Here is a 72089-nt window from a genome sequence, read left to right on the forward strand (position 1 = left end):
TATTATCTCTATTTTTACAGATTAAAAAAAACACAAAACAGAAGTTCCTAAAGATTGTGACTTACCCACATTCTTGGTCAGAGCCAGGATCCTCTGAAAACAAACTCCCAGCGCTTTTCGCGAGGTACGGCTCTCCACAGCTGTAGAGAATCTTACTGTTTAAAAAGTCTTTGTAAACTGAGGGAACATGAGGCAGGTGCCTTGTTTTATAGATGAAAGAACTGAGAACCAACATCACCTGCCTAGCAAGTGGCAGAACCCATACAGGGTCCAAGATTCCCAAGCAAGTCTAAGGCTGTTTCCTCTCTAGAACCACTGCCTGGAGTTAGCACACCCCGTCTCCTGGTGCGACCAATACACCATCTCTGGATGCCAAGACCACTATCTAAGGTGAAACCCCCCACTTCTCTTCTGTACCTAGGCCTACTGGTGAAACCCCCCACTTCTCTTCTGTACCTAGGCCTACTGGCCCAGGAAAGTGATCCCAATGTACCCCTATGCTTTCTCCAAGGACACCAACACTCTTTCCAACCTGTCTAGCCCTCAGCATTCTACTTGAATAAGTTGATAGACTTTGGAGGAAGATGTTAACTACAGATAACAGCTAAAGGTGTTATTCCTACAAGGATTATTTGTATTTTTAAAAATAGTCAATTTGGTCTCACCTGCCTTCACCCTCCGCTTGCTAACCTGTTGGCAGAAATAATGCAAGGAGCCTGCAAACCCCACCTTAACCCAGGTACCAGCTACAAATGGAATGACAGTGGCTCACACGTTTAACTACTGTTCAAATGCATACAGCTGTTTCAGATTGTAAAATAAGCATCTAAACATGGTGAATTCATGGGTTTCTATGTGATTTCTTAGCCAATATATACTCAGGAGTACAAATGTAATTTTGCATTTTGGGGCAAGGATTGCTGAAATGTTTGATATTAAAAATCTCAACGATGGGAACTTTGACTTCCATGTCATGGTTTCATAGTTGTCACAGAGGCCTTTTTAGCAACCCCCAAATCTCCCATGATTCTACCTGCCCAAATGTAAGCCTGGCCCCAAAAGTGAGCCCCATGTGTGTGTGTCAGGCCCAGCTCTAGATCCTGTATGTACATAAGCTCACTTCACACAGTGACCCAGTGAAATGTGCATCATCTTTCCATAAATGAGGAAACAGAAGCAGAGAGGCTCTGTATCTTGCTCAAAAATTACAAAGTGGTTGAGCCAGAGCTCCCAGTCACTATCCTACACATCTCTAATTTTACTTGATTTTCAATTTCCAAAGGTTGAAGCATGCAAATACATAGCAGGAGACACATAAGAATCTAGCAACGAAGAAAAATTTTGAGAGGAGTAAAAATGTACAGAAAAGCAAGCAGGCTAGATAGAGGAAAAGATGGAATACTGTATTTTACCAATTGTAACATGCCATGACTGTAAAAACCCACCATTATGCCGAAACCGGTTTGGCTCAGTGGATAGAGTGTCGGCCTGCGGACTGAAAGGTCCCAGGTTCGATTCCGGTCAAGGGCATGTGCCTGGGTTGCGGGCACATCCCCAGTAGGAGATGTGCAGGAGGCAGCTGATCGATGTTTCTCTTTCATCGATGTTTCTAACTCTCTATCTCTCTCCCTTCCTCTCTGTAAAAAATCAATAAAATATATTAAAAAAAAAACAAAAAAAAAAAACCACCATTATTTTGTGTTACTAAGAAAAAAAACTGCCTAGCCCTGTCGGTGTAGCTCAGGGGTAGAGTGTCAACCCAAGAAGCAGGAGGTTACAGTTTGATCCCAGTCAGGGCATGTGCTAGGGTTGCAAGCTTGATTCCCAGGGGGCGTGCAGGAGGCAGCTGAAAGATGACTCTCTCATCACTGATGTTTCTCTTTCTCTCTCCCTTCCTCCTATGAAGTCAATAAAAAAACTTATTAAAAAAAATAAGAGGAAAAAAAAAGTTGCTTATTAAAAAGGATCATGCCAAGATGCCATCAACTGTAAGATGCATCCTTTCAGAGGTTAAAATAAGACAAAAATAGTTCGTTTGTACAACTGGTGACATACATCCAGGCAGGCGGCAACAGGCGAAGGAGCCGAGATCCTAGGGGAAGGGAGAGTGTCTTTCCTGATTTATAAGCCCCAGAATTCCAAATACCTGGGGTTTGGGCCTCCGCCAAATTCTGACTTGATGCTGCTTACTAATGAGTACACTTCACCCCATGAACTAATCCTTGTGGTCAGGGGAATGGTGTTGACTTGGGAGAACTGGGTCATGTGCAGCCAGCGGAAGCAGGTCATGATGACTGCACCCCACCCACACAGGATGACTGCAGAATGTGGGAGACAGACCAAAACAAACGTCCACCACGCTATCACAAGCAGACACAGCGGATTCCAACGGGTCTGTATTTAGAACTAGACTTAAATATTAAGCACCACAGATAGGGCAGAATAGTTGACTTGGCAAGAAAAAGAAAACTCAAGACTTGTCCATTTCCTCAGAAGCACTTTCGTGCTGTTACACAGGTCTTTAAGAATCATGTTTGTTCTTTCTATTCACTGCCCACTGTTGGGTAGAATAGCAAGCAGCAAGCCAATGTCTTTACTGGTACGTATACCAATGAGTTTTAAATGCAAGAGAATTTCTATCTAAAAGGAAAGTCTGTTTTTAAGCATCTGGAAGTCATTTAAAACATCTAAATTATTCATTATTTTTAATTATAGTCACCAAGAACACAAGGCAAAATGATTCTCATAACCCTACCAGATTCCCAGCCTTCCACTCAAGCAGTTGTCACATATCAAGTACAGCCAAGAGCTAATCTTTTCCCCCAAGGCATAATCAATTCCCCTAAGAACAAGACAGCATGACCAATATTTCCCATTACCACGTTATCGCAGTTCACTTTGTCCACTTACATTTAACAATTGGCATAACTCCATGTTTAAAATTGGATAAAACATTTTGATGAAGGATTCCAAACACCATCACTTTATAGGGAATGGGAATGGGAATATGGGCCCTATCTTCCAAGGCAACCCTTTGTTGTACATACGTGTACACAGCAGTCACCGTCTGCTGGAACACTTGGAATGCAGGGCAGACATTTCGTCACTAATCATCAGACATGCAATGCAAACAGCAAACTGTATCCCCTGTTTAAAACTACTCATCTTGATAAAAAACAAACAAAAAACTGTTCATCTGGGAAAAGGTTGGGGAATTCGGGACACTTTGGTGGTGCCTTTAGATTTAGAAAAGGAGAGATGGTGTAGTTTGATGTACCAAACACCACTGACTGGTGGGCTTAACCAATAGAAATTTATCTCCTCAGGTTCTGGAGGCTGAAGTCCCAGATGAAGGAGCTAGCAGGGTGGATGGCACCCACAGGCCTCACCCTTTGGCTTGTCAACGGTCTTCTGCCTGCACATGGTCTTTCCCTTATGTGTGTCTGACTCCCTTCTTCCAAGGGCACCGGTCATGCTGGATGAGGGCCAACCCATGACTTCACTGCACTTCAGCCACCTCTGTAAAGACCCTATTTCCAAAGAGTCGAATTCTGAAGTTCTGGAGGATTAGGATTTCTACACACAAATTTGAGGGGGACACAAACAGATGGAGGTGATTAGAAACTTAGTTCCCTTGGGTTAAGCAATCCAGAGGTGAGAAAAAGAGTGCAAGAGGAGGACTTCTGTGTTTGTTTACTTCTTCAGTTTTGGTATAGAAATAGTTTATGATTAGTGACTCAGTATTATCTGCTACTCTTTTTGAGATTTTGTGCTCTAACCATTATTCTAAATCAGCGGTTCTCAACCTGTGGGTCACAACCCCTTTGGCGGTCGAACAACCCTTTCACAGGGGTCGCCTAAGACCATCCTGCATATCAGATATTTACATTACGATTCATAACAGTAACATTACAGTTATGAAGTAGCAACGAAAATAATTTTATGGTTGGGTCACAACATGAGGAACTGTATTTAAAGGGCCAGAAGGCTGAAAACCACTGAAGTACACACGTCTCTACAGAGTGATTAATCTGCTATAATTAAGATGTGACCTTTTCAAATTTTCATCGAAAACAAAAACAGAAGTGCTATCTCATATGTTAAAGAGCTTTGAGTTTGGCACGCAGGAAGCCATTTCCTTCAAGAGGCCCTTATTTCTGTTCCGCAAACACACATCACCCCGATTAAAGGGAAAACAGGGTTCTTCCTTCCAGGCAGTGTCTGATCCCTGGGGAAACCTGGAAACTACAAAAAGTTCGATTTAAAAATTAAAGACATTTCAAACCCAGCAAGATCTTACATGGAAAATAAACCCTCCAGGTGCGTTGTTTTGAGTTTGGTTGAAACTATTTGTAGATTGGTATAGAATGGTATAAATTCACAGGAGACCATCAGATGGTGAGCAATAGCAACAAAGGAAGCTGTGCAGAAAGTAGCAGGGCTGAGAAAGCGGAGGACCAAGTGCGTGCAGAAGAGATGGTTAATTCTCACAGGAATATATAGCAAGTCCCGGCAATGAGAGATGGCAGGTGCTGGGGGAAACTCAGGTGAAGCCTGGAATGGAAAACAGGGGTAGTGGCTAAAACTGGTGACTACCACGCCACACCTTGGCAGAAGGCTGACAGTTTATTTCATGTTGGTTTAGTTTCTCCAGACCAGGGGACTTTAGATTAAAGAGAGCATGAAAGAGAGGCACTGAACTGAGAGCAGGTGGGTTAATTAAAACCTGCACCAAGTATTGAGCAAACAGAATACTGGCTGTCAGGTAGATTTCTCTCTAGAGGCAATGAATGGCCCAGGACAAAAGGCTTACAGATCCTGATATCTGAAGGAAGCCAGTGAAACAGCAGAATCCACACCCTGTCACCTGGGCAATGAACAGTCCACAGAAAGGTGGAGCCTGCCCCCTTTCTGATCAGTTTTTAGTATATAAAGAAAGACAAAGATCTCCAAGAAAGCCTTGAACATAAAAGACCAAAATAAACAAAAAAACAGATAGCAGAAGAGATAAAGCAACTCAAAACAAAACAAATAAACACAAAATACAACATCCCCAGAGACACAGAGACATTTTATCCAAGAAACAACAAAACAACAAAAGAATATTACAAAGAAAGGACTGGCAGAGTGTGTGGAGGAAAGATCTCACCCAGAAAAGCAAAACAAAAAGCCAAAGAACTGAAAAGGAAAACCAGAGGATCAAACCAGCATTCAAAATCTCAACAAGGAGAGTGCCAAAGAGAAAGAAGAGAGAAAACAAGGGTGGGGGGGCATCAGCGAAACAATACAAATACAGCTCCCAGAATGAAATTAAAAAAGGCTCTGTTTTTCTAACTAAAATAGTTCAATAAATGTCAGCATGAAGAATGATAAACAGACATACACAACACATACCAGTTCACATGACCCTGACATATAAGGCAGCTGGGGATTTAAAAAAGTCCTGTGACTTTTCAGAACCCCCCCTCTTATTCCCATCCCAAAGGCCACATATGAAAGACTGAGGATTAGGGTGGCACTGGACTTTCATAGCAATTCTGCAAGTCAAAGAAAATACTGACCAGTACCATCAAAGTTCCAAGGCAAAATTAATTTCAAACTAGAATTCTATATCCAGCTAAATTAAGTAATCAAATATGAAAGGGCAGAATAAAGACATTCTGATATGCAAAGTCTTTAACATTTTGCCACATATGCATTCTTTCTCAGGAAACTACTAAAGATTCAAGAAGTTTTAACCTAATTAATCAATCAACTGGTCCATTAAACAACAATAGCAACAAGCAAAGGTGTTCAAGCAAGGAAAAGAAATGCATGAGATCCTGGAATGGGCTTTCCATAGCAGAAATGAGGGAAGGCACAGATGATGGTGCTGGTTGTGCAACTATTCTTCAGGACATCCAGAAAGACAGCTGGCTCCAGGAAGGGCGTATGAAGAGAGTAGAAACCCTAGCTGAGTTGTGTTGAATAGTGTGGAAATTAGTATTCAAAGACAGTCAGTTTAGCACATGTTTGGCTGCAAGTTTCTAAAGATCTGATTCAGAATGGCCTAAATGCTAAACGGGAGTTTATTCTCTCACATAACCAGAGGTACAGAAGGAGGCAACTTCAGTAGCTGATTTGTTTAGCAGTTCAACATCACCATCGTTCCAGATTCTTCCTACCTGTTGCTGCTCATCTATCCTCTGCATGCTTTTAATCTTCTCAGCTGCAAGATGCTGCATGCCACACTCTAAGCCTCTGATCTGCACACACCAAAGCCAGCCACAGGAAAGGGACTCTCTTCCTTGTGGGTCTATTAGGAAACCTTCCCCAGAAACACCGCTTCTCTTCTAGGGCTCCTTGGCCAGACTCCTTCCAACCCACCACTGACTGAAGGGATGTGCCCCAGGGTTAGTTCACAGCAGTGCTCTATTGCACTAGACACACAAGGGAAATATCTGTACAGCCTGGTGGAATAATAAATGAAGCTGTTAAATCTCAGCACATCTGGCACCCGCTCATCACATTGGGTGTGAAATGTTGAATTAGACCAGTCAGGATATCAAAGCCACAGGGTAAAGATTGTGAACATCTGAATAGCATGGGAGGCTAGTGGGCTGAATTAAAAAAAAAAAAAAAAAAAAAGAGGAAAATGGTACCTGCTGGAGAAGAGTTTAAGAGATTCTCATTAAAAGTTTGGTAAATAAGAGGAACGTAGGAAAGTAAGCAAATGAAAATAAATGAGACAGTTATTAATTCCAGGGTAAATAAAATGGTTTAGGAAATGACAGTTTACTAGTTATTTGAATATTTCACAATTTATGTCAGTATAACTGATTTATCAAAAATGATGCAATTATACTGGGAATATGGAGAGAAAAAAAGGGGGGCAGGAGTGGTAGTTCAGTCTTAATCTATATTGTCCCATAACAGAAGTCAAAAGAAAGTGCCTTAACTGCTACACAAATCCCTTCCCCTTCAAAAAAAATCCCACCAAAAACTATATATTTAAAAATTTAGCAAAGCTAAACGAGTTGGAAGTAGTTGCTTCTGGGGAGGGCCAGGCAGGATTGCAGCTTTTATTATACACTTTATAGTACTCTAACTTTTAAAATTCTGTATGTCACTTTATTTTTTTAGTCTCATAGATAGAAAATAGTGAGGTTCCCCCTACTTTCTGAATGGGCCCTTTATATGGAAAACACAAACTCACAATGTATTACTCAAACAAAAGCAAGTTCTGATGTTGCCTTTCCCCCCCCATTCACCTCCTCGCCCCATCCCATTCCTCCAGCTGTCCCACCCCCACCCTTACACTGGTGGAGTCTGGGTAGTGGGGTTCTGGGTAGTGGGGGTTAAGGGGATTCATGCCAAGGAGAAGTATGAATGGGTCAGCTCTTTTGCGTTGGGTGGAGTTCAAAGTTCCAGGCAGGAGAAGGTGGCAGGTGAAGTCCTGGGAGTAGTCCTGGGACCCTGTTGTCTGGTCAGGAAAGGCCCAGCAATTCTCCAGCAAGTGTAGTTACAGAGACAGACCCCAGTGGGCATCATGTTATAGCAGGCTACTTGAGCATGAATGATCTACCAAACCTTCCAAGCTCTGTTGCTAAAAGCCAAGTGCAGTTACATAATTTAAACATCCTAACTGAATGTAATTCAAACTTCTGCACTGCTTTAGGGATAGTCCCAAAGAAGAAAATTTCATCAAAGGAAACTATTTATAGGGAAAGCCCAGATCCAAAGATAGGCAGATTTCCCCGGTGACCTTGACCTTACCAACCCTACCCATCATGATCCCCTAACTCACCTAGCACCGTGGTTGGCAAAATGCAGCTCACGAGCCACATGCGGCTTTTTGGCCCCTTGACTGTGGCTCTTCCTAAGCCTTAGGAGTAACCTAATTAAGTTAATAACAATGTACCTACCTATATAGTTTAAGTTTAAAAAATTTGGTTCTCAAAAGAAATCTCAATCGTTGTACTGTTGATATTTGGCTCTGTTGACGAATGAGTTTGCCGACCACTGACTAGCACATTCTCCCTATTAGCCCTAATTTCCTCGAGTAGCTTTCAAACAAAATCTAAGGAGGAACCCAATCCATAAGGCAGCTAGGAATGTGGCTGCCCTGGATGCAGGTTACCCTCCCCTCCCTGCATCCATCCAGGCCCTAAGGTGAACAGTTCCTGAAGTTCAGTTCACAACCATTAAGTCCCACCTCACTGCCCTCAAAACTCCCTTTAGCTCTTCTTTTCTACATCCTGCTTTCCTGAGGCCCTCTCAAGTTCCACCCCCTCCATGGAGCCTTCTCAGACTGCTGCTCACAAAGGAAGTCTTCCCCTGAAGCAACTCATGCAACCACTTTATATGTATTTGGTTGGTCCCACTGCATCTGACCATTAAACCCTTCACATCATCACTCCCTCACACTGCGATTTACTTACTACTCAAGACGATAAAGAAGATGGCTGGAATTTTTTTTAAAGGGCATTTTTAGAAAGCATTTTATAAATAAATTCATATACAAAGAAGCAGCACATACACGGAGTACACAAATTACCAGTGTGGTGGACCCCTAGCCCTTCTCTCCACTCTGGGAAAACAGATCTGACGAGAAACAATGATTCCATCTTGGTAATTGTGTCCATCTACACAGACAGTTTTTCAAGCAGCATTTCTACTCCTTTGCAGGTGCTTTTGTTTTTCTGCAATGTGGGGATCAGGCTTTTCAGTCCAGCTTTGACTTTGTTTGCAACTTCTTGATCAGAACTCTGGAGAAGGCTGAAGAGAGAAGACGAAAACTAAATTCCATAGAAATCCCTAGATTGTCTACCAGTGCTACCTGCAGCCACAGTAAACAAAATTTATTGATTTGTGAGATAAGTCTTATAACTATAAACGCATTTTTCCATCAGATAAATGATAGGGCTAGTAGCCTATGTTCTAAAACCACATAAATAAAAACCATTTCATTGTCTTGTTGGTGGAGTCACTCAAGGAAAGTAGGAGCAACTCCATTCCATATAGAATTGGTCCTTTCACTTTGACTATCTTAGGACTAACACCCTGCCTTAAAATTATTTTACTACACGTATTCTATCTCCCTTTCTCCACCTGAACTCAAAAGCAGAAACCTGGTGTTTTTCTCCATGGCACCACGTGTACAGAACAGACGGCCAAGAATGTTCACTGAGCCTCTGAATTCACATGAATGAACAGGTGCACAGAGAAAGGTGGGGCTGTGAAAGGGAAGCAGTTGATGGCCTCCTTACTGAACTCTGCAGCTAGAACAGGGGTGGGCAAACTTTCTGACTCGAGGGCCACAATGGGTTCTTAAACTGGACTGGAGGGCGGGAAGAAAAGCATGGATGGAGTGTTTGTGTGAACTAATATAAATTCAAAGTAAACATCATTACATAAAAGGGTATGGTCTTTTTTTTTTTTTTTTTTTTTTAAGTTTTATTCATTTCAAACGGGCCGGATCCGGCCTGCGGGCAGTAGTTTGCCCATGGCTGAGCTAGAACATTTAGTGAAGGGGTGAAGAGCTTTACCTTAGCGCTTAACTGCCTACATCTGAAACCTGCCTCTGCCACTCAATAACTGAATAGCCAAGAGCAATGCTATTTAAATTCTCTTTCACTCTTTTTTTAAAAATATATTTTATTGATTTTTTACAGAGAAGAAGGGAAAGGGATAGAGAGCTAGAAACATCGATGAGAGAGAAACTTCGATCAGCTGCCTCCTGCACGCCCCCCAGTGGGGATGTGCCCGCAACCAAGGTACATGCCCTTGACCGGAATCGAACCCGGGACCCTTGAGTCCGCAGGCCGACGCTCTATCCACTGAGCCAAACCGGTTCGGCAAATTCTCTTACACTCTTGACCTGTAAAGTGGGATCAACAACAGAATCACCTTTTCCCTCACAGGGTTGTTTTCGGGGCTCAAATGATCTTGTATGTAAAGCACCTAGCCAGACCCTGACACTCAGTAAGCATTCAATCAGTGTGAGTCTTTAAACAAAATAACATCAGCTCTGCTTCCGCAGACCTTGCTGGAGTGATCCATCACCAGGGAACCGGGCCCCAGAGGCGGGCTACTGTGGGGAGCCCATATAGGGTTAAGCCTCGGACTGACCTGTTGGTGAAGTCACAAACAAGTCCCAGCTTAGAGGGCACAGTCCTCTTAAGCATAATTAGGTTTGACCTTATGACCTCCCTAGATCTTATCTGGGAAGCTAATGGGCTGAGGGAAGTGCAGCAAGAACAAGAACAAAAACAAGTGAAACTCACAAGAACAGTGTAACTTTGGTAACCACTACCTTGTTTACCTCTGACTATAAAATAAAGGCTCAGTTTGCCTGGGGATCTTTCTCTGTGGCCTCAGCCAGGCACAGGAAGATCCACGGAGACTAAAGAGAGCTAGAGAGCTATGAGCTATGAATGCTGTCTCCGTGTAAATCATTCTTCGCCCACTCAGTCCACACCTTTGGGGACCCCGGCAGGCTACACGCAGGCCCTTCTCTTTACATAGGGGTTGGGACTCAGGCAGCACACCAGGGCTGAATTTCCTGTTTCCCACCCCCCACTTCTGCAGGACATGTACATGTGAACTTCTTAAACATATGCTTGGCCTTTTTTAAAGTGCCTGGTCCCTATAACTTTCATCATGTTGAGAAAGCGAAGGATAAGCTAGCAGCCCCAAGCAGCATTATTTCACTCGTGGGATACAAGCAACAAATACTGCTTGCCACCTATGAAACTGAAAAGTGCCCTTTTAATAGATCTGTGACTCACTACGCAATTTTATTTTAAATACCTTGGCTAAGCACATAGTCACATAATGCACAGTGGTAAAAGTTGAATTTTATTGAGCTTGTGTATTGGACATAATGCTAAGTATTTTATATGTATCATCTCATTTAATTTTTTTATAACAACACAGAACTATTATTTATTTCATTTTAAAACCCAGAGAATTAAGACTCAGAAGCTGAATAAAGTGCCGAAGGCCACACAGTGAGCTGGGACTGGAACCCAGTCTGTTTGTCTAGAGCTCAGCCTGCTAGACAATTCTGCTTCCCTGGGTTAGTATTCAGACTGCACACAAGGCCGATTTTCTTTTTCACCCAGAATGCTTTTTCACTTAATGCAAAAAATATTTAGGAAAATAAAAGAAAACTGCAAGAGTTTGAAGTAAACTATAAGCAGGCAGATCATTTTACCAAACAAGTCAAGCACATGACAATATTCTAAGAACCAAACAAAAATGATTACTGTATTAATAAAATTATTAGGTTATCTATGGTTCATCTTCCCTTCCGAACCCCAAATACTTCATGTGCTCCTGCTGCAATTCTAAGCAGTGTTCCATAAGAACCTATAACATCCCCCATATGTTTGCAATCCACCCAAGGGCAGCTCAGATTGATGAACGATCTCTATAAATTAATTTTATGGCACTGTTGAAATTTCTAGTTAATTAAGTGTAATGAAAGAATGTGTCAGTAGATGGTAACCTTTCAAATGTCTGATAAAGAAATTTATATTAAAAAAAAGTGCATGTTTCAGCTCATAGATTCTGGGTGTTAAACATCAACTGAAAAATTAATTTTAATGGGAAACGAACAAAATGATGTGTCACCCATATTTGTAGATATTGATATACCTGAAAAAAAGAAATGTTCATATGGAATGTGTATGTTTGTAAGTATATTATATAATTAAATTATATATTGAATAAACGTAACATTTACTGACATTACAGATGAAATTGCATAGCATTTGCATGTGAAATACTGAGGGAAATTCAAACTAAGATTGGTATGTTTTCCAAACCTCGGTAATACAGCAAGGAAAATCAACAGTGATTGCTTTAAAACAATCTACAAACAAACCTACTTTTAAATGAATGTTCTTAATAGACGGTTTCATCTGGGAATAGGATACACAAATTTTCGATGACCTGTAAATTATAAACTTAACATACGGTGTCTAGAAAATAATATGCAAGTTAAGCATATGCCTCAATTCACAAATTATCAGTTTCCTATCCATTTTAATTAGAAATAAACAATATTTGTGCAGACTTCAGAAGCAAATGCTTTTTAAATCCATTTAGAATAGTTGAGAACAATGAATGAAAATTACATGTAAATTCAGTCACAATTTAAAAAATAACTTGTCAACATTTTCCTAAGGACAAGACTAATTCATTAAAAAATATATACAGTCCTGGCTGGTGTGGCTCAGTTGGTTGAGCATCAACCCCTGCACCGAGGGGGCACCCATTCAATTCCAAGTTAGGGCACGTGGCTGGGTTGCGGGCTCAATCCCCAGTAAGGGGACATACAGAAGCCAACTGACACTCTCGATTTCCCTTCCTCTCTTTCTAAAAATATTAATAAAAACATGTTTCTTTTTTAAAAAAGAACACAAATACATTTTGGTCAAAATCATAAATGTGATGTGATAATTAAATGATTCTTCTGAATGTTATAATTCTATGATCCTTGACATCCAAAAGAGGGCAGATGAAAAAAACTGCAAGGACTGACTGAAAGGGTTATATGTGCTTTCTACTATTTGCTATACTTGTATAGATCATGAGTGACTGAAAGTAATGCTGGACTATGGCGAGCAAATGGTGGAACGGAGATATAAATGTGAGAAGTCTTTTGCACGAACAAGCATTCAGAATGGGGACCCTGCGCAGAGAAAGACACACATTACACATACCCAGAAAGAATGATGGCACCTCGATTTATACCAGCCCACGACTTCAGGTTCTTCATACCGACATGTTCTACAAGTGTCTTTGCAAAACAACCTGTAAAATATACTGAAACTTAGTGGACATCATATACCAAGATTTAAACCCCCAATTTCCCTGTCTACTGCCCTTAGATCTGTGAGTATGTTTGAATAGAAACCTAGTAAAAAGAGTTCTCTCCCAAACACCCCTAAGATGAAAAATTCCTGTTCAGGTTTATATAATGCATTTTTTGTAAAGCCATTTCTTTCAAATCTGATTCAAATCCTAAGCTACGTTAGCAGTAATAACTCAAGAGAAACGCTCACTTGGTCATGTTTGTGCTTCTTTGTTCTACTGAACGACTTAACCCTTACCTGAAAGGTATTCAGGAAGTACATGTTTGACAGCAGCACCTACGCAACACATGGAATCAATGTGTTCTACTTTTGAATCTTGGCGGGCCTTTATGTCTCACTTAACCAAGGGAGTATGATAAAAGTGATGCTAAACAATTCTGAGGCTAAATCATGAAAAAATCACCCACCTACTTTGTTCTTTTAAAACCAAACCCTCCATGCTCTAAGGAAGCCTAGGGAGAGGAACTGAGGCTGTTGGCCTCAGCCGTTGCCAGCTACTATGAAAGTAGATTCCAACCCCTAGCTGAGCAGCACTCTGCACAGAGGAAAAACAAGCTCCTGATCAAATGATTATTTTTTTGAAAACTACTGTTTTGAGGTAACTTATTATACAACAAGAGATAACCAAGGCAGCAAGCCACACTCATGTGGTGCTACGTGAAAATGACAAACACTTCGGGCATGTGATAGGGCTCTCAGTGCATTCTGATTAAGAGGAATAAAACTACTAGAACATTCCTGGACTTTGGAAAAGATGATTCAGTATATTGTTTTTTTCTTCAAAATATAAGAAGCTTTTCTCTTCTATAAAAAATTTAGTGAAAAATAGCTCCAAGTCTCTATTCTCAAAGGTGGAGTGAGAAGTGACAGCTCTGCTGTATTGACTGCCTTACTAACCATTACAACTGCAACTTGCCTAAAGACATACATTCATAATCTGTTTTCAAATACAGTCATAAAAAGCCCAAACTACTTAAGTGAGGAAAGTCTCTTTAGTGGCTAAAATACCAGAGGGAGTTGAATTTACTAAGAGAAGGTCTGGTCAAAGACAGGACTGAGAGGGGAATGGTATGCAACTTTTCGATTAGATAAGAGATGCTGTCCTCCTGGAGAGCTGCATTTACAGATCAGCCATGAGGTTTATGAAAAACCAATAAATACCAACCACTGGCTTGCTCTTTGGTCACATGTATTTCAGTGCCAAATAGACACCAGTTCAAAATTCTCTGATAAGAATAATTTTCTTCTGCATATCCCTTCCTCAAAACTAGAGATAAATACCATGCCTTTCAATTGGGGTATGATACTCACAAATCCCCTCCTCACTCCCACTGTACTGCTCTCACCATCCTCAAGAAATAGAATGGTGTTTTAGAAAGTTGGCCAAGCCCAGTCAGAATTCTGAAGTAGCAGAGAAAAGAGGAGTAAGAGCAGGGAGCGGGGAAAGAGGAAAAAAATTAAAGGATTCTAGGACACAAATTTCTAGCATTTACTAAAGCAATTCTTGCAACCACTAAATCAGTTCTTACAGGACACTATTTCTGAACACTCAAAAAACTCATGTGAACTTGCATGGCTGACATCAAGTTCAGGGATGCCAAGAATTACTGAAATCTCACTTAGGCTACAACCCAAAGGTTAAGTTTAACAACCTACCTTCTCTTCCGTTTTCTTTCATCTTTTTATCTTGTTCTATTAACCACTTCAAAACAAGGTGTCCTGCAGGATGTTCTGCAATGTGAAGCTAGGAAGCATCAAGAACACATTAATTTATTTCATCCATGCCTTGGCCTATAATCCATTCTACATCACCATATACAGATAAGGACTCAGCCATGTTGAAAGTTCCATAAGGCTTGAGAGATCTTTATCTAGAATGACCATTATACCTGGAGGTCTATCCTAATCCCCAGACTAAAATGAGGACAGTTGTTCAAGACAACACAGCCACTGAGAACTAGTTGAGGCTGGGCTTCACGAGTCCCGGTTTAAAAAGCACCCCCAAAAGTTCATCTTGAGATCAAACTCACCACTTTTCAGACTGCAATATGCAGTTATGAGGTACAAATACACCTATGGCTCAGAACCCTTTAGGAGAAACATTGAAAACTAATGCTGAATGTTGACATACAGGCATTATCTGATTCCAGGCAAGAAAGCATCTTTTTAGCTCAATCTTACTCCTTTTTCAAGGCCTATGATTGTTCCCACAGTACTTAGGATCTCTCCTTTTGAAGCACGGGAAACAAGGGGGCCAATTTTTTTAAAAAGAAACTTTCACTATGCACGCATCGTCCCTATTTGCTAATATGATCAGCCTTATGAGGGCAGGGGCCTGGGCTTCTTTAAGATCCACCGGCTCCCATATACATCTACCTGTTCATCAGGAACTTATCACCTAGTGCAGGGAAAGCGTCCCACATAATCTGGCTTCTGCCTTCCTCTCCTCTTTGCTAAGCGATTTCCAACCCCTCCAACCTTCTGTTCTTACACAAGTTGAGCTCCTTCCTTCCTTCAGGCTGCTGCACATGCTCTTCCCTCTGCCAAGAATCTTCTTTCTACCATTCTTCACTAAGCTACTAATCCTTTGGGTTTAGCTTTCACTGCCCCAGGGAAGCCTTCTTGGGGATAGGATGACTCCCACTTACAATACCATAGAACCTGTAGTTTTCTTTCACAGCGCTTATTTCAATGTGAAATGATTTTTTTGAAATGATTATTTTTTATTTAAATATTATATTCATGTTCATCAAAATGGTAAGCTTCTGGGGAAGAGGGGCAGCGTTGATCCAAATAAATATAGGCAGAGCCTATCAGAAACAGCAAAGACTTGTTACTAAGAGGGGATTAGGGGAGATGTCACAGAGGATTCTAGGGACCCTGAAGGATGAGAAGGCTTTCTACATGGAAAGCATAGGACCACAGAGATATGGGCAACACTCAAGACTGAGGGAAGAAGCACGGGCAAATGCAAAGAGGTTCAAAAGTCCAAAAAAAAATTCAAAATAGAATTAAGAGCATAGAATACACTGGGAAGACAGCTTGGGGCCAATCATGGATAACAGAGAGACTTATTTTTACTCAGGGTGTCACTGCAAGGCAGTGTTGCAACAGCACTGTTTCGAATTCAGTTTTCAAATGCAATGCTGATATGCAGTGAGTGAGACAGTTATGACTGAAATCCTCCTTGCAGCTTTCCTGCCTGTCTAAGAGCACATTACCTCTCCATCCTTGCCGCCAGGATGCAGTTCTGCTGCTGCCAAGCTGGCGACGGCATTCATGGCAGGTTGAGCGTCTCCAATGGCAGCTCCCAGAATGCAAGGCACCAACACACAGGCAGACTTATCTAGCACCATTTCTTGGGCGTGACCTTGCAGGTAGCTTAACAAAGCTGGGGAGATGGATTCTAAGAGCTCTCGGCGCCGGATCTCTGTATCTTTTTTACTGTTGGAATAGGTTAAATGAGTAGTAAGGTGAGATAAATGACAAAGGAAACATGGTGACTGTATTTTCACAAAAACCTCTAAACAATCTGTGGCATACACTACTATATCTTTCTGTTATGCATGTGCATAAGTGATTTGAGGGTGGGATGTGTCTTTCATGCTTGTGTCGTAGGATGTGACTAGCACCTGCACAGAAGCACTCAACAAGTGAAGCTTGCCTTATGTAATAATAATAAAAAACAACCCTAAACCAATCCAAAAACCAAACGACAACAAAGTATCTTATAAGACAACCCATGTTACACCATTTTATGAACTCTACTCTCTAGAATACTCAATTATGTGGTACCAGTAGCTTTAAAAAAAAAAAAAGCAAAACCAAAACAAATCACACACCTAAGTACCTACTATGTACAAGGGGCTCACAGGCATTCTTCTGGCACAACACTTTATTTTCAGGATAAAAATGAGTACAGGTTTAAAAATGGAATTCACTTTTTGAGTTTTGGAGAGAGAAGGAGCATGAGAAGGGGCCTGCATGCAGGAGCAGATTTCTGGAAGCAGGCACTACTGAAATTAATAAATCAGAGGACAAAGGGCACAACCCGCCTACCAGTCTTACCTGTGTGCATTTCCATCTCCTTTCTGCAGAACTTCAATGATTTCTCGTACTGTATGTGCAGGATCTCGGGGGCTTAGTAGGTACAACAGGACCTTCCTTCCATATTTGTCATTTAATATGTTAGACAAGGAACTAATAATTTCCTGTAAAATTACAGAAACAAAAAAGTGAATCTGTATGCTCAAAGGATGCTTGGGATCTGAATGGCAAAGAAGGATACATACTTAACTATTTCCCCCAACTTACTTAATGGAAAATGTGCAGCTAGGTGTAAAATCGTCTCATTAAAGCACCAGAGATTTACACTCAGAACACAGAACAGATTCTCTGCTGTTACTGGCATTACTGAAAAATCCAAGGAGACTTAAAAATACTTAAAGCAGTTATCTCCAGTCACTATATAAACGATATTACTTAGGCCACCATTACCACAGCAGATCAGTTAATTTGCAGCTGCACTTAAGTGTAGCATCAGCATCGATGAAGAACATTCTTATTAGAATTTCCCATTGAGATGTATGTGGAGGAAGATAAAGAAGCTCTGTTAAACAGGACAAGTGGATAAAGGCTTTTAAAGTTAGGTTGCTCATTCATGGCAAATGAGGGCTATTTAAGTATCGCACGAGAAAGGGGAGGGAAACGTGCAGAAAGACTCCACAAAGCAGTTACAAGTAACTACACTCTATGAACAGTAACCTTTTCTAGTTGTATGAATTTAAGGAACAATGGCAATGGCATCCCTATCTCAACTAAGCTCCTGTGTAAATTTGCTGTTTTCAAAGACAGAAAATTCACTGTTTAAAAATCCCTTTACACTTAATAGAGAATACACAACAGAAAAATCATCAGCTATTTCCCCCTCTAACATTCCTATTTCATGCCACAAGCCTAACAGATACTCAAAGCCATGTAGGTTTTAGCACCAGATATTCTCGACTGGCTGGGGCCATAGAAAGAATTAGGTCCAATCACGCAGGTTTACAGATGAGGAACCCAGAAAGAGGAGCGGTAACTCTACCACAGGATGGAGAGTATCAGTGGCAGGACTCTGACAAGTTCTGGTCCCTGATTCTAACTCTAGTCTCTTTCAAAGAAAACATAGGCTCTCTATTAAGGAAATGAATTCTCTATGAGATGATATACTTAGATTTGCTATTCTCTTAAGTGCCTATTTATTACAATGAGATCAGTAATTTAAGTGCAAGGAACCAAACTAAAAATTAAGTCATCACCTCTCCCAAGAAGACATAAAAATGGCCAATAGATATATGAAAAGATGCTCAACTTCACTAGTTATTAGGGAAATGCAAATCAAAACAATGAGATACCACCTTATACCTATCAGAATGGCTACTATCAACAAATAAGTAACATGTGTTGGAGAGGTTGTGGCGAAAAAGGGAACCCTCATTCACTGCTGGTGGGAATGTAAAATGGAACAGCCACTATGGAAAACAGTATGGCGGTTCATTAAAAAATTAAGACTAGAGTTACCATATGACCCAGCAATCCCTCTTCTGGGTACCTACCTGAAAAATTTGAAAATATTTATTCATAAAGATATATGCCCTATGTTCATTATAGCATTATTCACAGTGGCCAAGATATGGAAACAATCAAGGTGTCCTTCAATAGATGACTGGATAAAGATGTGGTACATATATATAATGAAATACTACTCAGCCATAAGAAAAGATGAAATACTGCCATTTGTGACACCATGGATGGATTTTGAGAATATCATGCTAGTGAAGTAGGTCAGATGTAAAAAGTAAAAAAAAAAAAATCATATGATTTCACTCATATCTGGACATAAAACTGAAAGTGACAAATGAACAAATGAGTAAAAATTCATAGACACAGACATTAATATGGTGGTTAACAGAGGGAAAGGGGGTGAGGGGATAGAAAAAGAGTAAAAGGGGTCAAACATATGGTGACAAAAGGAGATTTGACTTTGGGGGTGAACATACAATGCACTACACAGAAGATGTATTATAGAATTGTATACTTGAAACCTATGTAATTTTATTAGTCCATGTCACACCAATAAATTTAATTAAAAATAAAATAATCTTAAAAAGAAAAAAATTAAGTTAGTCATCAACTGTGGGATCATGATACAGCAAAGTCCATGACCCCGAGGTTTGATGACACAAACCCAGATTCCAGACACATTTTCTCTTTTTAAATTCTCAAACATCTCTCGTTTCCTGCACAAAAGTATACTGTGCTTCCTGTAATTAGTAAGAGCAGCTAAACACTTAAGTGCTCACTAAGAACCAGACCCTATCTGAGAGTGCCATGTCCATCATCTTAAACACTCTTCACAGCATGATGGATGACAAAGGTACTGTAGCTTACTTTCATTTTACATGTAAGAAGCCCAAGGTTTAAACAAGTAAGGTGACTTAACGTAGAGAAGTAAAGGTCACACATCCAGGACATGATCGCCTCTTTCCCTGACTCTAAACCCCACTCTGCTTTTCTACTTTTGAAGAAGTTTAAGGTCATGTATAAAGATTTCCCTATACAACATAAAGGTTTCCAGAGAACAGGTGCAATAGACCTAACCACCTCAAAAAGAATAGAAATTTCAACCATTCAAGGAAAATGAACAAAAATCTCAGTAAAAAGGGCAAGACAAAACAAAATTGTACACTTCACAGAAGAGGGAGCTCTTTTGTAATTTCAAGGTAAACATGACCCAAAGTGGATTCAACATATGCATTTAAAAAGAAAAAAATCCTCACCTAAGGACATGCTTTTATTGATTTTAGAGAGAGGAAAGGAGAGAGAGAGAGAGAGAGAGAGAGAGAGAAACATCGATTGTTTGTCTCCCACACACCCTGACTGGGGTTCAAACTCACAAGCTGGGTATGTGCTCTGACCAGGAATGAAACCTTTGATCCTTCGTTGCCCGGGAAGACACTCCAACCAATTGAGCCACACAGATCAGGGCTCAACATACGCATTTTTGATAATGAAGCATTTACTGCCACAAATATAGGCTACCATTAGTATGGATTTTCCTATTTAAAGTTTAACCAACCAACTCATGAGAGGAAAGATGCTTTAACTTGCTGAAAGAAGAGAGTGAGGATACACAGCTTAGGCCAATTTCTGTAATCATTTACTGGTAAAAACCCCACAACCTTGCTGTCCTAAAATTCTATTGGCTATAATCCCTTTAAAACAGTTGCTTAAAAAATAAATAAATAAAACACATACACACAAAACAAAAAGTCAAAATGGGTGAAGTATTCAGTGAAGAAATATAAATGGCTGCTATTATTCCTCAATGTACTTACTTTCTCTGTGGGTTTCACACTTAAGGACTAGGGTAATATACATAGACGTGGGCAGAAAAGCTTTCACTTTCACAAGAGAAGCTTAATTCCATGTACAAACACTAGTCAAGGACTAGTGCCCAAACTGACATGGAATCTGTAAACGACTTAGTAAATCTAAGTAAATGACTTAGAGAAACAAGGAGACATACAAGAATGCTCATAGAATTATTTGGAATAGCAAAAAAATAGTGAGTTTTTAAAGTTTTAAAAGTTGTAAATAATCTAAATGTCCATCTACAGAAAATGGAAGAATAAACTGCAGTATATTCATAGTAAAATACAATTTGGCACTGAAACAGAAATGATTTAGAACAGGGGTGGGCAAACAAAGGCCCATGAGTCAACCTGCAGCCTATTTTTGTACATCCTACAAGTTAAGAATGGTCTTTACATTTTAAAGGGTTGTTAAAGAATAAAAACAAAATAAATGGGCAGCAGAGATCATATATATCCCACAAAGAGTAAAATACTATCTGGCCCTTTTAAAAAGGGCTTGCCAACTCCTGATGATGAATTCCACAAACATAATATCAAACGAAAAAAGCAAGTTACATAAGAAAATATACACAATATTACTGACATGGAATCTGTAAACATGCAAAATAGTACTATATACATCTAAATATAGCAAAAGGATAAGGAAATGCATGTGAATAATAAACACAAAATCCATCACCATGAGTGAGGGTGAGGGTGGATATGCAATCATGGACAGGTACACAAAGGGCTTGAACTTTTACTGTATTTGTCAAGTTTCACTTCTTTATCAGATAGTAGTGGCTGAATATCCACTGTATAATTCCTTATACCTTTCTGTATGTTTTAATAATATATTTCCTTTTCTGAGAAACACTGCTGTTAAAGCAGCTGCATCATACCAACAATTCCAGGGTAAAATGGATAAAATTGTATAGGTATGTTTATTTTGGAAAGTAAAGTAGGTGGGAAACAGTGTGCATCTATTTTTTTAGAATGTTTTTTATTGATATTTTTGAGAGGGAGAGAAGCATCGATGTGAGAGAGAAACATTGATTGGCTGCCTCCCTTATGCACCCTGACCCACGGAACCCAAAACCTGGGCATGTGCCCCGATGGGGAAATGAACCGGCAACCTTTTGATGCATTGGATGACACTAAACCAACTGTGCCACACTGGCCAGGGCAGTGTGTGTATCCAGTTAGAAAGGTGAGGGCTCAGCTGACCAGTCTGTTATATCAACATGGTATTTCAGGAAGTCTGGCTACCCTGAAGAGAATTCTTAGCAACACTAAGCTTTCTTGTGTATTCTGAAAAAGAACTGCATTCTGCAACAGGTTTTCTGGTAGATTGGTGGGGAAAATGCAAGAGCAATTAGCATTCCAGGATTTTATCACCAGCTACATAGTGTAATGACACACAGAAGCTGTTGAGCATTTGTCAGCTAGAGGCAAGAGATCAGTAAATCAGGCCATTCTCGGAAAGCTGCCCTGAGTATGAGAAAAATCATTAGGAATGTGGTTAAGTAGTGGTGGGAATCAATCTGATAAGCACAAGGAATTAAAACTGTTTCAGCTGCAACTTTAAGTGGGCTACATCTTTGGAAAATATCCAGCAGACAAATTGTGGCAAATCTTGAAGGAAGTATAGTTTCTCTTGAAATCTATCTGGAACAATTATGCAAATTTTACTTGTCCTGAAAATATTAAACAAAAGCAAACTTTGAATAGCCCAGCCTGTTTCCATTTTCATGAAACAACTTTGTTCATTAAAAAATCTATGGCCTCACATCACTGTCACTGGAATGAAAAACAATCATTATTGACTGGAGTCAAAAGGGTAATAAAGATACAAGGAACATGTCAAAAAACTCAGTTTGTGACATGAAAGTCTTGCCAAATGGTTTCTTCCCACAATCTTATCCCAAAGAAAGTCATCACAATCTTAAAACAGTCAAGGGGAAAGTTGGAAAATGACAGCCAGGGCATGAGAAACTCACACACACTGGGACCTACAGCTGGCATCTAAGAAAAATCTCCTTCCCCTCTGCTGGCTGATACATTTTCCCCTACACCCAGCTCTACTGGTCTAGACGGGCTACAGAGAGAGGCCACAGCACTGCCACATGCCAACAGGTAAAGTCTCTTTCTGAACCCCATCTGCTTCTCTCTGCAGCTGGCATGAAAGTAGTTTTTGTCACTGAGATTTCTCCAAAGGCCCCATCCATGGTATCAAAGAGAAACGTTTGTGTAATTTTCAGATGATTATTTCTATACAGATTATGTGGTTTTTACAATGTACCCAAGTTTTGTCCCTGCAACCAATGCTGCAATTTCTTAACCCTACCCCTGCAACCTCTATTACATATCCAACACTACCTGCACACTAGAAATAAGGAAGGGAAGAGGAGAGCACAGATTCAGAAGTCAATCATTGCAGAATGAAGGAAATGATTTTGGAATGCAGTTTTTACTTTGGAGTAGTACTTTCAAGAGGACAGCTCAGTTTTTCTGAAGGAAAATTTAGGGTTAAATAAATTGCATTCAATTATTACCACTTTATGGTCATTATACTAGGCTAATAGGAATTGCTGAAATGTAAACAGGAAGCTAGTATTTTCATTTTAGTAATAATTTTTAGTCTGACTCTACAAAAACTTTCATGAAAGCTCTAGGAAGGATCACAATTGAGTTTTATCAGATTTGCTTCTCCAGCTCAATCAGGACAGATGTATTGACAGCCTGGGTAACTGTGCAGTGGTAGTTTCTCCACAGGGAGAGGGAGAAAGGTCACAGGTGTCCTCTGCCTGGATATGAGCTCCAGAATAATTGAAGAATTACTATGTCAACGAATTTCTAATCAAATCTAAGCACTGCTTTGCTAAATTTTCATTTAATATATCATAGGGTCTAAAAACTCATGTTATCCTAATTTAACCATTATTTTACATATTTAAAACAATAATTATTAATATCAAGTTACTAGATTATGGTTTATACAGGAATAAAGCAAATCCCCCAAAGAGATTTAATGTCAACTAATAAATAATGAAATACTATCAAGGAACAAATAATTCAAAGTCTTTACACATATATGTGAAATAACACTTACAAATCCACAAATGATATGTCAATGTAACTTAAATTCAAGACCATGATAATTACTTACAGATATGATTATCTGCTTCACAAGCTTAGTATCATCAATACAATCAAATGCCGCCAGTAAAACCAAATGGGAGTATTGGCCCTGTAAAAATCGAAAACCAGGAAAGGTTAAAAAAATTCGTAGCTTACCCTTTTATTCCACCTCTGGAGTCACTTTATAAAGATTACCAACCTGGTAACCTGCACAACATAATACAAATAAGAGGGATAAAAGCCATTCAAAGGAATTCTTATCAGGACCTAGTTAATAATATTCTAGGTTGATTTTTAAAAAAGAAAAACAAACAGAAAAGCACATTCTTCAATATCAAATAGCCTGGACTCATTACATCTTTCAAAAATAGGTACTCTGTTAATGAATAGCTACTAAAAAAAATTAAACTAAAAAAGAAATGCAATAGGTTAAAAAAAAACACCAAGAATATAAAACATATAACACTATTATATAAACCCAAATATAATTATACATATACAAAGTATACAAAGTACATGTATACAGAAAATCCTAGATCATTATAATGTAATAGTCACCTCTGGGTTGAAGGATAAAAACTTTTCATTTTCTTTTATATATTGTCCAATTTCTTTAAAATAATTCTATATAATTAGACTAGAAATACTAAAACTAAACTAGAATATACTTATATACTAAATGAGAAATAAAAATAATTGTGTTTAAAAAGTATAACAGCAAGAGATCATACAAATACACACTGTGAATTTCACAATGTCCACCTCTTGAACCGACAGAATTATTCCAGGATGCTGATATAGTTCCAAAGAGTTAAAGAACTACTTTATAACAAAGAAGAAGAAGGTGCATTCAGAGTTTGAGGCCTATTCTTCTTGTATTCTAGATAGTATGAACCTTTTTTTACTCTGAGAGGGCATTTGACTTTGCCAACCCTATTCAGAGCCAGGTCTGATGAGTATGGCAAATAATAACATTTCAGTTAGACAAATAACAAAGGTCTAACATCTTTACTATATAAAGACCAACAATCTACTAAAAATGGGCAAAGAAAATGAAGAGTCAGTTCACTGAAAAAGAAATACAAATGGCTCTAAGCATATGAAATAATGCTCATTAATTAAAGGCAATAATTAAAACAATAAAATATAATTTTCCACCTATTCTATAGGCAGAAGTGAAAATCCTTGATAATATACTAACTTGGCAAAGGTCTGGAGAAAAGCAAGGACACTTTTATGTTGTTGGTGAGAATGCAAAGTAGTTCAACTATTTTGAAGGGCAACTGACAATATCTAAAAAACTTAAAATGCATGTACTTTCTGACTCATCAATTCTAGTTCTAGAATTATCTTGTAGCCATGCTTCCACATATGCACAGTGGACATGCACTGGAGTACTATTTGAAATAACAAAAAACTAGGAACTACCTAAGCGTCCAATAGTAGGGACTGGTTAAATAAATTATGAAACTCATATAACGAAATATTATGAAGTCATCAAAAAGGTGAGGTAGATAGATGTACATATATGTATGTTGAAATAAAATAACCCCTGAGACAAATTAAGTGAAGGAAACAAAGTAGAGAACAATGTGCATATAGTACACAAGCTTTGGTTTCTGATTTTTTAAGTCTGACACACAGGAACATGCCCAAGCACAAAACATCTGAGTGAATACAAAAATGGTACAGAATTGAAGTGAGAAACAGACAATTCACAATTACAGTTGGAAATTTTAAGGCTTCTTTCAGTAACTCATAGAACAATGATAAATAAATTAGTAAAGACTTTGATTATCTGAACACTATCAACCACTTTGATCTAATTGACATTTATAGAGTACTACACCCTATAACTCCACAAAACACTTTCCTTTCAAGATACCAAGATAGACCATGTTAGGCCATAAAATAAGTATTTAGAAAAGGATTAAAATAATAGAGTATGTCAGGAAACCCCCAATATTTGGAAATGACACACTTCTAAACAATCCGTAAGTCAAATCCATGGGTTGTATTAATTTAACTCCCCCCTTAGAAGGAACTTCTTGAGATAAAAAATACATTGCATTGTTAATTTCTTGTTCCATTACAATGCCTTGTGGGGATTAGTTTCTTGAAAAAAATTTGTTGTTAAAAATAAACATGAAGTTAAAATAATCTAATTTTATTACTTAAAAATATCTTTTACAAATAATACTTTTTAGAACTTTCTACTAACATCTTGTTTATACTTATTTCTAATTTAAAATATTCAAACTAAAATGTTATACAAAAAGACTTAATGATGGCCGAAACCGGTTTGGCTCAGTGGATAGAGCATCGGCCTGCAGACTGAAAGGTCCCGGGTTCGATTCCGGTCAAGGGCATGTACCTGGGTTGCGGGCACATCCTCAGTAGGAGATGTGCAGGAGGCAGCTGATCGATGTTTCTCTCTCATCGTTTCTGACTATCTCTCTCCCTTCCTCTCTGTAAAAAATCAATAAAATATATTTTAAAAAAAGACTTATTGATGATGAATAATCCTATCTAATAAAAGACAAAAAGGGTAATTGACCATACCTTCGCTACGCTTCTCATTGGCTAATCAGGGCAATATGCAAATTAACTGCCAACAAAGATGGCGGTTAATCTGCATACTAGGCTCCAAGTGGTGGAGCGAGGCCTCACGCCCCCGGGATCAGTAGAGCTGGGAGGCCTCACCGCCCAGGATCAGTGGAGCCTTGAGGACTCATGCCCCCGGGATGGGCGGAGCTTTGAGGCCTCACACCCCCGGGATGGGCGGAGCCGCAAGGCCTCATGGCCCCAGGATCAGCAGAGCAGCAAAGCCTGTTGGCTGGGGGAGGGGGGGCGGGGTGTCTCTGGCCAGAGCCAAGCCAGAGCGAAGGCCTGGGTCCCAGTTGCCAGAGGAAAACTGGTGCCAGCAGCCAAGGGAAGGGAAGGCCTATTGCACGAATCTCTTCGTGCAACAGGCTTCTAGTAAATCATAAAATATTCTTATACTCTGATACAACCCACTAGAGATTCTTATTTCATTTTGTTACAGAAAAGTTAGCTGCCTTTTACGTGGTTTTATACTCTCCTCCTGGTCTCCAATCCTACAGAAGACAACAGGTATGTATTCATTCACACAGCAGCAAATGTGCTTGAATTAGTATTTACTACATTAAGATGCTAGTAGTTCTCATTAGATTTTTCATAGGAAAAAGTTGTTGATAATACAAATTTTAGTTCTCCAATAAATAAGAGGTTATAAAACAATATAATAACTCAAAAAATGTTATAGTATTTGCTACTACAAATACAGGGTGGGCAAAAGTAAGTTTATATAGTTGTCAGTATACAAAACATTAATGAGGTCATTAGTGCCTCACAAAAACTTTATACATCCTCTAATTTACCAGGAAAGCTGTTACACCTCCAAAGGATTCCAAAGAACTGAAAACTTAACTAGAATTTACTCTAGGCAGCAATTTCCATGCGTAATTAATATGATTGAACAAATTCACTAAATAATGTAGCAAATATCAAGTCTTCGAAAAGTATCTAATAAAAGTGGAAAGTTTGTCACTATGCAATGTTAAATAAAGGTGAAATCTCATTTTGTGTAAGTTTAATATATAAAAATGCATGCATATGCACAGAATAAGATTGTAGTAAAATAAAGAATAAATTTTTTGGTCGTTTTCTTAAATTTTCTATAATAAACATGGTTTCATTTTATTAACAATTAAAAGAAATATTATTATACTTACATTAGCCACCTTTTCAACATAAGTCTTCATTGTTTTCATAATCACTTTCCTGTCCTAAAAAAAAAAAAAAAAATCTCAACTTTTAATAATAGATTTAAGGCATTTCATAGATAAAATTTTGATTTAATATTAAGTTGTCATTGGAGTGGCTTTATACTATCCTCTGGTCTCCAAGTATTTTTATTAGTAAAAATAGTTATACAGTCAGAACAAAAAAATTTGCAATATATGAGCCCTTTCAGAGCTATTAGGATCTTACATTTGTATGTGATATCCATTCAGACATAAATATGAGCCATTAAATTATCAGTTCCAAGACTAACCTAGTAAAATGACCTTCTTTTACAGTGAGAAAGGAGAGATTTCTCTTCCAATGTCTGAACAGTCTTCAAATATATAGTCTATGGCATTCAATACATATTTGTTGAAATTAAATTTGTATTAATGTAAAAAGTGGACAAAGTACAACTGTCTTTTAAAGGCAGAATTATACTGATCAAAGAAATGAGAATCAGTTCTGTTAAACTTCTGTAGTTATATGGACTTTTCCCTCAAAATACTTAACATCTGTATGAGCAAATGTGTAACTGTTCATTATCTCCTCCTCCTGCTTCCTCTCCTATTAAGATAAATAAATATTGTATTGATCTGATTGACAGATCCCTTCTCAAATAATGACCACTCAAGATTTTCACACTTTACTGAAAACTCCAGCAGTGAAAAAAATTGTTATAAATAAAGTATAAAGTTAAAATAATCTGACTTTACTACTTAAAAATGTCTTTTACTACTACTACCTTTTAAAACTAGGCGCAAAGGCCAATTCCTGTGAGGCCCTGAGGCACAACTTTGTAAAGATAAGCAGTTTATGCACAACGTAAGACCTAAGGAGACAGAAAGTCTGAGGAAAGGCAGGTCAAGCCCCACACTTACCTTAGGCGTGCCATGCCACAGGCAGTGCATGGCCACTCTGGCACCATCGTGTGTGTGTGCCAGGTACACCACCGCTTCACGGATGGCTTCGATCATTTCCTGGGGAACAAATGCCATCAAGGCTTTAGTTTATGCTTTCTTTCTGCCTTTAAAACTAATCTGTCTACTAGGGAGCAGTTAAGCGCAGAGAATGAAAAAGATTATAGGTAGCAAACAATTTAATTTTTCATTTTGTAGACAAGCACATGCATATATACCATCTTTCTAGGAATATTCTTTTCCATCAGGAGTGACAAGTACTGCTGACAAGCAATTTCTATTAAAATACACTTCTATTTTATTAAATATGTCTATATTAAAAGACAATGTCTATCTAAAGAAGAATGCATATATACAATTATTCTAAATGATTTTTTAAGAAAAAGAAGGCTAGGAAGTGGCTATGGTAAAAAGAAAAGCCAGATAAAATAAAGAAAATGCTGTTTCCTAAAAGGGAAGAGAACCAAAACACTAATTTGGCCTAAAAAGTTTCTCTTTTTTAGTTTATCTCTGGATTACTTCCAAGAAATCACATTAATAATTCACCATAAAAACACTAAACAACATTTCCCTAATAAAATTAATCTCTAGATTAGACTAGGCCAACACTATCAATGACTCTTTGGTAAAAAACCACTTGTTACTTTCTTATAAGGTAGTCTGGCTTAAATTATATTTTGGAATTATAAATGTGAATGAGTTCTGGCAGTTAACAATTGCAGGGCCCCATTTTGGCCCATTCCCAGTGAAAAAATTTATATTAAATAAATAAGTACAAAGTCTCCTGCAAGGAGAGAGGAAGGTAGGTGCCTATTTTCTTCAATAAGGAACAAGCAATTCCATCCTTAATTATCTTACAATCCTTACCCAGGATGGATCTCAACAGCACAGCTTTCAACTTATGTACCTAAACTTATGAATCTCTTCAAAGCTCTCCAGCTGGAGAGCTATACATATATTCCAATTATGCTTCCACTATCCCCAAAGGGTTTTTTTGTCTCTCTTTTGAAAATGCCCCCAGGGCCAGAAAAGAGTTGCCTCATCACTTTATATTGACACTGGGTTCTCAATGATTGTTTCTGCTATTACTAAAACACATTTAACACTAAAAAGAAAGATTTTCCACCACTGAATGTATTGAAATGATCATTTTCCAGTTCTGAAAACAGTCCTGCCCCAGTACATCTAGAACTGTGAGATACTGTGCTCTGCAGGGGCGGGAGAGAATTCCCCCAAAGAGAAGCAGCAGCTGCTATGGTCACCGAGCCACAAGCTCAGGTGGGTGGTTATGCTTGGGAAATTATTTTGTATGTCAATTTCCGGCAGGTCAAAATTCCTATAAATGTTTAGTCTGGCATATGTGTTAGGAAGTCAGTGTTCCTACTTTAGTGATCCCTTATTATTAGGATGAGGACAGACAATGAGCTCACTGTATGGTGAGGCAAGCAAAGTTCAGGGGACTAAATGATGAATTCTCATTTGTATTCCCATCACTGACTTGAAGGGCAGTGCAATTTACCTTTAGTCTCTGTTTGTTTTCTATCACATGAGGTCCAATTTTTTATGGTTCATTTAGTTTTACATAATTGTCCTCCTCTAACCTTTTTCCCTCTCTAATCTGTTAACACCAACATAATTTTTTTGGTATCGGTACAGGTGAATTTCAAACTACTTGAATATCCCTCTATTTGTTAGTTAATTTTTAAATTAGGTTAGCTAGAGGATACTCTGGATTATAATTAAAATATAAAAATTAAATGGAGTTGATAAAACCATGATCAATTCTATTGCCTTCTGGTAAAAATCTAAAGGCAATTAGCAGAGTTGCTTAAAGGAAATTTACTGCATTATCTTCTCTAAACAAGTAGCTCTTCAAAATTCCCAAAAGACAATGTATATCAAAGCAGTATTTTACATATTAACATGGCTCTTCTGTGTTTTGGTCTAAAAACTAAAACCAAGAACTTACTGATCTTAGCTTTGGGGGCGCATAGGTAAAAAAGTCCAAGAACACTTTGTGCACCAATGAGTGCTTAATCACAGCTTCCCTGGAAATAGAAAAAAGGGAAAAGAGAATACATCAGATCTGCCGCTACACTAATACTGTCATAGTAACCTCAGTTGTCCTAAAATAATCACAGCAAGTGAAATGGTTTTAGGGAATTTAATTCATCAAAAGACAGATTATATCTTTCAGCAATATTAAGATTAAAAAAATAACATTTAGCCCTAGCCGGTTTGCTCAGTGGTTAGAGTGTCGGGCTGTGAACTGGAGGGTCCCAAGTTCGATTCCCAGTCAGGGCACATGCCCGGGTTGCGGGCTCAATCCCCAGCATGGGGCATGCAAAAGGCAGCCCATCAATGATTCTCTCTCATCACTGATGTTTCTATCTCTCTCTCATTCTCCCTTCCTTTCTGAAATCAATAAAAATATATTTTAAAAAAAAACTCTTAGATTATAGAAATATTTTAGTGCTTACCATCTATGATCAAAACCAGGATACAGATTGCTAGTATTTAACCAGCAGATGAAATCATTCAAAATACACTATATTCTTTACCCAACAATGGGCACATGATTATAAACCTATTTTCTTTTTGTCAAGCACCCTTCACAATGCATCAGTTTCATAAAATAATTTTAGCAAAGTTAAAACCCAAGTAGATCAAAACATTACCAGCAACTGCCAACACCTAATTGACCCAGACTTCCTAGTGTGACACTTGGTGAATTCAGGTGTTACAGTGGAGGCTGATGATCAGGCACCAACAACTTCAAGTGCACATTGAGTGTTTAAATAGACAGCAGAAACATATTGCTTTTAGGGGCAAAGCACTGTTCTGAGTATTCTGGAAATATCAACCCATATTCATGAAACTCTATAAAATATGTACTATTATTATCCCAATTTTATAGATATGGAAACTGAGGCACAGAAAGGTTAAGTTGCCCAAGGTCACATAGTTAGTGACTGAGGGGGCACCAGGATTCACACCCAGGCCATCTGGTCTGCGGCTACATCTTAATCCCTCCACCATGGTCCAAATGCCCAATTTCTAAGTCTCATAATCCAACTGAAATAACATCATATTTGGAAAACTACCCATCATTCTATGCAAGGGCTATACAAAACTTTCCTCCTTCAAATGCTATTTGTTAAGAAAACAACAACAACAGCTTTCTTACTTTTGGGCCATTGGAGTTAGAATCTGTTTCATTTCATCCATGATAAGCTCCAGTTTTTCCGGCTGTACCTTTAACACTTTGTCCAGAGTTGGGTGATCTGCTGACTGCAACAGAAAAAAAATTAAAGCCTTCTAAACTTAATGACGTTTCTTCAGCTTCATAGCAAAGAAAACCAATAACACTCACTTAAATAAACTTAAAGTTTCAGACATCCCATATTCATATAACAAAAGCCCTGCTGTAGATACACTTGTAGAGTAATTCTTGATTATCTCATTCTCAGTGTGTACACCCACCAATGTACTTAAAAGAGCCATGCTAACCAACCAACTCAATAGCCAACAGGTACTTGTCAAGCACCTAGCACATGCCTAATCACAAAATCAAGTAGTCAGCTGAAAATCCTTGCCAACATGTGTTTTGTACTCACCTACAGTGACAGTTACAAAAGAAATAAAGCACTAAATTCAATCCAGGACTTGAACCTGACTGGTAGAGGCAACCCAGGAATTAATCCATATCCCTGGAGGTGAGTGTGGGCATTTATGTCCCAAGGCTGGAATAGATCCTTTAAATGTCCTATTCACATTCCTGGCCTTTTCCAGATTCAATCCCTGTGACTATATCCAACGTTGGGCCTCTCTACTCCCATTCCTCTCTAGATACAACCTGGAGAAGAGTAATCCACACACATGAAGAAACAAAGGAAAAGGCAGCAACAGGGAGCCCAATGCACTTTGGCCAGAAGCTTCACTTCTGTTAAGAGTCTTCTACCTCGGTCTATCTGACTGCAGAAACGGAAGTACTGAAGCATTACACACGGCATTTGGGAGGAGTAACGACAGTAGTTCAATTTAAAGGGGATTTAAAAATAGTGCTCCGGGTGAAAGAGAAAGTATAATCACTTGTTCACTATACTGGAGACAAAATAATTCATTAAAAAAAGGGTCTTTTAAGATGGTCTCTTGAAGGACCAGCCAAAGTAAAAATACAGTTTGAAAACAGGGCATCAGAAGGTAAGTAACAGCTCACAAGAAAAGCAAAAACGTTAGAAAAATGCTTTGAAGTGCTACCTTGTAAAGCTGAAATGTGTTCCCATAGAGCTCCTCTGTCAACATGTTTCTCTGTTCTAAAATGGCTTTGTTGTTGTATGCGTACTCCACGATGGCCGAGGCTTCTGCGTGTCGGAGCATCTTCCTCACGTGGCCTTTAAAACTTCTGATTATCTCTGCAATCTGCGGTTTACCCCTAAACCCGATGAGATAATGGGAAAAGGTAAGTGATACAGGAGAAGGCTGGATAACAACAAAACATGACTTGACACCAGCATAACTCCTGAGACCAACTCATCATGAGGGCTGAGGGGTGTCTACCACAGAGAAATGCTGATGGGAAAGAAAATCAAACTGCCTTGTATTTCTACCTCAAGCTTCTAAGCTACTCGGCAGCCAAAACCTGGTTCTGCTTATCAGCTGCAAGACCCTGAACAAGTTATTTAACCTCTCTGTGCCACAGCTTCTTCATTCATAAAATAGAAAGAATAATGTTAATGTGAGCATTAAATGAGCTAAGATGTACTGAGAACTATGACCAACTCGTAATAAGTGCTCAATAAATGCCAGTTCCCATTAAATTATTCAGCTTGAGAAAAGTAGGGAAAGAGAAAAGGGGAAGGTAAAAGTCAAAGATGCATAGAAATAGGAATAAAACATATTCTAAGGATGCTCTTTTAAAACAGAACTTAATCACAAGTATTTATATTACATCCTAAAATCAAGCAGCTGATAATTATAGTCAGGAATAGCTGTTGAAAATTTTGTCAACAGTACTTTTTTGTTGTTCATTAACATATTTTGGCACATTATTACACTCAGAAAGAGAAATCAAGACAAATATCAATTCCACCTAATTCAAGAAATCCTCCCATCTTGACATTTCTTCATCTTAATATTTTTTTTAATTCTTACTCCAAGATATTTTTCCATTGATTTTTAGAGAGAATGGGAGAGAGAGGGAAAGACAGAGAGAAATGTCGACGTGAAAGAAACACATCGGTTAGTTGCCTCCTGCATGTGCCCCGGCCAAGGCCAGGGCTGGGGAGGAGCCTGCAACCGAGATACCTGTCCTTGACCGGAATCAAACCGAGGACCTTTTGGTCCACAGGCTGATGCTCTATCCTCAGCCAAACCGGCTAGGGCCCATCTTGACATTTCTTGACCCACTGGCTCTGCCTCTGCCTCTGTGTGTACTCACCTGCACCTCCCAACCCTCTCCCTTCTAAATACTGGTAACAAATTACAAGTTAATTATCCTACTTCTCTTCTTCTAGGGTTTCAAAATATATAGTAAGAATGGTGAAGGCAGTGCCATCAATTTACATCAATTTCAGTATTTGTTTTTAAGATCACACTCCCTGGAAACATTACAAACAACTGTTGAGGGTCATTCTTATGGTCACAGACTTTCAAGTAACATTTGCACACAACTGGCACCCACATCTTTAAAAAACTAATATAAATAGATTTTATAAATAAAACAACTCACCCATACATGAGAAATTTCTTAACAATATTTCTGGAATATTTAGCTTTACTTAATTCAACCAAATCATCTGGAAAACAAAATATATTACAATGACTCCTTAGAAACAAAGAACTAAATAAATGCATAATCCTGGGAATATAAACAACCAGCCCTCTGTCTATCCCAGGCAAAGAACAAATAAAAATTTAAACAGTCCTACAGAGGACACACTGCTTTCCCACAACAGAATTCTTTTGCAGGACAGTCTTGGGTAGTTCAAGAGAAAACAAGTGACTCATTACAAATGATTAAAATTAATCTTCAAAATATAAGAAATACCTCGTAGTTCTTCAAAAGCCTGTTTTCTCTGTTCTTCATTGCCAAACTGAATGTAACACTGGATCACACGAGTTGAATCATGTGCAAATGCAATCTGTAGGAAAGACAGTTTGGGCCTTTAGACTAATTCTCTCTGAGATTTATGTTTCTTTCATCCTATCTTATCCTATATAATAAAAGGCTAATATGCAAATCGACTGAACAGCAGAACAACCGGTCACTATGATGCACACTGACCACCAGGGGGCAGACATTCAACGCAGAAGCTGGCCCCTGGTGGTCAGTGTGCTCTCACGGGGGGAGCAATGCTCAGCCAGAAGCTGGGCTCACGGCTGGCAAGCACAGCGGTGGTGGCGGGAGCCTCTCCTGCCGGCTTAAACCATCAGACATCCCCTGAGGGCTCCCAGATTGTGAGAGGGCACAGGCCGGGCTGAGGGACCCCCCCTACCCCCGAGTGCACGAATTTCATGCACCAGGCCTCTCGTATTATTTATGTTTTATTACTATCGCTTTCAGAATTCCTTGCTAGATAAAAGGTAGGGTCTCCATGGATAAAATTAAATCTAAGCTACTGGGGAGTAAAAATACCCATTTTAATGGTACAAAATGGCATTCTTTGGTTTTGCTGCCTAAAATACAGCACTGAGACAGGAACAGATTTAACTATTTTGCAAGATTCCGATCATTATTATTTAAAACCAAAAATCAAAGCAAACCTGTCTAATGATTATACATACCATATTTCTCATTCTCTGAAAGTTACTTTCCCTAAAAGGGAATTTTCTTATTCAAAAATTGTATTCCTTTATGATCTTTTTAAATCTAAGAAAGTTTGGCTTTGGCAACCAAAGATATAGATCTAAAAAAAGTCTTGCTACACAAGTCAATACACACATTGGTAATCGTAAGTTAACCCCTCCATTTCTTACATTTTTATTATGATTTCCTGAACATATATCAAATTATATTCCTAGAAATTTGTTGTATTTCAAATCTAATTTCCCAACCTACTCCCTCATCACAACTACTGGATAGATTAGGTCCTCAATGAAGGGAGGACTTGCTGATCAATTTTCTATAGCAACAACTATCAGTTATGCAAAATTATTTTTTACTATGACATAGTTCCTGTCTACTTTAATAGTGCTTATTAGTTGCTCAATCTGTTTTAATTCCAATAAATCAGAAGGTGAAGGTAGACACCCATCAAAGCCACAGATTTCAGAAGAATTTCCTTAAGCGGTATTTATATAGACATTAATGATTAAAACCAAAACAATTTTTAAAAAATAAGGCCGCTTTTGTGCATATATTGATTACTTACTACATACCCAATATACATGGTTTAAATATATTTTTCTCATTTAGACCTCAAAGCAACCTTAAGAGTGGGCTGTTGCTATTCCCACGTTATAGATGAGAAAAATAAATGTATGAGACATTAAGGAACCTGCAATCCCTGTGACCCTGGAGATGAAAGTTAACTTGTCTGAGTCTCAGATGTATGAAATGTCTCATAGTGATAATAACGTTAAGGTAAAGGAGGCAACATATGCATTGGTTAGCACAACTCCTAGCACACAGTACATAATAAATATGTTGTAACTGTCCAAAGGTACAGATGCTAAGCAGCAGAGTGAATTCAACACCAGATTTAAACACCCACGTCCATGGGCATGTACTAATAACCTAAGAATAACTGGGAAAGGATCCTGAGTGTAAAATGTTTATAAATAGAGGATAACAGACTGCTGGAGCAGAGAAACACTTCTTTCTAAAAAGATCTTGCCGGATGTATAAGGAAGCAGCAGTGGCGAACTTTCCTTCTAACTGCAATGTAGCCTGTTAGACCTCTGTACATGGTTTAGCACATCCTGCTCCTCCAGAGTCCCCAAAGCTACAGAGTCTGCTGTCTACAGGTGAATACTTGCTACGTATTTATCCAAATACACGAGTCAACCGTTTATTATAAACAGGACTAAACATCAACAATGAAAATTATGTTAGAACTCCCAAATCTGTAACATTTGAAAGATCTTTGCATGTTTGTAAAAGCATGGAAGAAAGAAGTAATAGTTTGCATCACACGCCTAAAAAGCCAGCAATTTAGAACATACAAAAGAATAGAGAGTCCAGAGCAAGACATTTTACCACATACTACTTAACTAATAAATTCTTCAAGATAACTTTTAAAAACACTGATTTATCTTAAGTAAATTATTTTAAAATGACACAGCCAAATACTTGTTGTTTTTTTTTACAATTTCCCAGCAATACATTCTCTAATTATTAAACGTTTTATTTAGTCATTATTTGAAATTTTTGGCTAAATGCATTTAAAATAACAACAATTTCACTTGTCATAAATGGCCAGCTACCCTTTACAGAGTAAGTCAATTTCAAGAGTTAAAATTGCAACTGTAAGTATGCCCTACTTACAGTTTTAATTTTTCCTTGAATCAACTTCTGCAAATCACTCATCAACTTCACTCTTTTTTCTTTGTCACAGTCTTTTCTATAAAAGAGAATAAAAGAGGGTGGAAACATATAGCTTAAGCGAAGACATTTTATACACGCGAAACTAAAAACTGCTTCAGTGTAAGTTCACCAGTTAAGTGTGATTTTCTCTTTGAAGGCAGCAAACCTTTTGACATTAACATTACTATTCCAGAGCAGCCAGAGAGAAGTAATTTTCTCAAAGGCAGAAATTCATCTCACAAGGTATAATTTCATGCATCAATCTAAGCCTTCACAGCCAGAACTTCAAAAGTGAAGAAAATAATAAAACAAGTGCAAGACACCAAAGACTTAAGTATCTCAAAACCTAGCTGATAAGAAATTGTCCTTCATTTTCTCAGAAATCTTTCAGGAAGGATGTCAAACCCAATTTAACTCGAATGCATTTTTATAAACATATCTGACACCATCCTAATGATCCCCACATTTCTAAAACAAGAAGATATCCAAATACTGACACCTCCACTGGAGTGTTATGAATGCTCCCTAAATAACCCAAGCGCTATGTCACTGTTTTAGGACATCTCATTATTTACGAGGCATACTCTTACTCCTCCATCATCTCAAAGAGGCCAATAAAGATGCCACTAAGTAGCATTACCTTCTCACGATCTCCCAAATCTGCTTTGCCCGAACAACAATGTCATAGTTGGTTCTATCACTTAGTTGTCTGCTTTGCTTCAGTTCTTTCTTCTTCTTTTTGAAATCATCCCATTTGGGTTTCTTGGCTGCTGATTCTAATTATTATAGAAATTATTTCCAATTATATTTAACATTCTGAGTGCCACAGACAAGTATAGTCAGGTACATAGGGCAATCACTGATCAGGATCTACATATACTATATGGGGATACTAGAAGGGGGAAATATCATTCTCTATACACTTATACTTTATTTCATTCTTTGAGCAGTTTACACATTTTAAATTTGGTTCAAACTAGCCATCCATTTATTCAGTAGCTATTTATTGATTCTTAAGAGGATACCTATTTAAAAAAAAAAAAGGAAACCAAAAGGATGGTAAAAAGCAATTCAGAACTTTTAAGCATCTTTTTCAATTGTAAAATAAAATTCTACTTTAGAACATCAAGTTCATTGGACTTTAGATATAATCAGTTCTTAAGGAAAACAAAAATTACTTCAAATTAATTAGTCCAAATAATTAGGTTAATTAGTCCAAATTAAAACAGGAAAAACAATGTAATAAAAAAATTCACCATTCTGAGTGCTTGTTATGTATTAAGTCATTTAATTCTCAGAACAACTCTATTTTAAGGTGAATACTTTTATTTATTTTTTAAGATGAGTTCTGGGGTTAGACACAGAAACGAAAAAAGACAGTAAAATCTTATGTACATGTGGAATCTAAAAATGTCAAAGACAAAAGCAGAGAGTAGAATAGCGGTTACCAGGGCAGGGAGGCGGGGAAAATGGAAAGATACTGGTCAATGGGTACAAATTGTAGCTAACAGGATGAGTAAGTCTAGAGATAATGTATAATAGCATGATGGCTATCCTTAATACTACACATTTGCTAAGAAGTAGGTACTATTATTGCCCTCCCTTTCACATTGGGGAAACAAAGGCATAAAGTAGTTAAGCTCCCAGGTTCAAGGTCATACAACTGGTAAGTGGCAGAGTCGGGATTCATATCCAGAGACAACTCTGAAACTTTATGCTCTGCTTCCTTTTACTCATGACAATGCACAATCAAAACTTCTAAGTTCTCTACAAACAGAGCAATTCTATAAAAGTCAAGTGTCTTTCGATTAGTATTTTTTGTCTTCAAAACCAATTGAATCAAAAAGCCTAAAGAGGCCAAAGAATAACTTAATGTGTATTGTTAACATGAGTATTCTTTTTGGAGAATTAGTTTTTTCTAAATGTCTCCCTTTCTCTGATTAGAAAATACACTCATTATAAGAAACTTAGAAAATGCAAAAACAAAATTCTTCTATAATCCCAAAACTTAGATATAACCACTGACATTTTATTTCCTTCTTGTCTTTTTATCTATGCATGTTTTATATTACTCTTCCTAAAAATTCAGAATCTGTCTTCACTTAAACTTAATAACTATATTATAAGTGTCTTTCCATGAAAATAACTATTCCTTGAAACTGTAATTTTTAATGGCTGTACAACATACAACATATGTATTCCCCTTACTGGTTATTTATTCCTGGCCTGGTAATAGAGGGTTATAGGTAGCAGAGGGCATATTTACCTTTGATATTAGACTATCATGTACTATACAGCAGAGGACAATAACTGACTCAGAGCTCATTTAATTCCATAAACATTTGGGCACCCTTGACATCTGCCATGCTAGGTTGCAGTAGACATACCAATTTGTCTAGTATCTAATCCCCCTCAGTTGCTAGAATAAAAATATGAGAAAATAAAATCAGAGTTTCATTTCGAGATGTCAGGAACATGTCTCCCAAAGCAGAAAGAACCCAGACTACAGCATGACAGGATCATGTGAGAATGTGTGTGTTCAAAAATCAGGTGCCCAAATCCTAGTAGGGAAAGGAAGATTTAGGAGCTATTAGAGGAAGGAGGAAAGAGAAACTATGGGGTGTGGGCGTGTGATGGAGGGAAGACGAAGAAAAAAGGATCAAGAGAAAACATGGAAGCTGGAGCATGCAAGAACCCTGCAGACCTAAGAGAAACAATGAAAACTGTTCCTTCCTTCCCCTCTCCCAACCTCCCTGTGTAAAGGCTGCGGTCCCTCTAGTGAACAGCCCAGGCAGAGTAGAGAGCAGGGACCTGGGTTAGGGAACAAGTGAGAAGGCTGTATGGCAGTGGTCTCAGTTGGCAGCAGAGGAGCAGTGTTATGAGATGCCATTTTGGAGAAAAAGAGAATGAAAGACACCAGAGAAAGTCCCATGATGCTGCGGAGAAGGTATATGTATACCAGCACATGTAAAGTGGAGACCAATGCAAGATAATACAGAAGAGGGGCACACTGTACAAGAGACGGCAAGGCTCTGGTTTAGAAATGACCCCTGGAACAGCCTGACGAAGAGATGAGCATGTGTTTCAACAGACACATGGGAGCCCTGCCAGTACACCCCATCAGTGAGCACCTTGTCCTGAACCAATGAAAGTCAAATATGCCAGGTGTACTCTACACCCTCCGTGGAACTGCCTGCTGGACCTGAGCCATCTGATGGGCTGACCTAAGCTCTGTGAAAGGACGGTCTCTATGTCTCTTGATCACCAAGGCATCCGTAGCCAATGCAAATATATATATCTATTTTTAAATATCTTTTTATTGACTTCAGAAAGGGAGAAGAAGAGATAGAAACATCAATGATGAGAGAGAATCATTGATCGGCTGCCTCCTGCATGCCCCCCCTCCGCTGGGGATTGAAAACACAACCCAGGTATGTGCCCTTGACTGGAATCGAACCCGGGACCTTTCAGTCTGCAGGCTGACGCTCTATCCACTGAGCCAAACCGGCTAGGGCAATCCCATCTACTTTTCACCCCCACCCCAAATGCTGCCTGTCGAGGAACAATGGGAGGCCACTAACAGATTTCTAGAGTCCCTGTGCACAGTGGTCCTAGCAATAGCGCAGGTAGGGCAAGCCTTCCACAAAAACCATGCCGAAGGAACCAGTGCTTACCATCACTTTTACTGTCCGGCTGGAATTTTCTCTTCTTGTTGAATTTATTTGCCTGCTGGAATTTGTTCTTTGGTATTTTATCCCCTTGTTGTTTATTCCTGAATTGTTTCACACCTTTTTTCCCTGGCTTTGTGGCACTTTTCTGAAAGTTCTTAGATGTGATTTTAGGTCCACCTTCCTTAACAACTTTTCTTGGGAATGTCTTTGAAGAACCAGAATCTAGTGAGGATACAAAATGATCACTAGTTCAATAATCCTGAGCCTAGATCTCTTGTATCCACTGGGTTGTATTTGTTACAGAAAATTACACCCTCTTAGTGAAAATACTTTGTCCTACTCTCAAATATGGAGCAAAGGATTTAAAATACCAAACCAAAATTTAAAAACTTCCTCTGATTACAAAACTGTAATAATACAAGTTCATTACAGAAAACCTATAAAGTAGAGGCATGCATAATAAAAACTATACATAATTCTAGAAATAACCAGTTTCGTATATTTCTCTATTTTAAGCATAGAGTAGAAGTGAGGAATTATTTACACACCTTTGTATTCTAATTTAATGACTCTATATCATTAGTCTTTACATATAACTTCTGAAAGTTCAATAACATCTTAGGAATCTAAAAATAGAATAAACACTTGAAATTTAAGAGGTATACCATATAGGCAAATTAAAGATGTTAATTTTTCAAAAATTCTAATTTTCGAAAATAATTTTCAAACCCTATAATAAAGTTATTTGACAAAAAAAAAATCTTCTTTGGTCAACAAAGTTTGCAAATTAAATACCAAACAAATGAAATGAAAACTGCAACAGCTAAGACTGCTGTAAGATAAAACAAGGAAAGATTGCTTAGGAAACATTTAATCATTTACAAAGACTAACTTCTATTTTGCAATACTGACACCTGATGGAATATGAAGACATCACAATTAGAAATCTTGAAGATAAAAGTATATGGTTTACCAGTATTATATACTAATCAACCACAATTTATCAAACATTAAAATAAAATGTGGTGAATTGGTGTAGCTAGCATGAGGCAACAGTATCATTAGCTGACGCCCCTCCCTCCAATTATAAAGGCCAAATAAATAACCACACCAGAAGCATATTTTGGTAAGGCTATCTTACCATTGTTCTTATAAAATCTGTTTTTTCCTTGTGACGTCTTTGTACCTTTTCCTGTGAACTTTTGTTTCGCTTTGACTTCCATCATGGCAACTCTGGAAAACAAAAACGAAACCCAAAAGGATCACTGAATTGCTGTCATCTAAGTCATTAAGTAGTCACTGCAACATTTAGTCCGAGTTCTTACATACAGGGCAACCCACACATGTCCAGGAAGTAAACAATCACTGCTTCTAAGATTTTACAATGGGAAAAAATACCAACATAAAAAATAAGAACACACACACACACACACACAGACAAACTTGCACAAGTGCACCCTGGCTAGTATATAAATTATTCGGAGGCAACACTTCAGTAATAGTACTGGCTAAAAGCAGAACATTATTTACATTAAATATGATATACATGTCAGTATTTGTGTTTCTTAAAACCTGGGAAGATTCTGTGATGAGAAACTGAAAATATTACCATTTGTTTTCTTGGGTCTCTATCCTAAAAAGCCAGAAACAATCGGCTGCATTTACCATACATTCAAACTTAATGAACAAAAATAAAAGATTATCTAAAAGTTTCCTATATAACACAATGTAACTAAAACAAAGACTAACTTCAAATGTTTAACTTGTTACTCTTTTAAGTGTTTTCTAGTAACCCTCAAAATACTACTATGTTGAAACATTTAATATTTTGAGAAATCTGCCTAACAGGTCCCTTCTGGGCACAGAAGCCCCATGGTACACAAGGCAGACAATAGATAACCCCTCACTTACCCAAGGATCCTGAAAGTAGCAGAATATGTCAAAAGCAAAAGTTATATGGCTATTTCTCCACCTTCCAAAACTGTATATTCAATTCATTCCTAAATTTCTGAAGTTGATGCCCTAGGGTAGATGTTAGGATCCCTAGACAATACTGTATTCCTGTGACAGTTTGTCAGTCTCTAATTGTTTCTCATGACTCAGACACTTTTGAAAACTACTGGTCAGGCACTTTGTAGAATATCCTTCATTTGGGGTTTGTCTGATTGTTTTCTCACTATTAAGACTGGCTTTATGGATTTTTGGGGAAGAACATCACAGAGATGAAGTACCCCCGACATTACATCATATTATGAGGAACATGGTATCAATATGACTGGCAATATTAACCTTGTTCACTTGGTTAAGGTACCGTTTGCCAGCTTTCTCCACTGTGAAGTTACTATGCTTCCCTTTCTACACTCTATTTATTAGAATCAAGTCACTATGTTCACATAAATTAAGGGGAGGGGAATTAAACTCTACTTCCTAGAGGAGGAGTATGAAACAATTTGTTAAAATATGTATGTTAAAATCAGCATAGCAACTGAGAAAGATTTTGGGTGATATATTTGGAGATTATGCAATATTTTCTATTTCTCCCACTAATTTTAGCATTATCCAATGAATCTTCCCTGCATCCATAACTGTGGTGTTTTAATGGTGACTTTCTATTTCCTTCATTACTTCTACCTTCGTTATTTCAAATTCTTCTGCAGAGAACATTTGTTTCTTCTCCTCTGTTCATTTATTTAATCATTTATTTACATCAGTATGGTCTCATAGATATTTTTGTTACTTGGTTGATAACCTATTCCTTTTGTTGCTCGAATTGTTCCAACCTTGGTCAGTGGGAAATCTTTCAGTCTGCTGTGTCCTTTTGACAAGCCCCATCATGTTCCTGATACATGTTTCAAGTTCACCTTATATTTTCCTTGTGATAGCTGTGAAATAAGTCATTTCTCCAAGGAACCAGGGTCCTTGTACTGAGAATGGTATTTCAAAACCAGATGAGTGCTGGGTGTGCTTGCTGCCGCTGGGGTGTCACTGCTCCTGGGTGTTTTCACCAAACAGGGCCAGTAACATGTGTGTGTACACTAGCCTGTGTGAACACACAAACCTGTTTCCGTACCTATTAAATAAGCTCCTACTAATGTCTCCCAGTTCGAACCAAGTGCCATGGGGTTCTCTACCCTTCCTCTCCTGCTTATCTGTAACTTCTTTCTCTGACAATGAGAAACTTGCCTCTCCGTATCCACAATTTATGTATTGTTTAACCCTAGCACACATGTAGGGGGTACAGATTGCTAACCTGTATCCCCGTGAGATACAAACTTACCATCGACAGCGCAGCGTTTGTGAGCATTATAACGGAAGTATATGCAGTGTTCAGGGAGCCGCAGAGCTGAGAGCCAGCTTATACCACAGCAGAGATATAGGAGAGATTTCCCACAGACAGTGGGACATGGGACTGATCTTTCTTTCACTCCTTTCAGCAGACTTAGCATTACTCTTTGAAAGTAGTAAACGTCGAATACCCAACTTCTGAATGTAGGCATTCCTCAAATCTTGCCCGCTCTCTCCAGACTTCTCCCTAGGTGACCTCATCCAATCCCAGGGCTCTCTACACTGGAGACTCCCAAATTATCGCTCCATTAGGGGCTTCTCTTGCGATCCTGACTTGTGTATCTCACTGCCTACCTGATACCTCCATTTATGTTCCTTACACTGACTAAGTCCAAAACAGAATTCTTTAACTTTACCGCCACTGCAAACACCCAAACAATCCTCATCTTTCCCACCCTCTTCTTCTCCATCTCAGTCGATGGCACATCAGCCACTCAAGGGAAAAAACAACAAAAAACACCTAAGATTTGTCTTCTCACTTATCTGCTACATTCAGGCCTGCAGTAAGTCTTGTTCAACCGCCTTTAAAAACACCTCTAACCCTCCACCTTTGATCTCCACTGGGACCACCTCAACCCAAACCATTATCAATCATCTCCAATTACATAGTCAACAATAATACAAATTACAGGCCTTTTCTAAAGACAACCGGGGCCTATCATGTTTCTCCCTTGCTTATAAGCCTTCACTGTTTTCTATAAATGGGAATAGAAATGGCACTGTATTCCCAGGTAGAGAAGATCTAAACTCCCCCACCATGGCCTTCAAAGCCCCGCAGAACCTCGTCCCACCACCCTCCCCCTCTCATTCTATCTGGTATCGCTGCACTCCGAGCTCAACACATGGGCTCTTTTTCTACAGCTCCCGGCTCAGGGACTCAGCCCAAGTTACCGCTTCCACTAAAAGCACTTTCGCCCAGGCTTCGGGGTTTCAGGGCTGCCTCCCGTCACGCTTTAGGTCGGCTTAAGGCGTCAGGATCACTTCGTCCGACTCCCCCGCCCTCCACCTCCGTTCCCAACAAGTTTCCCTTTGGCGCTCAGAGCTTGGCACCTGTGCATTCAGGTTGCAAACTGGGCGCCCAGCACCGACTGGGCGCAGAGCGGACGCGTGTCAAACGCACGGCAGGAAGGCTGAACGCAACTAGCACGGGCCCGGGTGTCGGAGGGTGAAAGCAGTCAGGCTAACCCTGCAGTCTCAGGACATTCGGGTGAAAGGGTCTCCAAACTCCCACAGCAGAACGTCACTGAAGGCTGCCCAGCGAGTGACAGGTGCGAACACCTCTATCCTCTCTGGCGGCCCGAGGGCCCCCCGCTCCAGCGCCCCGCGTGGGGCGAATCCCTCCCCGGAGCAGTGGCCGGGCCTGCCTCACTCACCGAACACGTGTGGCCGCCACCCGGCAGCTCCGGGCTCCCGCCGCCGCTTCCGCTTCCTGGACTCGCCCCGCCCCCGGGCCCACGGATTTCTTCTTCCGCTGGGGAGCGTGGGTTAAAGGGCGGGGCTAGCCGGGAAGTTTGGCATTTCTATTGGTCCACCCCTATTACCTCATCGAGAAGAACCGGGGCAGTGACACCTGCGGGTTTGGCCCTCGAAACGATCCGTCGGCGAGGGCGTGTCAGCGGCTCCCGGAAGTGACGCCGTTAACCCCGTCGCTTCCGCGCCAGGAGCACGGCGGCGTTTCTCGAGGGTAAAGCCGCCTTGGTAGGCATGGCTCCTTCTGTAGCCTGAACTAATACTAAAATAGTTCCCGTTGTTTGGGTGCGTTAATATGCATCTTCTCTGACAGTCTAGCGCGAAGGATCAAAGGGAAACCTCGGGAGCCGGTTTGAATTGTAATCCTGGTGTTTTTTCCCCGCTTGCTAGCCCTGGGGCTTTGGGCAGATTATTCCGTTTCTCTGAGTCTTGACGATCTGATCAATACTACAGAGGTAGCTAAATCAAAGCTCTTAGTACAGTTAATGGTCACGATAAGCTCTCAATAAATGTTTGCCATTTTTAAGGCCTGCCCATTCTTCCAGACTGCATGGACCCCATTTTTCCACATCAGAAAGTGAGACTAGTTCGGATAGTATCCCCATTTCACAGGTGAGAAAACGGACACCACAAACTCGGGTCAAGCAACACAGCTTATTCTCTAACAGTTCTGTAGGCTCGAAGCCCCGAGTCAAGCGGCAGGCACGGCGGTGCCCCCTCCAGCTTCTGGTCGTTCCCGGTGCCCCGTGGCTTGGGGCTGCATGACTCCGATGTCCGCCTGTTGTCGCTCGGCCTTCTCTTCTGTGTCCTGTCTATCTGTTATAAGGGCACTTGCCCCTGGCTTTAGGGCCCATTGAAACCATCCCGGATGATCTCATCTGGGGGTCCTCAATTGCATCTGCACAGACCCTTTTCCCAAGAAAGGTTACTTTCACAAGTTTGGGGGTTCGGGCACCGACATATCTTTTCCAGGGCCACCTGGGAAGTTAAAGAATTGGAACTTGATACCAGGTGTGTCAAGTTAAGATTTTACTGTTCAGTTTACTGCCCCTCAAGGCTTTAGGCTTGAGCCTGGTACAGTAATTCACTAGACTTCTTGAGGGTGGGGCCCTGGTTACTTTCCAGGCACCTATGCCACTAACTCAACACATATGTGTTTGATAAGTACCTATTTTTTTTGCCTCCACCATTATATTTTCATTTCAGCTCATTTAAGTCTCATAAGAACATTTCAAATAGGTCTCCCTCCTTTTTTTTTTTTTTTTTATGGAAAAGGGGGAAACATAAAGTAGTTTTGATCTGGTGAGCCTGACTCCAAACTCAGCATGACTGCCTCTGTACTGCTTTCTTTAATCCATTAATTCTCCAGTAAATGCTCAAGAACAGGAATTGCAGCTCTATCAGCAGTGCCTATTAGGCAAATAGCATGGCACATGCTAGCAAAAAAAAATAAAAATAAAAAATTCTTCACAAATACACCCTACTACACAATATCTGGGAGGGGTTGCATTTGTAAAGGCCACAGATAGCAGCACCTTATATGCTCTCAGACACATCCATATGGCTGTCTTAAACATGTACATCAAAAAAATGATTACATACCAAAGTCCGAGATTAATATTAGTAATATTATTTATCAAGTCTTTTATGCTGTCAAAAATAGATTCACTTGCCAGAACTGGTTTGGCTCAGTGGGTAGAGCGTCGGCCTGCGGGCTCAAGGGTCCCGGGTTCGATTCAGGTCAAGGGCATGTACCTTGGTTGTGGGCACATCCCCAATGGGGGCCGTGCAGGAGGCAGCTGATCGATGTTTCTCTCTCATCGATGTTTCTGGCTCTCTATCCCTCTCCCTTCCTCTCTGTAAAAAATCAATAAAATATATTTTTAAAAAAATAGATTCACTTGAGTGTTTTTGTTTGTAGTGAATTGAAAGTCTCTCTTGGTTTTGCAGAATAGCAACAAAGCTTATCCTGCAATTTTGCAGTTAACCAAGTAAAGCCCAACAATTCTTCAAATATCTAATAATCTTAATGTTGAGAATTATGTGTATTCCTAGAAGCACAAAATGCTCTTCCTAAATAACACAGAATGCAATTTAATCAGAGCAGCTAGACTTGTACATATCCAAGAGGTTTACAGCAATGTAATGAAGGGGATTGGCATTTGGGTCAAATGAACCCTGAATCCAAGGTCTGTATGTCTGTGGACAAGATAGTTAATTTGTATGGGCCTCAATTTCTGCATATGTAAAATGGGAATAACAACACTTACCTTTCGGGGTTTCTCTGTGACTCAAAGTGATAATAACTGAAAAGTAATTAGCCAATAGTAAACGTTGAGTGTTTCATAGTTTGAGAGACAGTGATAGAACCAAGTTGTGTCCATCAGAGATGCTTTTGCCTGCAAGTAATGAGAGTTCAGTTAATAGTGACTTAAGCAATAATTTTCTTCACACAACACAATTCTGAGGGTAGTTGGTTGCTCTAGTTCAATGATTTTCAACCTTTTTCATCTCATGGCACACCTAAACTACTAGAATTCTGCAGCACACCAATATATATATATTTTGCTGATCTGATAAAAAAAAATAGGTATAATTTTGATTCATTCACACCAATGGGTATTGTGTGTTGGCTGTTGTCATTTTTTATTTAACAATGTAAGGGAAAAGTGGTCAGTGCCCCTGACTAAATAGTCAGGTATTGCAGGTTTTAAATTGTTTTGTGGCACACCAGTGTGCCTCTTGCTGCACACCAATTGAAAATCACTGCTTTAGTTTAATGATTCCATAATGTCATCGAAGACTTATGTTCTTGCACAGGTTCTATGCTCCACCATGCTCAGCTTGTTAACTTCATTTTCACAGTTGCTGCTTTCATTTATTTTTCCCCCACTTGTACCTTTTGACCACCTTCATTTATCCCCTGCCCATCTCCCTTCACTTCACCTCTCACAACCACCAACCTGATTTGTCTCAATGAGTTCTGGTTATTTAGATTCCACATATAAGTGGGATAATACAGTATTTATCTTTGTCTGACTTATTTCACTGTTTGCAAATATACTTCTTAGTTTCAGAATTTATATCAGAGTTCAGGGCCAGAAGAATGGAAAAAGAGAATAAAATTTACTTTTTTCTCCACTGTAGGGTGCTATCCTTTTATTCCAGAAGGAAAAGACCTAGCAAGGTTCCCCTTCTAGTTCAGTGCCTAAAACTGGGTCACATGGGCACCCCCGGATTGGAAGTCCATCAGACATGTTAACCAGGCATTTAGAGTTCACTTTTTCCAGTACTCCAGTAAAGTGAAAGGTCACTTGGCAGATATGCCTCCACCTAGTGGTAGACATTTAATTTGTGATTTAAACTAATCTGGTTTAAAACTTAAATTTTAATAGCAGTAAGCTAAAACTTAAAATAATTGTAGTATCCTTGGTAGTGAATCTCAATCTTGGCCACACATGAAAATCACCTGGGGCGTTTAAAAAGCAAAAACCAAACCCAGTAATTCTAATTTAATTAGTCTGAGTGGGGCCTGGGCATTAAAAATTTGGAAAGTTCCCCAGACCATGCTAACGTGAAGCTAAAATTAAGAGCTACTTGTTTAAGGAATGGAGTTCACGTTGTTGATTTGATTTTTCTAGTTAACTGAGGATTAAACCCTGTAACCTTCTGACCCCTCTTTTGCAAGGCACCAGAATTCAGAATTAAATGTATAATACACTTGTTTCTGTAAATAGAATGCCTTGTTCTTTGGGGTCTCCTGTAGTGACTTAATATCATTAGATACTGAAAAATGGTTTAAATTTGAACTACACACTTTCAAATATATTCCGGAAAATATTTGCCTTTTTTTTCAATTTCACATGATTTTGTGCAATTTTTCTCTTTTTCATAGAAATAAAGTGTGTTAGGTGTCAGCTCCCACACATCTCCCTCCCCCAGAATCAGTTCTTTAGAGTTCTAATTAATGGGTGTTTAACTAGTTGAAGTTTTTTCTCTGATTCCAGAATGCATAAGCAGGGGTAAAGAGCATGTTATTGATATAAAGCATAAGTGAGATTTTGGCAAAGATTGGATTTTATTTTCAGGACCTATTAGAATCATAAATCCATGGAAACAGAGCAGTTGCCAACACACTTTCCTTTAGTAAAAAAGAACTGCTTTGGAGGAGGGAGGGTTATGCTTTTCAATTCTGTACATTTGCTAAAAAGTGTGCTAATATAGTCTAAACATTAACTACGTATTCAGAAAGTTCTGGTTGCTGTCTAGTAAACACAAAATTGACCTTGTCCTAATTTACTTTCTTTGGTGAATTGTTTAGGAGCAGCAGAAAAATCATATGAGCAAAATAAAAATATCTGATTGTAACACGAAGTGCCACCTTTAATGAAAGATCACGTCAGCATGTGATGGAAAAGTAAAAATAATGATCAGTTAATATCACTCACAGCCCACACACTGTCATGTATATAAAGAGCACTTAAATTGTACTATGATTTTGTAAAAACGAAACTCCTTAAACGACATGTACCAGCTCTGGTTTTAGCTAGAATGGGAACAATTATGTCAATTATGTTTTTTGGGTTTAAGTTTTTGTTTAAATTTATATTTTAGGCTTGATCAGAGGTGTGTATGCACGGTTCTACACCATTTTAAATACGGGACTTGAGCATCCATGGATTTTGGTATCCATGGGATGCCCTGGAACCAATCCCCTAATCATTGGCCAGTGTCTCAAACAGCTGGTCAGAGGCCTGGAAGGAAAAGGATAATGGGAGACAAGGAGGTCCAGGGTAAAGGCATGCGGATGGGCATATGAAAGTGAACACAAATTGTAGACATTTTCTACATGTTAATACTCAGTGAAAGGCATTCACTGTGAACACTAAACCACCAAGTAGACAAAATGACTCAGTCAGTTGACATTACTCAGCTTTTCAGCATTAGTCCATTTCAGCATCTAAAACTGGCATGACGGGTGCCTGAACGGAATGGCAGAGATGGAGGCTTCACATGGGCCCAATAGCATGAACTTTCGTGGCTTCCTCTGAAGTAGAAGCTGCCAGCAACAGAAACCATTGCTGAGCCCCTGCTATGGCGTTATCCCCAGAGAACAACAGGCCGCCTGCTGGTAAGTGGAGGACATTGGGCCTTTCATTCAGGAATAACCAGCGGTTTCTCCCCCCTGGGACAGAGTCCTATTCCAAGTATGGGCTTGCCTTTCCTGCCCACAGGGCCTCAGCCAGTACCACCACCTAGAAGTTCATGAAGAGCCTGATGCGTAGGCATGGATCCTGTATAACATAGCATCTGAACAGGGGACACTTCACAGCAAAGGAGGTCATGCGATCACACGGCACCACTTCTCCTTCCACGTGAAGTAGATGCTCACGCACAGTGCTTGCCTGCTGGGGAGATCTTCTCTCTTCCCTGTTTCAGCCTGAGTGAGGCCGGAATGATGCTGTCTAGTCTCAGCGTGCATCCACAAACTGAGCCAACTCACCTGTCCACTAGGCCTGGGCTTTTTCTTCCTCCTGCAGCTGTTTGAATGGCACCGTGCTTCATGGCCAAGGGGAGAGCTGAGAAAGGGGGACTGGTGCAGTCCTGTGGGTGGTATGGAGGTCTGTGCCGCTTCTCATGCAGCGAGCGCATGCCCTTTGGTCTTCCGTGGGCTCAGTCCCTGATAGACCATTTCCATCTTACAATGTATTGGTGCTGGGTCCACTGGCTTTGTGAAGTAACAGGTGGAACATAACTCAGCTCACATAGGCAGTTACAGAGGATGGTCCTGGGTACTTTCTAGTCAAGCATTCTCCATCAGGGCTCAGCGACATGCCAGGAGCTGTTTCTTGAGATGTGTATAGGGTGTCCCCCCAAAATGTATACACACACTTTGAATTATTAGAAAGGCAGAGTTTATTAAAATACATTTCATTTTCAAAATTGAGCTATCAGCTGGTAAAGTGTGCATACATTTTTTGAGGGCACCTGGATAATTCTTCGGTACGGATGGTATGGCCTCGCTCCAGAACCCCAAGGCCCTGGGTGTGCTCCTCCTAGTCGGGCTTACCTGCACCTCTTCCCACCGCTGGCACCTCCCAACTCCACAGGGCCTGCCCGATGTTCTGGTCCAAGTGAGCAGGCTGCTTTCACCACAGCCTGCCTTTCTGTACAGCTCCTTCCTGATCCAGGCCCCACTTACAGCCGGCGGCCGGCCATGTCCTTTGAGGTACTGACCGAAGCAGAATTCCCACATGTGGACTATGCGGCCTCCCAAACCCGAAGAGGCCCGCCAGGCACTGTACCTCCTCCTCTGCATTAGAGACCGCCAGATGAGGCAATGCGTCTTTGCTTCAGAGGGGATGCCGCGACATGCCCCTGACTCTAAAAATGTGTGCCCCCCCTTTTTAAGTCCTAGCTTTTGTGCTTTCTGAAAGCTTTACTGAAATGGTCTGTCCCTAAATTTCTGTAGAGTTTGTCTCCCACCTTCTTCAACATGTTTCTTACCAAGGTCTCCAGCCTAGTAGCCATCCTTTATTTTATTGATGCAATTGATCAATGTTCCAGATGGTCCAGACCTCTCTGAATTATATTAAGAAAGAAGGTGGGTGAGCTAACATAGCCCTGGTACAGAACTGTAAGTGAATATCACCGTTCATTCCAAGGAATATGAACTGTTTCCGATCCTACTTTCTGTCTGTTTTTTCATCCTATTTTGCCATCTGCGATGACAACGTAGGCATTGCACCTTTGCTCTCCAGGCTTGGGAAAGCACATAGCAATGTGTTCGTCCCTTCTCCTAGGGCTCCCCCGTGGTGTTACATGCCCAGTTCTAAAACGTTGACCCCCAAGGCAGTGTTTTCCTGTTAATTTACTTCTACCTTTCACCCCTTGGTCAGGCACCCTCATAATCCAGTACCTTGGGACTCTCCTGCTCTGGATGGCATCTATCCAGGCCAGTTCTTGCAGCTCCTTTGGGGTATAGTCTCTTTTCTCACTCAGCAGGACCAGCATGCCCTCGGCTGGGTTATGCTGGGTTTTATCCTAGTTATTGGCCTGGCCAGGACCAGAGTTCAAATTTTGCCTCATCATCTACTGTTTGTAGAGCTGCATTCTAGGTGTTCTAGAAAGTGATTCAACTACCCAAGGAGCATTTTACGGTCCAAATGGGAAGGCCAGGATAGGAACAAACAAGATACGGTAAATATCAGAATAAAGAAGTAGGGGCAAAGTGCCAACGTCATGGTGTGTTCAACAAAAGGGTTCAGAGAGGGGATGCTGGTTGGTAGCTTTAGATACACTGAAGTGTGTGTATGTGGGGGCACTCATGTGAGGGGAACAGTGCCAGCAGATGGTTGGGGGTTAAGACGAGCACCGTGTCCCTCGGGAGTGGGTGAATAGTCTCAGACGGTTGAAACCTCCATTTTGAGTTGGGGTTGCAGGCAATAGGATTACAGCATGGAGAAAAGGGCTACTCGTACAGAGTCTCAGGCCATAGACCAAGACCATTTGTTCTTTATCCACTGGAAGAAGTTGCCAACGATTTCCAAGTGGAGGTGGCGGTGTTTGCAAAGTTTTTAAAAAATCTCTTTGAACTTATACAAAAAGTTTAACAAGACTGCGCCTCAATGTTTTGTGGGGGTAAACATGAGAGACAGTGTCTTAGAATGAGTTCCACCAGACGTCAACCCTAAAACAAAGATTTGCGTGCAAGGAACTGATTCTTTGGGGTAAGGCCAGGAAAGACTAGTATGGGACTGAGGGAGAGAGACAGGGAACAGAAGGCAGCCAACAGTGTGTTCATCGTCAAGCTGTTTTTCATGGTGGGTAACTGGAGAGGAATCTTGTTGGGGGGCTCTGGGAGTCCGTGCAGAACACACACCTCAGAGGTATCCCACCCACAGGGTCCAGGAGCTGGGGTGTTTATACATGAACTCTCACGAGTCAAGAGTTGAGGGCTGCTCCTGGGGGTGGGGGGCTTGTGGTTCCCCAGAACTTCCAGCCTACCACGTGGGCATCAAGAAGGCATTTGGTGGCATCAGAGAAACCCTCAGACAAAGATGCACCTGTGGGGAGGAAGGGCCGGGCAGTGTGGAATGAAGAAGGAAGGGTGAGGAATATGGACAGGCTACTGGCAGGATCTGCTGCAGGCAGGAATAACTGGATTATTTCTGTCCCCTAGACAGAGAGTCACATGAGTCCAATGTGCTGACAGCAGGGAGTGAAAAGAAGGAACAGATTTTAAGAGTTTTATAAAGAAAAAATTGCAAGGATTGGTCTTACAGACTCTTGCCTTATAAGGCAACAAATGACTCTGGCCATTTAATTACTCTGGAGTTAACTTCAGAAAAGCGTTGGCCTGGCCCCACATGCCTTCTTTTTAAATACATTAGGAAAAATAAGTATTCATAAGACTAATCTTTTAAAATACCCATGAATTACACACATTAGGGAAGGACCTGGGAAAGGTAGGGAAAGCTTTTAAACACACTCCTGGGAGAGTAGTGCATCATACAACCACATTCAGACTTGCTTCTGTTAGCCATCCTGTCTTTTTCATGGGAACAAAAGAAAAAAATAATAAAGAAATAATGCAAACCTTGAAACAATACTTAGGAATAACCAATATTTTTTTTAAAAGTAAAAATAACCTAACAGTTTGTTCAAGTATTGCAAGCAGGAGCTTTTGAGAAAACTCACCAAAGTCTGAAAATCAGAAAATAGAAGCATGGGAGAATAATTTACTGAGGCATTAATTTAGTCTCATTCTCACAGCTGTGACTAAAAGAATGAGAGGCATTTCCCCTTTCCTCACACCCCTGCTCTTCAAGAGGAGGAGGAGGAGGAGGTGGGGGTAGGAGGGAGAGGAGGAGGAAGGCAGCAGCTGGGCTCTTGGGAGAATGGAGCTGGGATCTCCAAGAGGGAAAACGTTGTAGGTGTTAGAAGGGCAAAATGAGGTGGTGATGCAAAGTAGAGTGGAGGTGGGGATGGGGAGGCCGGACTCCTGAAATGTGGGGGAACAGAGGTGAGCCAGAAGCACCTGCCTCAGGAGGTCACAGGGCTTAGGAAATGGACATTTTCTTGGCAATCATATGAACTAAAGCTTAAAGGTCCCTGCGCCCCTCAGTTTGATGCGCAGCTAAAGTTCTGTAGAACTTTTTATGATCCACGAGTGAGGAAGTGGTTTCCAGAAACCCAACTGAAATTATTCACTACCTCTGGTGGGTGGGAGCTTAGCCAGATTGATCTGATTTAAAAAGAAATAAAAATGTTGATTCTTGCAGCAAATTCATACCTGCAATAGAAGGAATAACTAAGACATAACCTTCACTTTTGTATTTCTGTTTACTTTTTTGAAGTTATGTGCTGGGGAGCCCCGTTTTGAGATTCACATGGGAGGCAATGAATAGTATTTGCCAACCTCATGGTGAGAACCATCCTCTGCCCAACTTTCCCCACACCTCGTCCATCCTGTGTGGGCTCCTACACGCTTACATGCTCAGTGACAAAACAAGAATTGTTTTTTTCTACCTCTTCCTCCACATTTCTTCGCTTCCTTCCATCAGAATTTGGTATGTGAACAAGAATGGGTGCTGATGACCAAGGGGATGGAGATGTTGGAAAGGCACATACTTGAAAGGAATATGAAGGAAGGAAGGAGAGTGAGCAAAGCCAGGAGAACAAGAAGACAGAGGGAGAGAATGAAGCAGAAGAGGATGAGAAGAATGGGAAAGGGAAGTGGAGAAAAAAAGGTTAAAAGTAGCAAAGCAGAGGAGAAGAGAGGGTTGTTGCACTTCTGATCCTTTCGCCTTAACAAACACTGTATATGCTTGAATATATGCGCTCCTCCCTCTGCCAGCGAGAGAATTCCTCAAAGTGTCTTTGGGCCAACTTGGTTACTTAAATTTTTACAGATACAGGTAAACTAGCCAAATGTCTCCTTGTCATATTTATTTAATGACATGCACATATTTAAGGCTACATTGAAAATAACATAGAAATTTAGAAATATTGGTGGTTCTTACTCTCACATTTCATTTAATAAACCCTTTATCTTCATTTCTGATTGAAGTATCTTTGTCATCAGTACAGGCATTTTTGGAGTCACCCCATATTGTTTTCAGGAAGGACTTACAACATTAAAGTTTACAACTCAGAAATAATAACTATTATTTTCTTTGCCTCTTTTTTTTTGTAACTGATCTCTCCTGTAACCTATATAAGCATCCAAAATCTGCATTGATTGAGCTGCTTTATGGCTCATCTTCTCCAAGCAATACTTGATGTTTCAACATAAATTGAGAGAGCCCTATAAATGAAAGAGCTCGGTAAGCTTTATTTTTATTTGAAGTAAAATTCAAGCATATATACTATGGCTCTTCTGGAAGAGGGCTTTATGGCTGAAGGCAAGGGCTGATCGTTTTTAGCTTAAGCTATTCCAGAGATTCCTGAGATCTCTGCTGTCAGGTCAGGCTTGGCACAATCTGCGGCCAAATGACATAGAGAAAACACCTCCCAGGAGGAAGTTTAGTTTCCTGTGGGTTCCACATCATTCCCACCCAGTCAGCTTCTCTAGGAACTGTGCCTGAGAGAAGTCCAGCCTCATCGGTCCACAGCAGTGGTTCTCAACAGACTGTTTTGCTTCCCAGGGGTCTTTTGGCGATGCTTGGGGACATTTGGGGGGGGGGGGGTAATTAATATAGGGGGGTATCAGTCACAGTTCTCCAGGGAAACAGAATCAATAAGATCTTTGTATATACACAGAGACGTATTTTAAAGAACTGACTCACATGATTGTGGAGGCGGGCAAGTCCAATATTTGTAGTTCGGACTGAAAGGCCATCGGCTGAGACCTAGGGAAGAGCCGAGGATGAGGTGCAAGCCCGAAGGCTGTTTGCTAGCAGCATTCCCTCTTGCTCCGGGAGGTCAGTCTTTTGTTCTGCTTAGAGTTTAACTGATTAGATGAGGCCCACCCACATTGTAGGGGACAATCTGCTTTACTCAAAGTCCACCAATTTAAATGTCAATCGCATCCAAAAGCACCCTTACAGAAACATCCAGAATAATGCTGACAACATAGCTGGGCACTGTAGCCCAGACAAGAGGACACAAAATTAATTATTGTGGTGGGAGGGTGTGTGTGTGTGTGTGTGTGTGTGTGTGTGACTGGCATCTACGGTAGAGGCTACTGCTACAGTCCTGCAGTGCACAGAAAACAGGCCTCTAACAAAGAATTATCCAGCCCTCAGAGTCAATAGTGCCAAGGTTGGGAACCGCCAGTCCACAGGCTCCACTCACAGATTTGGTAATGTGACTACAACATCCTTGACTGGAGGTGATGGGACTTTTCCAGTGTGCAGGGAGCCATTAGATTCATCTGGAAAGAAATTGATTGGTGAAACATCTTAATGAAGATCATTCTTTCCTTCCCTTTGACTAGCTGGGAGAGAGAATTAGTCCACTGAGACCTACTTATGACAAGCCTGCTGGTTTGGGGTTTCTGAACAGAGATACATTTAATTTCTTCATGCCAATGGCCTAGTCAATCTTTCAGCTGCACAAATGTTCTGAGGAAAAGGAAAGAAAAGAAGGTTCCTGACGCTCCCCTGAACTGAGTGAAACATGAGCTCCGATGTCCCTGGAGTAAAGTCAGCATATGAGTGTACCTCTCTCTGGGCAGTGTAGCCACTGAGGCAGGACAAGAGCAACAAATTGACAATGAATTTGCAAGAAAAATAGGACAAATGAATCATGGGTATAATGGCTCCATTCATTTGTTTGTTCATTTGTTTGTTTGTTAATTCATTCATTCACTCACTCAAACAACCACTAACTCACTGAACAAATAATTTGTGGAGGGCCTAGAATATGCTAGCCTCTGAGTGAATAAGGCAGCCTGATCTCTGTTCTCAAGTTTGTCTAATGGAGAAAACAGACAATAAAGTGCAGTTAGAAATATGTTATTAAGGAAAAGTAGAGGTTGCTTTGCGTGGATACACAGCCTCATTTAGGGATGACTTCTGCTATCCTCTGGTGGGAAAAAACCCGGGTTTGGAGCCAGAACTGGATTTGAATCTTAGCACTTAGACTCCCTGGCTGCCAAGTAAATTATCCTCTTGGATATCTCCTATAAAACGGGGACAAAAACATCAACCATCCCAACTATCACATGGATGTACTGTGAGAAGCACATGCAACAATGCATGAAAGTGCTTTGTCTGTCATTAAGTACATTAGAATCACGTGGTAGCTTTTTAAAAAATACTGATGCCTGACCCTCCAGCTCAGACTATGTGGGCCAGAAGCCCTTAGTGGAAAGGTCTAAGCATGGTATTTTTTAAAAGTTCCCGAGGCGAAACTAAAGCAGAGCCATCCTAACAGTGGTTCTCAACCTTCCTAATGCCACGACCCTTTAATACAGTTCCTCATGTTGTGGTGACCCCCAATTTCATTGTTACAAACTGAACATAATTGAAGCATAGTGATTAATCACAAAAACAATATGTAATTATATATGTGTTTTCCGGTGGTCTTAGGCGACCCCTGTGAAAGGGTCGTTCGACCCCCAAAGGGGTCGCGACCCACAAGTTGAGAACCGCTGCCATTGTCAATCTGGATGCAATGACTTCCCCAAAGTAATCATAGTCAACACATTTAATTCAGTGATCTTGTGTCCCAAGGTTGGTTCAAATGAACAATAGATTTGGGGTCACTCTGCTTTCTGGGGTCTTGCTTTAATGCTATCAGCAGCAGAGAAACCTGCTGTAGTTTAGAACATGAGAGGGTCAGCTAGTGAGCTCAGGGGCCAGGGGAGTCTGCGGTGGGGGTGGGGGCCGGATCTCCTGCAGGTAGAGAAAGAAGGTCCATGCGCTGGTAGAATGTGATCTCCCGATGGCAGGAAATACCAGTGTTTCACACACCATACACTGGACTTTTGCTCTGTGACTGGCACGTTTTTAGACGTTAAGGATACTATAACTGGAGAGATGACAATCACTATTTTCATGGAGATCATATTCTAGCAGGAGGAGGGAGACGAACAGTCCATACAATACATAAAATGTTAGATGGTGATAAGTACTGTGGGAAAAAATAAGGTGGGGGTACAGGTATCCGGTTCTGTGAACGTGAGAGAATGAGCCATGTTGGTACCCGAAGGAACAGTGTTTTAGGCAGATTAACAGCAAGTACAAATGTTCTGAGGCAGAGTCATGCCTAGTTTGTTTGAGGAGCGAAGATGCCTGGATTGTCAGTGAGGATAAAGGTAGTAGGAGAGGAGAGCAGAGTTACCCACAGGCCCTATTGCAGGGCCTTATAGGGTATTGTAGAGACTTATTTTTACTCTGAGTGAGAAAGATTTTGAGCAGAGGAGTGCTATGATTTGACTTGTGTCGTGACAGGATCACTCTTTCTGCAGGTGGTGAATGAACTCGTAGGGACAAAGGTGGAGACAGGAGACCAGTTAGGAGGCTGTTGCTATAATCTTAGAGGAAGGGCCGGGGAGGGAGCAGCGGAAGTCATGAGAAGTGGTCAGGCAGGGGAGGAGAAGGCGCAGAGCCCTGTGAGCTGCCAGTGTCACAACTGGTGCTTCCAGGACAAGTTGACCAAAACTCGGAAGCAAATCCAGGATCAGTGTGTCAGAAACCCAGACAGTCCACTGAGATCCATGCCACCTGCAGCCCCCAGACAGATGGAAACGGCTGCTATTCTGCCCACAGCCCTCCCATCTCCGTGTGCACCTTGCATCTGAAACGCTCCAAGCACTTTCACAAGTGAAATTTTGTTTTTGAGGGAGAGAGACCTTCGCCATGATTGAAGCCTCGAGAGAACTGAAATTCCAACTCTGCCAGTCACTGCCCTGCTGAACATTTCTATGAAGGAGACATAACGCGTGGTTGTGCAGAATCTTGCTTGAGTATTATCATGCATCGACTCTGTGAGATGGGGAATTGGCAAGACTGGACACGTGCAGTGGAACAAAGCAGGGCCCAGCTAGGCACTGACCAGTCTAAACGCCAATGTGTTTTTGCTGTGAATGTGCTTAACCGCGAGACAAATAGTGTGCAGCAGAGGAGGAGCATGTGCCACCAGATGGCACTATTTCCCCTGAAATGCCTGACAGTACCCAAAGCCACAGGATGAAACACTCCCAAGCCAGCTGGAGAGGAGAATCATTATTATTATTAATCGCCCCTAAGTTGAGTGTCTGGAGCCCCCGAGGCAAGAGCTGAATGTGGTCCTGTCTGTTCCGAGGCAGTTGTGCAGGCCCCCCCAGCACCAATGATTGGAAGGATTCTGGTCTCCCCATCAAGCTCTCGGCAGAGTTTAACACAGGGGCTCTTAGCCACCTCCGCAGTCTGCGGCGGCTTCTGAACTCCTTCTCAGCATAATATATATAGATTATATATTTAGATGCATAGAACCTAATGCATGGGATAACAAAGTGAGCCAATTACATTGCAATGTAGTCATTAGACTATTTAAGAAAACGTGAGACATAGTAACAGATGTGCTTCTTTTTAATGCAGTAAATGAAAAGCAGAGGTAGGCCTCCTACCCATTATAAATTTGAAATAGTAATGAGCAAAATGATATTTCAAGATATCTGATATCTACAACAATTGTCATGTGGCCTGCAATCATATTTGATTTTGCTTAATTTTAGTTAGAAGTTAGTCAAAATAAAGATGTATTTTATGTTCTCACTATTTTATAGATATTTTTTCTTCCCTCCCTTCCTATTTTTCTTTCTCCTCCTCCTCACTTTTTTTTAAAAAAACATTTAAGTTCTTTGACCTCTTGAATTCTGTTCAAAGATGATCTCTTATCCATGGCTGGTATGGCTCAGTGGTTAGAGCGTCATCCTGTGCACCAAAGGGTCTCGGGTTCAATTCCCAGTTAAGGGCATGTACCTCGGTTGCAAGTTTAATTCCCAGCCCCGATTGGGGCATGTGCAGGAAGCGACCAATCAGTGTACCTCTCTCACATCAATGTTTCACCCTTTCTCCTTTCTCTTCTCTCTCTTTCTTTCTCTCTCTCTCTCTCTCCCCCCACCACCCCTCTCTAAAAAAATCAATGGAAAAAATATCCTGGGTGACAATTAACAACAACAACAACAACAACAGACAATCTCTTATAGATGGAAAGACCTCAGATGAATAATCCTTGGTTCGTGCCTTTTTAATAAGTCTATTGTGCATTTTGCCAACTGAAGGAAGCAAATCCTCAGCCAAACTAGCCAAGCTCATATTAAAGAAGATCTTGTATTTCCTTTCCCTTCCCAGCCTTCCCTGCTGTTGTCCTCCCCCTGGCCCACAGCTCTCCCTCTTCCAGTCCTCCTCTCTGTCCTCCCCTGAAGCACTGAGGTTTCTGCTCCTCCTCCTCTTCCTGGAGTCTTTCCTCTCTTCTTTGGGAGCTGAAGCCAAAGCCAGTTCCTGGCACCTCTTTGCTCCTCCTCTTTCTTTATCTGAAGTCATATGATTAGTCTCACTCAGTCCCAAACACCACTCAGTCATTCGTCCTTTGTTCTTCCTTCCCTTTCTTCTGCCTCCAGAGGTGGAGGAGGAAGAGGGAGGATGTAGTAATGGATGAAAGCCAGCAAAGTCCAGTATTAGAGTAACAGAAAATAGGGCAGCTTTTGAACCTTGACATCATTTTACATACAATGCCTCCGTCCCCTCCTCCCCGCCCATCACTCTCTATCCCCTACCCTGCTTTATTTTCTTCATAGTTTCCATCCTTATCTGAAATGGTTTATTTATGTATTGATTCTGTGACTGTCTGTTTCTCAGCTGAAATGCTACCATACATGAGGGCAGGATGACTTGTCTTCTTCATCTCAACCTCCCTAGTGCCTGGAACAGGCTGGGTGTGTGGAAGATACTCAAATGATATTTGTTAAAGGAATGGACCAGATTGCAATGGAAATGCAAATAATTCTTCAATGACAAACATTTCCGTCTTTTTTTCTTAACCATGGTATTTGATTGACTCTACAAATATAAAAACACCATGAGCAAGTTCCATGGAGTAGAAAGTGAAGGAGAGAAGGAGACTTCTTAAGAGATGGAAGAGTAAATAGAGAATAAGGTTTGGTTTGGTGATTATAAATAATGTAATATGCATAAATATATTAATTTTATGTAATGCAAATACACTTTAGACTTTTCATATACACTAGAGAATATTTAATGAAAACAAATATTTTATTCTCTCTTTTTGAATTATATAAAAAGAAACTCCACTGTATTTTATACTGTCTTTCTGCAAAATGCTTGTTATGGGCCTTGAGGGACTATTAAACATGAAATAGGATAAATATATTCAATAATGTAAAATATATATAATAAGGATGTATTTAGCAATATGTTGCTAAATACTAGAGGCTGGGATAAATTATACACACACACTATCTTTTAATAGTACAAATTAACGTTGGTACTTTTATTATTAATAATTTAATTTCTTTGTAAATTGTTTCACTTTCTCATTATGCACAAGATGGGTAAGGATATTTAATCATTTTATCTTTGTGCACCTTGGCCCAGACAAATCAAGGTACTGTTTACTGACACCTCGAACCACCGCTGGAGGGACTTTTGTAACCTCAAGATAACATGGGTGACGGAAAACTGTAAACCAGGAAATTCACATCATTTAAATTTTCTAAGGAAAGAGAAAACGATTTCTGCAAACCGCATATTGGGGAGCTGTGTGTCTCAGTTTCAGAGAACTGGAGAAGCTGTAAGAGACCCTGATGCCAGTAGGTGGAGCCAGAGAGCAGTCACCAAGGACAAATGGTGCCTAGTAACTTCATTTTCTTCCCTGGACTGGCATGCCAAGACTCCTCCGAAATACCTTTGGGGACCTTGCTGGTGGCATATTTTTTGTCATGTGGAGATATGTGGACTGACCACAAATTAGGTGAACTTGGAGCATTTGAAAAATAAATAATTGGCCACTTTTATATGTTATCAAATTGTAAACTATGCTACCCTCTCTCTCTCTCTCTATGACCAACCAATTTCTAGAGTCACACTGGAATATGAACTTGTCGTCATCAAATGGGTTAATAAGAACCAGAGCGTTGATCTGGGCAATTTGGGGCTGCAATGAGTGAAGAAGTATAATGTTTAGAATAAGAGATGATGGTTCTACTCTCCACTAGGTGACACAGACCACTTGGAAAGATGTACTCAGTTTGGAGAAGCACATTTTTAAAAGTAGATATGGACAAATTGGAGAATGACTATAAGAAAGCAATAAGGGTGCTGAGGACTTTATCTATATAAATACATTAAATATCTACTTATCTTCATGCTCTTTAAGGTTCCTTCCAATCCTGGGATGCTATATGATTCTAGAAAGGAATTACTCAGCATCCTCAGACGACGAGATTCTGTTAGACTTATCTCCCCAGTGAGTCTAGAACAGTGTGAGCGCATATCAGCTCCTTTCCCCGCCCCTGCCTGGCCTGTCCCTGTACACTCATCATTTCCTGGCTTTTCTTCAGTCTTTGACCATGTAAGTATCTACCTCTAAACACTATAATTTGGATTTCACATGTCTTTAGACTTAATGAAAACAATTTCATAGAAAACATGTCTTTTAAAATTTGTCCTCGTTTGCTTAACATTAAAGATGAGAGAGAGAGAGAGAGAGAGAGAGAGAGAGAGAGAGAGAGAGAGGAAAGAATTATCTGTAGCTTTTCTTTTGTGGCTGAATATCACCTGAATATAGCACAATTTACCTATTTCACTTTGATAGACACCTTTTCCTTTTTTTTTCTATTTTGAATAGTCATATTTTGAACATTCTTATTCATGTCCCCTCATGCAGAGAAAAATTGATGTAAGTTGAATATTTTCTATGAAATATAACTCTTGTGAAAATCAAACATTCTGTCCATGCACAATCACTGGCTCAATCATTATTGCCCAGGAGGGACTCATGATGACAAGACTTAAAACGTATTTACAAACCAGGAAACAAACATCCCAAAGTGCCATGTACATTGTATGAAAAGGTCATTTATCAACTTGCCAATTTTCTGCCCTGATTCAAACATCTGCCTGAATTGAGTCTCTTCAGTTTTGTCTTTTAAACTTCATTTGGGAAAAAAATTACACATATACAAAGACATACGAAACATAAATATGCAACTTAACGAATTAGTGTAAAGTGCCCATCTGGGTAACTACCATTTGTGTCAAGAAATATATCGTGTCCAGCACCCTAAAATTCCTGATCACATGCCCTTCCCCACCCCTTTCTTCTTAACCTCTTCCTTGTTTTTCTTCATGTCAACCACATAAGTGTGCATCCTTCAACATTTTACCCTAGTTTTTGCCATCTTGGACCTTTATAAAAATGAAGTCATAGGGAACTATATTAGACTAAAAGTTCATATGTTGAAACCCTACTTTGCAATGTTATGGCAGAAGGAGGTGGGGCCTTCGGGAGGTGATTAGATGAGGCCGTAAGAGTGGCGCCCTCATGAATGGGATCCGTGCCTTAGAAGAGGCAGGAGAGAGCGGTCTCGTCTCTGCTCTGTTCACCACCACGTGAGGATATGGGAAGTAACCCAGAAGGGGCTCTGTCTCAGCAGAAGCTGACTGCTGGCCCCCTTGGGCTTCCAGCCTCCAGAACTGGAAGGGATAAATGTCTGTTGTTGATAAGCCACCTCGTCTGCGATATTTTGTTAGAGCAGCCCAAATAGACAAAGACAAAACTCATTTTAATGTGTCTACCTTCCTTTGCCCAACATTAAAAGAAAGAGAGATTTGGCTCAGAGCGTTGCGCCGAGGACTGGAAGGTCCCAGGTTCTATTCCAATCCAGGGCATGGACCTTGATTGAGGGCTCGATCCCCAGTGGGGGGCATGCAGGAGGCAGCTGATCGCTAATTCTCTCTCCTCGATGTTTCTAACTCTCTGTCCCTCTCCTTTCCTCTCTGTAAAAAAATCAATAAAAATATATTTCTTAAAAAAGATTTATGTATATTGTTATTGGTAGCTGTTCTTCATTGTTTTTTGTTGCTGTAAGAAATGCCATTGCATGGGAATTTCACAGTTTATTTATAGGCTTTACTTTCATGGTCACTTTTTCTCCTCTTTTGCTACTATGAATAATGTTACTCTGGATACTCGTTACACGTCTCCTCATGTGCCTATGTAGACATTTCTTAGGGTATATATCTAGGAGTAAGTTTGCTGATCAAGAGCAACACATATTTAAAGCTTTACTATATAGTGCCAAACTATCCTCCGATGTAAAGCCTCAAATTTATATCCCCACCAACAGTGCCTGGGAGATGGCACTGCTCCACATTCTTACCAACATTTGACATTGGTAGACTTTTTAAAGTTAGTTCATCTAGAGCAGTGGTTCTCAACCTTCCTAATGCCGCAACCCTTTAATACAGTTCCTCATGTTGTGGTGACCCCCAACCATAAAATTATTTTCGTTGCTACTTCATAACTGTAATTTTGCTACTGTTATGAATCGTAATGTAAGTATCTGATATGCAGGATGTATTTTCATTGTTACAAATTGAACATAATTAAAGCATAGTGATTAATCACAAAAACAATATGTAATTATATATGTGTTTTCCAATGGTCTTAGGCGACCCCTGTGAAAAGGCTATTCGACCCCCAAAGGGGTCTCGACCCACAGGTTGAGAACCGCTGATCTAGAGCATGTGCAGTGACAGCTCACTGTGGCTTTGGTTTTTATTCCCCTCTGTATTAATGAAGGGGAGCATGTTTTTACTGGGATTCCTGCATCTGTTCAGTGCCTATGTCTTTCACTCATGTTTTCTACTGAGTTGTTGTTTTCTTATTTTATGTAGGAACTCTTCATATATTCTGGATAAATTCCCTTTGATAGTTACATGTGTTGCAAATATCTTTTTTCACTCTATGGTTTGCATTTTCATTCTTTGATGGCATCCTTTGATAAAAATAGTTTTTATTTTTAATATAGTCCAATTAATTAATATGTTCTGTCAATAGTGCTCTCTGTGTTCTGTTTAACATTTTTATACTCTCAAATTATGAAGATATTCTACATTGCTTTCTAAAAGATTTAGTGTTTTGCCCTTCATCTTTAGATCTTCAATCCTCTAGAGCTGATTTTTGTGCATGGCTTGAAGTAGGAATCAAGACCCTTCCTTCCCTCTTTCCTTCCTCCCTTCCTCCCTCCTTCTCTCCCTCTCTCCTTTCCCCCCTCCCTCCTTCCTTCCCTGCCTTTTCTCCTTCTTCACTTAAAGATATTCAATTGTTAGCACTATTTATTAAAAAGACACCCTTCCTCTTTGACTTTGCAGTTGTTCTTCAGTTGTAAATTAAGTGATCATTTATGTATGAATCTGTATCTGGGTTTCCTATTTTGTACCCTTATCTACTTGTCACCCTTGTACCAATACCTCACTGTCTTAATGTCTAAGCACCATAATATATAGAGCAGGTTCTCCCGTCTTCTTCAAGAATATCCTGGCTGATCTTTGCCCTTTGCTTTGCACTGAATCTATTTAGTGTCATTTCTTTCCTCCCTCCCCCCTTCCACTGTTTGCTCCTAGGAAATCTTTTCACCCAAATAGATTTCATAACAACATACTGCTTATGTAACTCTTACTTTCTCTTAGGCTCAGATTTGAATTATAAAAGAATTACCTTGTCTTTTATTTTTTTCAGTAAAACATAATTTTTCTACATAATTTAATAGAGTGGGAAAGAGACTAGAGCTGAACGCTCCTAAATGTTTTAACACCTCATTTACAAATGACCCCAATGAATCATTCACACTAACTTTAAATTTCATGTAATTTTAAACAAGAGGATATAAAGCGGCAGAATGCTAGGTGCCACCCTGCCTTCACCCTTACCACACCGTGACAGCCTCTGTCGGTCCCACCACCTCCTTCTCTCTCCCAACCCTTTCTCCCTCCTTGGAATGTTTGGCCTCATGTATCTGTAAAATATATTTTACAGATGTGCTTTCCATTTTAGCAGTTAAAGCCCTTTCACATCTGCTCACTCTTGTGAATTACTTGAACAAGAGCTCTCCATGCATCATCAACCACCTGCTCCAAAGCTGCCACAGAACAACTAGGTTTGAAAAATTTAACGAGAAAATAAACTACTCAATGATTAATGAAAGTTGCATAGTGTTTCAGGAAGTGGATGTCAGTCTCCCCCAAATGCTTGCAACCAAGGAGAAATTTATGGCAAGTGTGCTAGTGAATAGAGCTAACGAAGCTCACAGCCTTTATCTTTAAATCACATTTGACTGCTGGTAATCAGAGACCTGATCTGAGTGGCTTAAACTAATGAGGGAGATATATATATATCTCCAGAGATAGGCAGTACAAGGCTGGTATGACAACTCACCAACTCCAGGAATGTAGGCATCTTCTTTCTTTATGCCTTACCACCCTGGGTCACAGAGTGTGTATCCTCGAGGTTGGTAATTCAACACCCAACATGGCTCCCAGAAGGCAACCACTCTCCTTGTAGTTTAGCAAAGCCTGAAAGATGTCACTGTAAGTCCCAGAATGAGAGGAGGGAGAGGCTTTGCTTTGAGGGCAAGAAGAGAGGAGAGGAGGTGAAGGAAATTTCTCCTAACGCAGTGGGGCTGCAAGTCAAAGGATGTCACAAATAGTTGCCCATATCTCTTATGGATCTCTGGATTACTAGTAGGTCAAAGGGATCTAGATTCTCGGTTTAAAATTGTTCTCCAGAGAACTGTGAGCCAGCCATCGATGAGTGTGCCTACCTCCCTGCCCGTCCTTGGCCATGCGTGGACTCATCCTTCTGGGTACCAAGTGTGCTCATGCTCGCTCTTCCCAGTTGTCTATCAAGCCCCAGTTCCAGGTATTACTCTAAAACCTGTGTCAATGACAAAGCTCATAACTTTTCTGATGGTATTTCTATGTAAACACTCATTAAATAGACATCCCAAATGAATCAACTGTAGTTGCTTTACATCTTTCCCAATTTTGGACTAAAACAATATTTCACTGCTATAGTTTACATTCATTTTATTAGTAGTAGGTTTGGATATTTTTCATATTTATTAGATTTAGGGCTTACTCAGATAATCCAGGAAGACCTCATCTAGAGATCCTTAATGACATCTCCAAAGATCCTTTTGCCAAATAAGGTCACATTCACAGTTTCTGGATAAACATATCTTCTGCGGGACCACCATTCAACCCACTACAGCTACCTTGACAGGAGCTAAAAACTCCCAGGACAGCTGGTTCCCCGGTACCTGTGCTCATCAGCTCATCCCAGTGGGCATTGGTGCGACTCTGCTATCACCTGCCCCTCCCGGGAAAAATGGATTCTTCAGCTCAGAGGCTAAATTCCTCCAGTATCCACCAAAAGGTCCCTCTTTTTCTCTCAATTCTTCAGGACATCATAAGAATGCTTGTTAAGGAGACATTTCACAGTCTGACTTGAAGGAAAGCCATGCATTTGGCCCAGGCCCTTTGACCTTCTTGCTCCTTTGTCAACCTTAATAGAGACGTAACAGACATGCCTAGCAGGACCAGACTATAGAAAAATCTATAAGCCATTAACCATAGCTATATAAAACCAATAAGAATCAATCTCCACACTTGACTTCAAAGCATGCTAGGTTTCAGAAGTGACCTAAAAGTGACAGTCTGCAGCTGGGCTTGTGATCAGAGAGGGCTGGCCAGGGACAGCGCCTCAGAGTTTACAATTTGTCCGACCTTCTGGAGAAGGCTCCCGGGCTTAACCTTAGGAGTGTGATTCATCAGAAGTGGAGAAGGCCATTCCTTAACACAGAGAGGAAATGAAGGCCCAGAAAGGGTTTCACAGGGAATTAGCAATGGCCAAGATCCTGAAATAATTGGGCTTTGAAAATCCATGTTTTGCTTTTCTAAATGACTCCGGGTTGAATTATGTTTATTGATCTTCCAGAGCTTTTGCAGCCTGTAAACGATGAGCCTCTTACTGCACTCCATGACTGAAGGGCACACAACTGTGAGAACAGCTCATTTCATTTTTTTCGATTTATACAAAAGATGCTATGGCCCGAGCCCTCTAGGCACCCATCTCAATACATAAATATAACAATTAAGCTAAATGGAAATCCTGCAGGTTAAAAGGGCCTCACAAAAGAAGAAGGCTTTTCCCAAAGCCAGAAAGTTTATCCACAATCAACAAGGGTGGGTTAGTGCCAAACCGTTAAGGTAAAAAAAAATAATAATAATAATCAAGAATGATGGAATCCAAAATAAAGAAAAAACATTTCCCCCCCAACAAACAAAGAAAAAAAAAATACCTTTAAGTTGTGAATTCAGGATTCTAAGCAACTGTTGTTACCGAATTTGTATTTACTGTATTTTCCTGCCAGGGGTTGGTGGTGGTTGGGTTGGGAAGGGGAGGAAACCAGTCCTAGAACAGAATTGACACCACGAGTGTCTCAGTGCCATGTGACATTGGTGAGTGTGGGCACATCAGGATCAGATATGCTATAGTCTTGCTACCCCAAGTCTGTCCATCAGACTGGTGCCCAGCAGCATAAGCACCAGCACCACCTGGGGGCTTGTTAGAAACAGAGACTCTCAGGCCCCACCCAGATTCATTTAGGCAGAATCTACATTTGGCACGCTCCCCCAGGGGATTCTCATGCACATTAAGGTGTACCTCAGTGGCCAGTCTGGCACTCACCATCCACCCTTGCAAAGATTAGGCTATTTCTGATTAAGCGACAGCACTCACAGGGTGGGTGTCTGGATCCAGAGAACGGGCTGAAGGGAACAGAGAAACGGGTTTTCATCCTGCCTTAGTCAATTTGAGCCGAAGAATCTCAGGAAATGATCCTGAATGGATTTAAATTCGCGGACTCACATTGCTACATCTCCAGATCCTTGATGACCAGCTTCCGACCACAGCTATTCTAGGGTCTTCTCTGACTGACACCGTGTTTCAAATCTCATACAACTGGAGGGCAGTCCACATCTGGGAGTTTAGAGAGCCAAAGCAGTGCAGGTGAAAGGTTTTTATCTAATGCTCTTGGTAAAGATGTGTTTTGTTTTTGGCTGAAAATGTTATATAATCCTCCCAATTTTCTCTCATCACTACTACAAAAAAGGCGTGTAGATAGATGCTACAGACTCAACAATGTCAACGTTATCAAAATTGCTTAACCAAACTCCAAGCATCCTCACTCACTCACTCCTCACTCCCTGAGTCATTGATCCAGTGGGCATTTCTCAATCATCTCCTTGACATAATCCCCTTGCTCTTGGATTGCTGCCTGCCTCCTCTACTTCCTTTTCCTGCCAAGCTTCACAAATAGACATCAATAATTGCCTTTATTTCCATAAGACCTTGCTCCATTTCTCTGCCATCTGTTTCTATCCCATTTCTCTACAGAAACAAGTCTTGACAGTGCCTTATCTCTTTGCCAAATGCAAGGGAGAGACTCTTGAATGTTCACCCGGAAATAGGCACTGAGGATAACACTCTCTCTTTCTCAAGTTTCCATGATATTTGCACTCCTACCCACATGACTCCTCTCTCCATTTGCTGCCTCTATTTCCTCTAATCATCCATCTTCTTCCACAAGAAAAAATAATCTCAGATTTTTCAATTTCCCACCACAGACTGATAGTAGCTACTACTTTTGAGTAGCTTTGGTGTGGGACAGACACTGTACTTGACATTTAACTTACATGTTCAATTAGACTCACCACATACCATGAAGTACTCATTTCAATTTTAAAGATAAGAAACTCGAGGCTCAAAGAGGTTAAGTAACTTACCTAAGGTTAGAGAGCTGGTTAGTGGGCAGCCAACGATATCCAAAATAGGGCCCGCAGAAGTCTGTTGCCTCTGGAGAAACCCAGAACACTGGGAGCTAGAAGCACCGACCAAACCTTCAGGACAACAGGCGCCCTGTAGCTGCAGTGCTTCCTGGAGAGAGTTGGAGGGAGCCTGCATCTCAGGTGGAGTCAAGCAGGAGTCATCATGGGATGTGCTGAGCCGATGGGATAAAGCTGGGAAGGAGAGCTGCTTCGTGGAAGCTGATGCTGAGATATGAAAGTCAGTAGTGTCGACTGGGAAGAAACTTGAGTCCAGAAATAAAGTCTTACTTATTTTATCTATAAGCTCCATGGCCCCACATTACCCATTTCCAATGAGGGATTATAACAACTTGATTCAGTTCAGTGGACACCACTGGGATCTTTTTCTGTGCCAATGCAGTCTAGGAACAACACAGGCAGAATCACATTGATTCACCTGCCCAACCTTTGATGGAATCCAAGCCATATTCTACCCCACACTTGCTGTGCGGCTTTGTGAAGCTACACGCCTCTCTGACCCTCTGTTTCCCCACCTGAATGCAGGGCCCATTCAATGGATGAGATGTCTAAAGAGATCATGCACGTGAGGCACTTACTACATAGAAAGCCTCTCTGACGTGCTCGATAGGCTGGAGGCTGGGGAGGGAAGGGTGTGAGATGGAGTCTCTGCCCTTAAGGGATTATAGTGGGAGGAAGGAATAGACCTGAAATGGGATCATTTACCTATTTAGCCATATTTGTGGAATAGGATTTTCATGGGGAAGCATTTCTTGGGTAAACAAGTGAGGCAACTGAATCTACATCACATAGAACAGTAGAATATATATATATAATGGAAACTGTAGAAATCAGATTCTAGCTCATCATAAATAATAACTTTCTAACACTGACCATTGTCAAACAACTCCTTGACGATGAAGGAGTTATACAAGCCCCCTTCCCGTAGGAAGTGCTGTCAAAGGCCTTCAGAGGAATGAGTGACTGAATTTGTGTTGTTTTGCTCCTACCCATCTGCCTGACCTTTAGATCTAAGAGACTCAAGGTCAGGGCATTCCCCTCCTCCACCTCTTTTCTTTCTTCCACTCCCACTAACCATTCTGCCACTTCTGTATCTGAGGTCTCTCTTCTGTGCTCCAGACACATGCATCCTACTGCTGACTGAACTTGGATGGCTCCAATTCCCCCAGTCCCAAACAGTACCTGTGATCTTCCTCTGTCCTCCCCCGATCTGTGAGCAGAGACTCAAAGGCATTTCATAGGCAAGTCCCTTTCAAAGGATTTCCCTGCTGGGTTCTAAGGGAGAGTGAGAGATGGTACTGTCAGTAGAGGGAGATGTCAGATAAGAAAAGAATCTCATAGGCCCTGTCAACATGTTTTAAAAATTCTTATTATTTTCTCAACTCAAAAAATGATTTTAAAATTTACTATTTTTTGAGCTCTGAAAAATTAATGTTGTTTTATAACTTCTGACAAGATATGTTCTATAGTTGGGCGGGTTCTGTTAATTCACCTTATGTAATGAAGCAATTTTTGCATTTGGGTTTTGATATATACAATCCTCCCAGACACACACATTGAGGTCTGCTTCCCCCCCGCTGCCACCCACTGCAAATTGAGGCCACCTACAAAGTCCAACTGGGTGTGCAGCGTCCAAGCAGGACACAAAAAGGCTTAATTGGAGAGGAAGATACACATCACAGGCCAGAGCCCCAGGGTTAGCAAGATGCTTGCTTTGGTTATGGGCATCCAAGCCTCCCAGTCGGAGGCAGTCCCTGAGCGAGGCAGTGACCAGTAACCGTGTGTGGCCAGCCCCACTCCTGACTCCATTTGGCCCCATCCTTGTATTTCTTTGTTATTCTAGTTAATTATAGTTTATACTATATCATCATATACAAGTTAGTTATCCTTGGAAACTAACTTAAATCCTTTTGGAAGGCAAAATGGATAAATAGATGAGTGGATGAATGAATGGGTGAATAGATCGATGATGGATAGATTTTAACAGTCACCTATTTCCATTTAATTCCATTTACAATTTCCTCTCTTCTTTCCTCCCTCTAATTCAAATTCTCTTTGCACTCATTCACCTCTCCTGCCCCCTGTTGT

At 40.3% G+C, this 72089-nt stretch overlaps 1 protein-coding gene across 3 annotated transcripts; it reads right to left on the reverse strand.

Moving 5' to 3' along the window:
• Positions 1-7312: 7312 nt before the first annotated feature.
• PUM3 (pumilio RNA binding family member 3) lies at positions 7313-45110 on the reverse strand. 3 transcript variants are annotated; one of them, XM_070431570.1, is made up of 18 exons: positions 45045-45110; positions 41468-41559; positions 40330-40548; positions 37296-37431; positions 36617-36692; positions 34178-34271; positions 33860-33926; positions 32389-32563; positions 31316-31419; positions 30098-30176; positions 28090-28188; positions 27157-27210; positions 23430-23510; positions 16932-17074; positions 16085-16307; positions 14520-14607; positions 12711-12801; positions 7313-8757 (listed from the first exon to the last, which is right to left on the reverse strand). In XM_070431570.1, the coding sequence occupies exons 2-18, from the start codon at positions 41550-41552 to the stop codon at positions 8625-8627; spliced, it is 1947 nt and encodes a 648-aa protein (XP_070287671.1). In that variant the 5' UTR covers positions 41553-41559; positions 45045-45110; the 3' UTR covers positions 7313-8624. The 3 variants fall into 3 exon arrangements, with proteins under 3 accessions (XP_070287671.1, XP_070287673.1, XP_070287672.1); XM_070431572.1 differs by having other exon boundaries at positions 41513-41559; positions 45045-45098; XM_070431571.1 differs by lacking the exon at positions 45045-45110 and adding an exon at positions 43604-44385.
• Positions 45111-72089: the final 26979 nt, after the last annotated feature.

Source organism: Myotis yumanensis, unplaced genomic scaffold (assembly GCF_028538775.1).
Source record: "Myotis yumanensis isolate MYYU_CA2020_CCGP unplaced genomic scaffold, mMyoYum1.0.hap1 SCAF_12, whole genome shotgun sequence".
Lineage (NCBI taxonomy): Eukaryota > Metazoa > Chordata > Mammalia > Chiroptera > Vespertilionidae > Myotis > Myotis yumanensis.

Excerpts from the sequence above, each read along its gene's own strand:
- PUM3 (XM_070431570.1), bottom strand. The coding sequence starts at position 41,552 with ATGATGGAAGTCAAAGCGAAACAAAAGTTCACAGGAAAAGGTACAAAG. Across the intron at positions 34,272-36,616 it reads TTCAAGGAAAAATTAAAACT|ATTGCATTTGCACATGATTC; the intron begins GTAAGTAGGGCA and ends TCTTTCCTACAG. Across the intron at positions 23,511-27,156 it reads ATGTTGAAAAGGTGGCTAAT|GGCCAATACTCCCATTTGGT; the intron begins GTAAGTATAATA and ends CGATTTTTACAG.